The following is a 72089-nucleotide window of genomic DNA, read 5'->3' as shown; positions in this document are numbered from 1 at the left end:
GAGCTGACCTTAAAGCCTTGGTTTGGTGATTTTGGAAAAGACACTTAACCATAGGAGGTGCCAATGTGCATTGGCAGAGGGAATTTCTTCACTTAAAAGTTCCCTATATCAATGAAATTGTAAGTCCAATCCCTGTCCTTTCTGGTGATTAAAAATATGAGAGATATAGTTTCTCTGTGATTTAATAAATGTACTAATAAGACCAGCAAGTTATTAATAATAGGATAATCATAGCTATCTCTCTCAGACCAAAGACCCTCATGGTAGGGTGCAGAGTTTGTATACCCTTGAAACAGTAGGTGGTCAGTGGGGCCAAGGATTGACCCCTGCACAGAGAGATTATCTCCAGCCTTGGGTTATCAATTCAAAGAATTTCTTCCTCTTCAACATAGAGAAGCCTTGGGCTATCTAGCTAAAGAGATTTCTGTCTATCCAAGTTTGAATAGAACACTGTGGGTTTCCCCACCTTAGATTCTTTGAAAGCTTGGGATGGGTTTGACCAAGATGAGATTCAATGCAATCTTATTTCAAGGAGAAACTGGACCTCTAAAAGGGCTTTGGAGGAAGGGGGGAAGCTCTGAATCTCCCTAAAATATCAATTATTAATAATCATTTCTCACAATTCCCCTCAGTGAATCACTATCTGATATTTCAAATGCTTTAACAAGAGTTCTTTATTACAGGGCTTATTATGGGTGGGGGGAGGGGGAAAATTGGATGATGCATTGACAAAACCAAAGGGGGCAGTCCCCTTTAGTAAGAAGATCTTACAGATAAAGTACACAAAGGGAAAAAGTAAACGGTGAAAAAAAAATTCCCACTTAAGTCTCAGAAGACTTATCTCATATAGCTCTCTGATTCTTGGGATACCATCTGATGCAGCTCTCTGGTCCAGGTGTGATCTCAGAGTCAGGTCACTTGTAGAGATCCTCTTCCTCTATTAAAACATCTATTAAATTGATCTTTACACAGATTTAAATTATTTTTCCAATCACCAGGTCAGATAATGTGTCATATTGGGGAAATTAAGTCATACGAATTTCTTGATGATTATACCTGTAGTCAGACTTGGAATAATATCTATTAACAGTTCCAGGTGGGTTCAGCTCTCAAGAATCACATATCTTAGATAACAAGCATCAACTATAGTCTCACACTGGTAACTTCATTACAGAAAAATCACATCTTATTTTGATATAACTGGTACTTATGGTAAGTGGATGCTTTTTATCCCTAAATTCAACATTGTAGAAATGATTTTGCTTTAAAATGCATAATAACAAATAGCAAAAGACGTGGGATTGGGCATGTAAATATAATAATCTCAAATTGTATAAAGAGAATAAATTAGACAATATTTCATATGAGTATATAATATAATTGTATATAGTAAAACATGTTCAGTTATTGACCACATTCAAATGGATATCAACAGAGACTATTACTTTGAGAATCTCTTTAAACAATAGGAACATCTTTAAGGGGACTCTAACCAGTTTGCATGCATTTCTACACATATTCTAATTCCAGAGTAAATAAAAAAACAGGTAAAATCAGATTTTCCATTATGGTGACATAAAATAGATCATAAGTTACTATTGTTCACTAATATAACCACCTGAAATACTTCAGGAATTGTATTTTATATCTCTGACAAATTCAAGCACTAATTTAACTATTGCTTAGGCCAACAAATGAAAATAAAAACGGCAAGATCTTTCCCAGTTATAGATTATTATAGCCATTTAGATGGCTTAGTACTAATTCAGTAACTAATAGATTTAGTATTGCAATGGCAAGTTTTCACCTTTTCTACCCTGATAATGGGTGGACATATTTTCTAGTATGGGAATGTCCAACCTTTACCACAATAACCTCCTTACCTTATTCTCAGGGACAGATGTCAGATATTTACTAGTCTTAAATCTCTGATATTGCCTCATTATCTTCTGACTGCTGATATGTTTCTTTTTCTTTTCTTTTCTTTTCTTTTTTTTCGAAGGGCAATGAGGATTGTGACTTGCCCAGGGTCACACAGCTAGTAAGTGTCAAGTGTCTGAGGCTGGATTGAACTCAGGTCCTCCTGAATCCATGGCCAGTGCTTTATCCACTGCACCACCTAGTTGCCCCTGCTGATGTCTTTCTTAAAGAGGACAGTCTAAAGACATGACAAACCTAAGAGTTAAACTCAAAAAGGATATTCAGGGTCCCAGAAAAGCTTTGCCCTCAGAAAATAAAGTATCACTAATCACAGTAGGTTTGGACATAATTGTTATCAACATCAAATTATTAGAATGAATTAGCTTGCAGATAAAATTTAGTAGGCCTAAAAAATCACAAAAAAGACCTTTTACTTAAATATCTACACACAAGTTTTTTACAAAAGATTTTTTAAACTTAAATGTTTCTTCCTAAAATTATTTCTCTTTCTTAAAAACAGCTTGCTTAAAATTTATCCTGATGTTAAAAGGAATAGCAAGTATTTTCATGAAATAAATTTTAAGAATAACAGATATCTTATTCAACCTTAACACTAAAATAAATATTTAAAATTGGAATTAATCAAGATTAAATTGGTGTAAAATATCTTTAACATACATAAATCCTCAAAGCACTATCATAAAATAAATTCCTAATTACCGCACAATTCTCAAGTACCATCCCACTGTCACCAAAAGGTGTTAGCAAGATGGGGGGATGGGGGTTAGGCATTGTCCTTTTCATAGGGGGGGAAAACAATGGGAAAAAGTTAAAAATGACATGTCATCATTCATCCATTATTTCCCTGTGACTGACTCGGATGTGCCATTCAGAGTACTTCAGGAAGCAACTTGCTAAGATTCTCCCTCTGTATGATGTGCTGCTAATTTGTCAGCATGAATACAACATTAAAAATAATTCCTAGCACAAGCCTGTCTTTTCATTTCAGGAGTCTGCTAATCTAGGATCAAAATAAGATCATAAGCAAATAGTGAAAAACATTTTTAGTACCTCCAGTCCTACACAAGTCATACTATTTACAATTATTCCAAAATGTTTCATGCTAGTTGTATAAGTCTTAGCTATTACCTATTTTAATATTTGCCTCAATATTAGCAGAAGTTAAGTTTATTTATAGTTTTAACATCGTATGTAATAATCGGTAAACAGTCCATCCCTTGTAACTTCTTGACAAGTTTCATATCATAGCTCTTCTTTCCAAGGCCAGTTCCTCTATTCATCTCCTTGATTTCATCTCTTCCCATCTCTTCTGGAAGATTTTCTCCATATTTGCCCCTTCTTTCTCTTTAAATTTTTTTCTTTCTATTTATTCTTACCATGTTGCCTACAAAACTTCCCAGGACAGAAAATGAAGTACCAGACCAATGACAGCTTGGGACATTTAGACTAGATAATAGGAAGAATCTTCTGGTTGTGACAGCTTACTGATGAGAGCACTTTCCCGAAGCCCAGATATTTGGGCTTTTCACATACTCAACCTTGGAACTTGCAAAGGGGAGAACTAAAAATCTTTTTGAAAAGAATATGTCCCCCATTTTACCCTTATCTGACATGGATGTGATTGTACTTAAAATTATGAAGGCGAAACCAAGAAGATGCTAGAATTAATCTAAAATGCCTATCTTTTTTTTTTCTTTTTTAAAGAATGCTCCATTTAACCCTACCATCTTCTCAATCTATTGTCCTATACCTACCCTCTGTTTCAGGCCAAACTACTTGAAAAAGCTATTTGTAATCATTATTTTCACTTCCTCTTCTATGCAGTTCTCAACCCCTTGCAATATAATTTCTGATGTCTTACTTTAACTGGACCCAATCTCGCCAAAGTTACCAGTCCTTGCAATTAGAAAATACAATGATCTCTTCTCAGTTTTCATCCTACTTGACCTCTCTGTAGTATCTGAAATTGTTGTTCACCTTCTCCTCCTGGATACTCTAATCTCTCGAATTTGTGAAACAGGCCATTACTGGTTTTTCTCCTACCTGTTTCTTTTCAGACTCCTTTGCTGGATCATCATCTGTATCTCCTCTCCAATTCCCCCACTACTGGGTAGATATCTTTATTTTTATTTATTTATTTATTTTTTTGGTGAGGCAATTGGGGTTAAGTGACTTGCCCAGGGTCACACAGCTAGTAAGTGTTAAATGTCTGAGGCCGGATTTGAACTCAGGTACTCCTGAATCCAGGGCCTTTGCTCTATCCACTGTGCCACCTAGCTGCCCTACTGGGTATATATCTTAAGGTTCTCTCCTAAACCTCTTCCCTTCCCCTTTCTTCTTTTCCTTCCTCTTCTCCTCCATCCCTTCCCCTTCCTTTCTTTCTGTCAAAAGCACCCACCATCATCCTTCAATTCACCTAGATTCACAACCTCCAAATCATCCTTGAGTCTCCACTCAGTTATCAAGTCCTGTAGAGTTTGCCTCTGCAACATCTCTACATTTCCTCCCTCTTCTCCACTTCCACAGTTGCCACCCTACATTCAGGCCTTCATCACTTATTCCCTGGACTATTATAATATTCCTTCTAATTGGCATTCTTACCTCAGATTTTCAGGCCAACCCACCCTCCACATGGCTTCCAAATAAAAATAGGGGCATGCATATGTCACTACCCTTTTCAAAAAGACTCTGCTGACTACCTTTCATTTCCAGGATATAATACAAATTTCTCTATTTGGCTTTTAAAAGCCTTGCAGTCTGACTTCACCCTTGATTTCCACAGTAATCACATGTTCCTTTTTTCATTTACTCTGTTGGTATGGCTAAATCATACTTTTTGTCGTTGAGTTGTTTCAGTCTTGTCTGACTCTTTGTGACCCCATTTGGGATTTTATTGGCAAAGATACTGGAGTGGTTTGACATTTCCTTTTCCAACTCATTTTATAGATGAGGAACTGAGGCAAATAGGGTTAAATGACTTGCCAGGGTGTAACACAGCTAGTCTGAGGCCAGATTTGTACTCAGGAAGATGAGTGAGTCTTCCTGACTCCAAGCCAAGCATTCTATCCACTGTATCACCTAGCTGACCCTATCCTACATGTCCTATTAACATGACATCCCACTGCCTATCTCCATGCCTTTGCAAGGTTGTCCTCTGTGCCCTGTACATGTTCCCTTTCCACCTCCATCTCTGATAATCTAACTGCCTTTGAAATTTAATTTAAGAGCCATCTCTAAAATGAGGCTTTCCCTAATTGCACTAATTACTGTGCACCCTCCACCCCCTCCAACCAAACTATTTTATATTTACTTTGTATGTATTCTTTCTATACTCTACTCTGGTCACATCACATCCAGAATATGGTTTTTCTGTTTGGTCCAGGGGGTTAGGGTCAGAACCAGGAGTAATGCATGGAAGTTGTTGCAAAGAAACAGATTTAGGCTTAGTGTCAGGAAAAACTTCCTCAAAATTAGAGTTGTCCAAAGGTATAATGGGTTGCTTCAGAAGGTTGTGGGTTCTCCTTTGTTGGAGGCCTTCAAGCAGAGCCTGAGTGGAGAATTCTTTTCGACATGGATTGCACCACCTGGTTACTGGGGTCCCTTCCAACTTAAAAAAATCTGTGTTTCTGTGAATCCAAGCTCAGCCCACTCTTCACTAACCTTAGGATTCTCTTATTAATAATTACAGAGTGAATTTCCCTTTTGCTACCAATTTTTCAAACCTAAAACTATTCTCTTAAGAAGCTGTAATTACTGGAATTTAACAGCATAACTTCTGGCCTTGGTGAATCTATTATTTTATTTTATTTAGTTTTGGTGAATTAAAAAAGAAAAAAATGTGCACAATATCAACCTTCAAATTTCCCCATGTCCATTGATTCTGCTATCCCCCCCTGCCAATTTTAGAATTTCTTATATTAAAAAATATATATTGGAGTTGCTGAGATAAAGTGATTTGTTTCAGATTTGTATCTTAATATTACTTACCTCACAATTTCAAATTCAAATTCTTAGCCTTAAAACTATCTTTCTGCTCACACATGCAAATACAGCATTTGTGTATGTAGCCAAGACATTGCCCACGCTGTTCAGGGAAATACATGAATACACGCTTATTTTACACATATTCTCATGAGCTAAGAATCTTTGGTAATAGGGTTTTTTTTTGATAGTCTTAGAAGATCCTACCCAAGAACTGACATTCTCACAGGTGTATCTCAAAACAGGAGTGTAAATTTATATAATTAAAATGCAATATATATTTGCCACTTTGGGGAATTTTTAACTCAAGGATGAATGTATAAATAAATTATTGTTTGGTAAAATGAGAATTTGCTCCTCAATCTGATAACTATTCAATGATGGGTTTAAGTTTAACATTTTCTAACAACAAATCACATATGCTACAAAATAGAAAAAAGTCAGAATCATAAAAATACATCCTTTACTACAAAGACTTAGGAAAAAGAACATCTATAAGGTTATATCAGCCCTGAGAAAGGGAAACACATGTAAAGCATGAGAACATTTCTATCACATAGGAAGGCAATAGAATTAGTGTAGATATAATGGAAACATTATTTTAAGATCTACACCCATTTCAATTTAGGTCTAGTTTTTTCTTTAAAAAGGTACTGAAACTGTCTCAATTTTTAATAGGCTTAGTGGACTAAAGATCAGACTGTCGACATGGTTTCCTGGTTGCTTGGGTACAAAGTGTCACAAAGGAAATCCAATTGGGCTAAGATGCTTGACTATAGGACCACTATGGCCAACAAAGACGCTTAGGAGCTGTGCTCAGCAGAATCAGCATAATGTCCTTGTTGTATATTCTTCCCCTACTATGACTAAATAAGTCTCTTTTTGTTAATTGTCATATCTTGTGTGCATGTTTCATTTCTTTCCAATATTGAACCTGATGTATGACACCAATTTGGTCAGCCCCGGTTTGCAACAAGGAACAAGGGTGAGACATCTGTATCCCATAGTCCTTCCACCACTGAGCACTTGTTGCATGAGGGACCAGGGAAGGGGAGAGAGAGAGAGTGAGAGTGAGACAATAGAGAGAGGGAGAGAGACAGAATGCTTGAACTCTGTCTCTGGGTAGAAATATTCAAATTATTTAAAGTCTTAACTTCCAACTAAACGTTTGTGAGGAATCATTATAAATTTCAGTGTATGTTTAATAATTGTGTCAAAGTCCATTTTTCCTCATAATTTGCATCCAATTCATTAAGTTCAAAGGAGATGATCTATGATTCTTTGATTCCCTGTGAGCATGTGAAGTTGTATTCTAATTCATGAATTAAGTCTTCCCTTCAATGTAATAGGTCATGGGAACAAGAAAGAATCCCTTTTCTCTGTCTTTCCCCTTATTCCTTTGTTAATTAGCCAGACCAAGGGGGTAGCTAGGTAGTGCAGTGGATAGAACACTGGCCCTGAAGTTGGGAGGACCTGAGTTTAAATCTCACCTAAGACACTTAATAGCTGTGTGACCCTGGGCAAGTCACTTAATCCCAATTGTTTTAAACATCTGGGGCTATCTCCAGTCATCCTGATATGTATCTTGCCACTGGACCCAGATGGCTCTGGAGGAGATAGTGAGGTTACTGACCTTGTCAAGTCATCCCTTACTTAAATCCAATTCAGTGTAAGCCATGACATCATTGAGATCTGTAAAGAATTAATTATTTGAGGTTTTTATGACCCCATCTTTTGGCTAGAATTTTAAAAAACCTTGGCCCATGCACTAGCCTGGGGCTCCGCAAACGGCATGGTGCTCCACCCACTGGTTGTAGCCATCGCCATGGTACTGGTACCTCACATCATCACCACTTGTGGATGCCTACATGGGCCTGGCAAAATTATAATGATTGGAAGCCCAGTGAGGGCAGTCATGTGACTGTCAGAGAGGCCTGGCTGGGGGCTGTGTGTGGTCAGCCTGGGGTCTGCTGGGAAGAAGGAAGGTGTTTTCGCCATTCTAACTTGAAGCTGGAAGGCGACAGGACACTGCTGGGTGTTCTCAGCTGATTCCTGGGTGGTGGTGTTATTCAGGTTGTATTTAACTTCCCTTTCCCCATTTTATTTCCTTTCCCTTAATCCTACTGATCCTGTTTGTGTTTTTGTAAGTTCGTTCTTGTTAAATAAATCCTGCTCTGTTTTGAGGGAGGCTATCTGTCTCCTTCCTTGCCCCAATATTTTGGTGAGCCACCTAGCTAACATTCCCCAATTAAAAATTGGTCCCTACAGATCCCATGGTCCTCTTCAAAAATGAAGGCTAAACAACAACAACAACAAGCCAGACCAAGAAGAAAGATAAAGTAGATGAAATAAAATGATCCACAATAACTGCACTCAAATTGGACTATAATCCTAATTATAGAGTTTCAATTTTCATACTGAAAAACTACCATTTCTTTTCCCACAAATCCAAATTTTATTAGGCACTATTCCCCCTTCTCACTGACACGTAGGGACTTACATAAATGAAGGGCAAGAACACTTTTAAATGTTCATGAGTCTACTCTCTTGGATCTGTTCTTTTCCTTCATCCTTTCCTGGAGGTAGGAAATGAAAAAAAAGTTTGGATTTACTTTGTCAGGATCTCAGAACTAAATGCAGGGTTTTGGGGGCTATTCTATACCTGAAATGGCTCTGATCATGGGGGTTTTCTTGTTTGTTTTATGGACACAGTCAGGAACTGGAGGTTTTCTTTTTGCTTTAAACTCTATTGCTGGTTTCCATTTGTTGTTCTCCACCCCCACCCCCCAATCCCCCAACCCCCAACCTCTACCTCAACACCTAGTCTCTCATATTAGGGGATAATATGGACCTTTGTTGAGCTATATGTCCCCAGGGACTTACGGCATACCATACAGACATTAGGATTTTTTGAATGGATCCATCATCAGTGTTCCCCTGGCTATCCCTTCGTGGTTGCCAAACTGTGATGTTTAAAATCTAAATTGTGGTTGCCTTAAATCAGAAGCTTCAGCTCCAGTCTAGCCTAGAGTTCCAGTCTGGTTGGGTTCTTCCTGAAGTCCTCCTCCATGAGCCTGCTTTAATCAGGAACATACCAGCAAGCTGTTTGTGGAAGCTTTTTATAGATCTGGAACAGAGGCTGTCCTTACACACTGCTTTAAGGTGATTGGTGGGCGTCATCCAGATCCATTGTCTTTGAAGGTGTTCTCAAGTTGAGTTCACAGTCTAGTTTCTGAGAACAATACCTTCTTAAGGGATAGCCAGGTGTGATTACAATCCAATTAACTTGAAGTAAGCTTAATCAGCAGTCAATCACTCTCATTTGATTCAATCAGTATAGATTAATCTCCAGGTGGGTCTTTGAGTATCTGCTAAATCCCATTATTTCATCACATTTGTTTGTGGAAAAGAAGCTGTCACTCTTATTGGCCCGGGAGAAATAACTAAAAAAGGCAGTTCGGAGGGGAGGAAATTTTGGACCTAGAGGTCCCTCATTTTCTGAACCCCAATATTATGGCGAGCCAGCCAATTAACTCTCCCCATATTAAATTTGGCCCCTACACTAGCTGTGTGACCCTGGGCAAGTCACTTAACCCTCATTGCCCCACAAACAAACAAAAAAAGAAAATACTGGAACTTACTTTCATCCTTATACACTAAACCCTCATTGCCCCACAAACAAACAAAAAAAAGAAAATACTGGAACTTACTTTCATCCTTATACACTAAACCCTCATTGCCTTGCCAAAAAAAAAATTCTCTGTATTCATGCTCTCAGTGTTAGTGTACTCTAAGGCTCTGTCTTGGATCTTATCAATTGTTATACTCTCTTGTTGATCTATATATTCATAAGGGTTAGATATCATCTCCATGCTAATGGATTTCAGATCTATATAACTATTCTCTTTTCAGACGTTGAATAATCTCCAAAAATATAATTCATACACCATCAACTGCCTATTGGATATGCCCAGTTGCTTGTTCAATAGGTATCTCAACCTCAATGTGTTCGAAACATGTCATTATTTCCTTCCATAGCTCGTATCCAACCCTCCTCTGAGTTTTTTTTTCTAGTAAGGGCATCACCATCTTTATAATCAACTATGTTCACAACCTTAGAGTCATATTTGACTCTTCTTCCTCTCTCCCTTCCTCCCAAATACAGTTAGCTGCCAAGTCTTATAGAATCTATCATCACTTCTTTTGTATTCATGCCCTTCTCTGCACTCACTTGCCCACTACCCTAATTTAGGCCTTTATCACCTCTCATCCAGAAGATCACAGCAACATCTTAATTAGAATCCTGGCTTCTAGTCACTGTTCTGTTCACTGCATCCTCCATGCAGCTACTAAAATAATCTTCAGAAATAAGTCTGTGTCATCCCCATGCTCAAGAATCTTCATTGGCTCCCTTTTTTCTCTACGAAGAAAGACAAAATCTTTATCTTAGCATTTCAAGTCCTTCATGATCTGGCTGCAGCCTACGTTTTCAGACTTACTTCACATTGTTCCACTCCCTCTGTGTGTAAGCCAAACTTATATACTTGTTCTTCAAATTCAGCATTCTACTATCGTGTTATAAAAAATGATGAGCAGGCAGATTTCAGAAAAACCTGGAAAAGATTTACATGAACTGATGCTGAGTGAAGTGAACAGAACCAGGAGAACATTGTACACAGTAATAGCAACATTGTGTGATGAATAACTACGAAAGACAGCTCTTAGTAATACAATGATCAAAGACAATTCCAAAAGACTCATTATGGAAAATGCTTTCCATATACAGATTGAATGCAGATTGAGGCATACTATTTACACCTTTTTGGGGGTTTATTTTTCTTTCTTGTGGTTTTCCCTTTTGTTCTTATTTTTCTTTCACAACATGAGTAATATGGAAATATGTTTAATCCAATTGCAGTGCATAATCTATATCAATTTGCATGCTTTCTTGGGGTGGGGGAAGGAAGGAGAAAAATTTGGAACTCAAAATCTTATCAAATGAATATTGGGGGGCAGCTAGGTGGCACAGTGGATAGAGCACCGGCCCTGGAGTCAGGAGGACCTGAGTTCAAATACGGCCTCAGACACTTAACACTTACTAGCTATGTGACCCTGGGCAAGTCACTTAACCCCAATTGCCTCACCAAAAACAAACAAACAAAAAAACAAAAACAAAAACAAATGAATGTTGGAAGCTATCTTTACATGTAATTGGGAAAAATAAAACACTATTAAATGAGAAAAAAAGAAAATGATATCAATAAAACACTTAAAATGTAAAAAAAAAAAAACACCTTGAACGAATCCCTCAGCATTCCATCTTTCTCTTTTTTACAGGCTGCCCAATTTGCAGCCACTTATTACCTATATGGCTTTGGGAAAGTCAGTTTACTTTGGGTCTCAGTTTTGTCTCCTGCAAAATGAGGGAATTGAACTATGTGAACTCAGAAAAGTTTTTTCAAACACTACATCCATGGTCCTAAAGTCAAGATACTGCCATTTTCTATTTATGGGAAAAGGTGGAATACAACTTCCCTGTCTTTTTTTTTTTTGTGAGGCAATTGGGGCTAAGTGACTTGCCCCCCAGGGTCATACAGCTAGTAAGTGTCAAGTGTCTGAGGCTGGATTTGAACTCAGGTCCTCCTGACTCCAGGGTCAGTGCTCTATCCACTGCGCCATCTAGCTGCTCCTTCTCTCTGACTTTTAACCTACTACTAAGACCATTAATAGACTCTGTCTTCTATGTCTAATGGGTAACTATTGAGGAAGACTCTAAGTAAAAGAAAACTATTATTGTCCACTGTGTGTAACTGAACCCAAGTCCCTTGAGTATTTCTAGTGTCCATTGACTCATTCACTATACACTATGGGTCTTAAGTAGGTAGGATGAGATTTGCACATATTCCATAGCTGATTTTCATGACCACTGAGTTGGTTTGTGTTTTTCACTTGTTCCCATGGACATCTTGCTTTTACAATTCTTTTAAAAATCCTCAGTAGTTCTTTTCATAGGAAGGTCATGAAAAGAATGCTTTCTTGGGGACTGAAGTGTATGCATGCAAACGTTAAGTCTTTAAAGTATATCGTTTGTGGGACTTTTCCTATGAATGTAATATGAGGAAGTTGAAGTAGAAACACCATTTTAAAGCCTATTAACTTGTCTTTATTGAATATGAGCTATAGTACTATGCTGTAGAAATCATTGCTAAATGCTGCAAATTAGGACATGGAAAGAGAAAACAATTTTTCTTTTTACTCTGACTTCAAGAGTGAAAAGAAGTATTGTATCCTTTTCTCAAAGGTAAGTTGCAAGAACCTTGCTCTTGCAGGTTCCCCAAGGAAATTTTCTTTCATATAATCACACCAACATGCTACACCTCTAAATGGAGTTTGATCTTTTACCAATCATGATAAACCTGAACAGATGCATGGAATCATAGAATGACTAGAGAATTATGGGATTGACAGAGACTTTAGGGATTATCATATCACCTCCTCATTTGAAAATCTTTAGTGGTTCTTTAGCTGACAATTTTTTTTACTGACATATAAGAAACTATAATTTGGCTCCAACCTATCTTTCTAATTTTCTCTCACTTATGCTTTCCATACACTTTATGCTCTAACCAAATTGGATTACTTGCTACCCCTTAAACATATCGCTTAGTTTTCTATGCATATGCCTTTGCTCATAGTTTTCTTTTGTTTTTGTTTTGTTTGTTTTGTTTTGTTTTGTTTTGGTGAGGCTATTGGGGCTAAGTGACTTGCCCAGGGTCACACAGCTGCTAGTAAGTGTCAAGTGTCTGAGGCCGAATTTAAACTCAGGTACTCCTGACTCCAGGGCCAGTGCTCTATCCACTGTGCCACCTAGCTGTCCCATTTGCTCATAGTTTTAGCTTGACCGGATATGCCTAATTCCCTCCTCTCCCCTCCTAGATCCACCTATTTAATGCCAACTTATCCTCTAAGGTCCTGTTCAAATGCCATTTCTCCAAAGAAGTCTCCCCTGGTGGACCCAAATGGAAATATTTTTTATCTTTTCTGAACCAAAATAATATATATATATATATATAATTATATATAATACATATAATTTATACATATATAATATATAATTTATATGTGTATATGTGTATGTGTATGTATGTGTGTGTGTGTATATATATAAAAAATGACTTACCCACTCTGAATGCTGTAATGTCTAGGGCAAAAACTATGTCTTAATCTTCTTTGTCCTCCCCATAGTACCTACTAGTGTTCCTCAAACATACTATAGGCTTAATTAGTATTTTTTTTGTGCCAAATTTAATGAAATCTGGTCCAGCTTTACAACTACAGAGATGAATGCTTTTAAAAATCCTTTTGTGGTTTTAATTTCATTGGAAAAATGAAGGGGAAAGACAGTAAGAATGTATTTTCTGGTCAGTCTGTGGTAAGGTAGCTTATATGTAAGCAACAGGCAATCATTTATATCAACTCCTCTCTTTCCCCTTCCCTCTTGTCCCAGACTCACATAGGCCAAGAATCTTGGGTCTATTCTCATTGTGTCCTCCCTTCCTGTATCCTTTGCCTGGATATTCTCTGCCTTAGCCCACCCCATCCCATTCCTGAATTGCTGTTATAATGTTATTTCAGGAAGACAATCCACAGCCTTATTTGGTTTGTGATAAAATAATGGAATTTTGCAGATGCCCAGGGGCCCCACCTGATTGATTTAGTATTGTTTGAATTGGGTGAGAATGAGAAACTAAGTACCTACTTGGGGATGATTGGATCCTGGCTGGCCCTGAATGACATGTTGGTATACTACTGAAGTCAGCAGGGGACCACTCTCAGCCAACCAGCTTGAAGGACCTCTCCTTTGGAGGGAGGGAGAGAGAAAGCAGAAGGAGGAATGCTGGTTCTTAGAAGCTCTCTTTCCTTTTGGTGAGCTTTGGAGCATACCAGAGAGGGACTGCACAGCTGACTCTCATTAAAAAACTATGGACCCCAGGTGGTGAGTTTGTGGAAGCGAGGCCAGCTCTTCGAGCTAGCTGAACTGGTAGCAAGTTTGGGGTTTGAGTCAGTCTTTGCTAGTGCCAGGGAGCTTATTAATTTTCTCTTCCCCTAATCCCTTGTCCCTGGCTTTATTAACTTCACCTTTGTTGTAAATTTTGTTCCCATTAATATAACCTGGTTTATTTGTGGAAAAGAGGCTGTTAATCTCCCTTCTTATTAGCCTGGGAGAAATAACTAAAAAAGGCAGTTTGGAAGAGAGGAAACTTTGGACCTAGAGGTCCCTCATTATTTTTTGAACCCCAATATTACGGCGAGCCACTCAGTTAACTCTCCTCATAATAAATTTGGCCCTTACAGATTCAAAGTTTCTGCTTCAACTACAGGACTTCTCAGTTTAGGAGAAATGATAGGGGAAGGCAAGGGAAGGGATAGACATGAGGAACCTAAGGCTGGAGGCAGCTAGATGGAGCAGTGGCTAGAGCACAGGTCTTGGAATTGGGAAGACATTAGTTAAAATCTAGCCTCAGACACTTACTAGCTTGGTGACCTTGGGCAAGTGAGTTAATTGGTGTCTGCCTCAGTTTCTGACCACCCTGAGATTACCTTCCATCTATTTTTCATACATACATATATATCTCCTATGAATATACTTTTTAAAGTGTCTTTCTGATTAGAATGCAAGATCCTTAAGGGCAGAAACTACATTGCTTCCTTTTCTTTGTATTTCCAACATTTAGCATTGTGTGTGGCTCATGATAAATGCTTAATAAATGCTACTTGACTGATTGATTGTGAACTGAACTTTAGAACAAGTGGTCTTGCAATCTGGTGAAGTCTATGAACCCCTTATCAGAATGGTGCTTTTTAATATATAAAATAAAATGTGGCAGAGCAGCAGATAGAGTCCTGGGCCTGGAGTCAGGAAAATGCCTATTCCTAAATTAAAATCTTGCCTCAGATACTTACTAACTGTGTGACCCTGGGAAAGTCATTTAACCCTGTTTGCCTCAGTTTCCTTATCTGTAAAATGAGCTGGAGAAGGAAATGGCAAACTGTTCCAGTTTGTTTGCCAAGAAAACTCCAAATGGGGTCATAAAGAGTTAGATATGCCTGAACAATAAAAAATGTAGGCTTAATAAGGAACCCAATTATGTTGAAATATGTTATCAAAACATTTTTAAAAGTACATGAACCCTAGTTTTAGAACCTTTGTTCTGCAGGTACATGTATACTTATTTTTCTTAGTTTATGTCTCATGTAATATAGTTATATGCTTGAAAATGGAAAAAAATGGATGGAATATGGTTTCGGTTAAAATACATTCTCCTAACATAATCTCCAAGCTCCCTGACCCTCTCCGTCCACCCCCCGCCCCATGCTGAGGCTCCAGGTTTATTAGTTTTTCTTGTTCATTTTATTTTTTCTGACAAGTAGTTTTTGGGACCACATAAGTATTTCTTTACCTCTGGTTCTATGAGACAGATTTCCCATTCCCCCCTCTCTGTTTCCTGTTTCTTAAACCAAGGTCCACCCATGAGGCCTTCTAGCAGGAAAATGGGGGAAAATGTCAGGGGTCAATGTGTGTGGCCACATTTTCTACAAAAAGTATTAATATATGTAGACATTTCAGCAGTATTTAAGGGGAAATATTTTTAAATGAATCTAATCCAGCTTCAATTTGAGTTTTATAGAAGATCCAATTTTCAGGATCTTAGTTTAAAAACAATCAATAATACCTAGCAGATGACTCATTTGTCCTAAACCCTAGATCTGATTGTACCTGCTACTGAGTAATTACTGCTTCTTGTTTCTCCTTTCTAAATCTGTAAGTAGAAAGGTAAATTTTCCCTGTAGAAATGAAGTTCTTTCTTTCTTTTTTCTTAAGGAAATGAGTTCACCAAACATCCTTGCCGATTAACTTTGAAATGTTTGTCACCCAAGTTCAGAAAATCTGGCTGGGCTTAACTATAAAATTCATTTAGTTCTATGGAATTCTTCCAATGAACCACAGTCTTACATCTTCTTTGAAGTAGATGGGTAGTGGTTAGTTCCCCATAGAAATGTCTGTTCTGGGCTCTTAGAGGGGAACTTTGCTCCAGGTCACTTCCCAGCCAACTACCCTTTCTTCCCCTTCTAGCTTCCCTTTCTGTGTTGTCTTTCCCAATGGAATGTAAGCTCCTTGAGGGCAGGTCCTTCCCCTCCTTTCTTCCCTCCCTCCTTTCCTTCCCTCCCTCCTTTCCTTCTTTCCCTCCCTTCCTCCCTCTCTTCCTTCCTTCCTTCCTTTCTCCCAGAGCATAGGATAATGTCTAGTACATGATAAGTGCTTCATAAATGCTTTGTATCATTTGTTATCATTGCTTCAGACTCTTAATCTCAGCTCTGCCACTGACTAGCTAGGTGATCCTAGGTAAATCATTTCAGCTTTCCAAACCTCAGTTTTCTGGTCTGTAAAATTCAGGGACTGGACTTGACCTTTGAGGTCTTTTTCAGTTCCAACATTCTGTGAGTCTATATTTAAGAATTGAAAAAAACTGAAATAATTTAGTGTTAAATGATAGCTGGGAGATTTGTTCAGATGCATAAGGGCAGATCCCACTTAAGCAATTTTGGAATAGTTTAGAGATCTATAGGCCTGAGAGCACTGTTTTCGGAGTCAAAAGATCTATCTAGAATTCCACTTGTGCCACTTAGTAGATATATAAGCTTTGGCAAGTCACAACCTTTTTGAGCTGGTTTCCTCATCTGTAAATTGGAAATGATAAAATATGCAAATCTAGCTCACAGGGATTCTTCAAGGAAAATACATAATAAACTATGTGTCTGTCTGTCTGTATGTGTATACACACACACATACATACACACACACACACACATATATATATATATTTCATTATGAACATTCTCTTCACTTATATAGAATCTGTTCTTTCATTGTGTTAGTAGATGACCTTTTCAAGTTTCTCTGCCTGAAAAATTTCTTACACTATGTATAATGTGGTGATGATCCTCTTTCTTTCTTTTTCTTTTCCTTTTTTTAGTGAGGCAATTGGGGTTAAGTGACTTGCCCAGGGTCACACAGCTAGTAAGTGTAAGTGTCTGAGGCCAGATTTGAACTCAGGTACTCCTGACTCCAGGGCTGGTACTCTATCCACTATGCCACCTAGCTGCCCCTGACGATCCTCTTTCAACTTAGCCAACTTGGTCCTTAGACAGCTAACATGTACATCATGTGGCCTTTGCAGCTTGTTAGGACCTCATGAAGCTTGAATACCTTTGGCATATCTTTCAAGAAGCCAAGTCACATCCATGTCAAGACTAGTACTTTAATGGAGTTGTACAATTTAAAAACAGATGAAAAAGAAACACCATTCCACGGAAGGTAAAGTCTGGTAGTATTTCAAAGTAATTTGGTTATTCTTTGCCATATCCTCTGTTTCCTACTGTACCATCTTATTTTTTTTTTGTTTGTTTTTAGGCAATGGGGGTTAAGTGACTTGCCCATGGTCACACAGCTAGTAAGTGACAAGTGTATGAGGCTGGATTTGAACTCAGGTACTCCTGAATCCAGGGTCGATGCTGTACCACTGCGCCATCTAGCTGCCCCCTGTACCATCTTATTGAAACAACAATAACACATACTTTTATAGTGCTTTCTTCACTAACACCCTGCCTGGACAAGGGATTATGATCTCCATTTTACAGATGAAGAAACTGAGACTCAGAGTTGAAATGACTTGCTTGGGATCATATAGGTGATTGGTCAGATTTGTGACATTATATTGGCAATTAGGCAGGCAGAGGATACAGTTGAAGAAAGTACCTCCACTTTCTGTGAGATATTTTTCATGGAAAGATTTTAGCTTTTACAAAGTTATTTGGTATTTTAAAATAGTTTCTCTCTAATAGGAGGCAGAGCAGGCTTTGTGTGATGGTTGAGTTGGTATGGTAATTGCATTACAATAAATAGCTGCAGTTGTTGGCCTGTGAGGCTAAACTGTGACCCACTGTTCTTTTGGAAGGCTGGGATTTTTAATTGTGTTAGATTTTTCAAGGGCCAATATTGCTCATGAACATTTTGTAAGGCTTCCTCAGGGCCAGATTTGGAAAGACACCATTTTCTCTTTTTGGAAGGACAAAGAATGTTAATATTTGTGGAAAAGTCTGCTGATAACCTTTCAGTAGAAATGATTGAGAATATGCTTGGAGCAATCAAACCTCTTGTTTAACTAAGCAAGAAGCCAGCATGTTTGTGTTGTAATGAGATGTATGAGAACTGAACAAAAAAAAATCTTGTTTCTCAGGTTGTATCCACTTTTAGAACAAAACAATATTTTGATCTCTCTTAATTCTTTCATATATCAATGAAAATGTGGTATCATTAGTGTAGGGACTCCCCTCACAGATGCAGATACAAACCTTCTTATTTTGTGAAATTCTTGTCCATGAGTGTCTATGAATCCTCCATAGATGATTTGCCTTCTCCCTTGGCAACATTCCTTTCATTCTTTTGTTATTTCATGTATGGCTGGCTTTTGGAAATATCTCTGCAAGCAGAGAGAATTCTTTAGAGACGAGCTTCATGAGCTTCTAGAAAAGGTAGTCCAGACAGACAGTTGTTTCTTCCCACCTGGTAGACACTGGAGACTCTTGCAAGAATTGTACATGGACAAAGAGAGTTGAGTAAAGATGGTGTTGCACAATTCATGAGAAAGAAGCTGAGTGCTTGGGATTCAAATGGAATCTGGGAGAGAAGGGAGTTTCAGCAGTCATTTTTGCAATGGGAATCAAGACTGAGAGGCTGGGTGGTACTGCTGCTGCTCATGGGGTTACTGCTTAACTTCCTGAGCAGCTGCCTCTATTATCCAAGGCCAGCACTGAAGAGCTGAAAGGTACTGAGGAGAGGGTATCTGAATTATCAGTGTTTTCTGATTTTCTATTTGAGAGAATAAGTACCAAAATGTGAAATATGCTTTCTCCCTCTCATCTCCCTGTCTTCTTAGTCCAAATGGGAGAAAAGGTAAATCCAAAGCATATCTCTGTTTTCTAAAATTACCTTTATATATATTTGTGGGGCAATGGGGGTTAAGTGACTTGCCCAGGGTCACACAGCTAGTAAGTGTCAAGTGTCTGAGGCCAGAATTGAACTCAGGTCCTCCTGAATCCAGGGCCAGTGCTTTATCCACTGCGCCATCTAGCTGCCCCCTACCTTAATAATTCTTAAGTACTGTAGTTGGAATTAGGTGGGTAAGGTGGGTAGCTGTGATGTGGCTAAAATTCTAGCTATATTGTCTAAAAATCTGAGTGGTCGCCAATAAATTAGAAGCTTTAGCAAGAGTTTAGACTTTTAAGCATTTATTAAGGAGCATAAGAATTTGGTGAGGAGAGAGAAAGAGGCCTATATGCCTACATCTATCTCAGGGAGCCAGCATTTTTGCCCCACTCCTCACAAGGTCGTGACGAAAGAGAGAGTGCCTTGCCCCTTCTTTGTCTCATAAGCCTCCTGTTTAAACCGGAAACATCAAACGTCACTTCCTGATGCCAAGGAACTGACCTTCCAAGCCACATGGCTTGCCCTCAGATGCCTTCTCCTCATGGCGGAACTTTCCTACAGTATGTCTCCAGCAGGGGGCATCACTCCAATTGTCCTACCAGCTAGGAAAAATCTAATTGATCCTAACTGTTTCTGGTTGTATAATTCATTGCTGGTAAAGAGAGAAAGGAAAAAGTGAATGGTTTGTAGTATGTGGAGATTAAAAATAGAACAGAGATTTGAACCCTCATCCAAAGTGCCAGGTTTTCTCATGACTAAGGGCTTGATCCAAATGAGAGAAAATCTAAATAAATTTTAAGTTATTAATATTGAATGAACTTTCTGAGTCAGGGGAAAGCTAAATACATTTTTTTTCTGCTATTAGGTTATAGAGAGCCAAACACTATTGGCTGGAATAACTTTTTTAGATAGTATAAAATAAAATTTGCTCCCATTTCAGGAAGTGTGGTGGACTATAGCTTCATGGATTGCACAGTGAATTATTCAGTGAGGTTAGAATTACCAAATCACCTAATTCACAGGGTTGTTGTGAAGCTTAAATAAGATATTTGTAAAGTGCCTTAGCACAGTGCCTGGCACATAATAGATTCTTTAGTGATCCTTCCTCCCTCCCTCCCTCCCTCCCTCCCTCCCTTCCTTCCTTCCTTCCTTCCTTCCTTCCTTCCTTCCTTCCTTCCTTCCTTCCTTCCTTCCTTCCTTCCTTCCTTCCTTCCTTCCTTCCTTCCTTCCTTCCTTCCTTCTTTCCTTCCTTCCTTCCTTCCTTCTTTCCTCCCTCCCTTTTTTCTTTCCCACTTCCCCTGCTCCTGGTACCTTTCTTTGTGCCTTTGCTCAATAATTACTTGCACTGGATAGCTGGGAGTTGATAGGTTATAATTCCCTGAGGAGCTGACTCCAATCACAAAATGGGGGGCGGGGGGGGGGGGGAGGAGGGGTTGGTGGGGGGAGGAGAGAAGGTAGGCTGGCAACCTGTATAGTAGAGTTTTGAGTAGGGGAGTATGGGAGGATAGGACAAACTTCATGAAAGAAAACCCCTTTCAACAATAGTCAAAGGCTATGAACAGACAATTTTCAAAAGAGGAAACACAAATTATTATAATCACTTGGAAAAATGCTTCACCTTACTAATAATCAGAGACATAAATTAAAGCAAATTTAAAGTATTACCTTACATCTATCAAATCAGCAGAAGCTATTAGATTGACAAAATAATTTAAAGCAACAAAACTCAATGCTAAGAATGCTATGGAGAAATAGGCATACTCATTTTTGATGGAATTGAAAACAGACATTTTGGAAAGCAATCTCTGAATAGGGAACAAGGAGACATTGAACTTAAGATAGATGAATTTTCCAATGGGAAATATGTTGAGAAAAGGTAATAGAAAAGCAATGGATTTTAATTGGCTGAGAGTTCCATGCTTGCATGAAGTTTAATCTTAAGGCCACATAAAAGAAATCTGATGCATATCTTGTAGAAAAGTAGTGAGCACTAATTGGCCAAAAATGGCCATTTTTTGCAAAGGAATTTGACCCTCTGATTCTGGTGAGGAGAGGTGGTTCTGGGGGAGAGAAGAGGCTTTTATGGTGGCTCATAGGCTCCCAATCCCTGGTACCCTCCCCACCCTTACTCATTCATTAGTTTGGATGACATGAAACTAGTTACTTCTGTTTTTAAAGTGCAAGAATAGGACTGGCTAATTTGATTATAGTTTCTTTTCCAAGCAAGTTGAGGGTAGCAATTCTCAAATGTGACTTTTAATGAGGTCCCTTTAAGGATCATTTCACTTGGAAATCCCATTTATATGGTGGAACTAGAAGTCTTTTCTCTGGAAAAAGGTCTTTGGAGAAATTCAAGATTTAACTGGAGCATGAATTTGAAATGTAAACTCTGTCTTTCATATATTAGTCATTTAAATGTTTATTGAATTGAATTAGATTTCATTTTCTAAAGCTATTGCACTTTACCATAATTTATGAATTTCCCCCCTTTGTGTGCGGGAAGAACTATTTTCATAATCATAATCATATTGGAAGCTTCTAGTTTAAGCTAAGGGAAATGTCTACCCAATTAGGTACCTATAACTAACTTCAACTGAAGGCATTATATGGCATGGACTGAATTACAAGGAATTTTTGACGAAAGATGAGATCTAAAGCATGCTCACACTGTGCCTAGCATTCTAGGCAAAGCGAACTCTACTCACTCTAATAGAAACCTGCCTTTAGGGGGCTCACCCACATTACTTCAAGGCATGTTTACTATATCAACCTCCTGCCCCCATCTTTTGAGGCCTGAAAGTATGTCCTTATAGGTGTTGCTTCTTTTACTGATTGTGGTTATGTTGGCTGCCTCAACTATTCAGGGCTTTGAACATCAAGGGAAATTTTTCTTTCTTTAGATATCCCAGTGGATTGCCTCTTATTAGGAACTCACTCAGAAGGTGATCCAGACACCATGCAGTAAACTTATTAAGGAACTCCTTTGATTAACTCTCTAGAAAAGATGGACCTTCAGTGAAATTGGGCACTTTCAAGGTTTCCTGATGAAAAGACCAGAACTGAATAGAAAATTTGATCTTAATATACAAGAATCAAGAGAAGTTTAAAAAGGTAAAAAGGCGGGGGGGGGGAGTTACTTAGCAAGGATAAACTGTTTACATCCCTACATGGGAAAATAATACTTATAACTCTTGAGAACTGTATATGTATTTGGGCAGACAGAAGGATTATAAACAGAGGGTATAAATATAAATTGTCTTTGATGTGATGATATAAATAAAATTAAGGGCTTAAAAATGGAGTTTATGGGGAGAAGAGGAAAGGGAAGGTGGAATGGGGTGAGGGAAAGAATGGAAGGGTGAATGTTATTTCAACCTTACTCTCACTAGATTTGATTTAAAAAGGGAATATCATATTATGTTCATTTGGATAAAGAAACTTAGCTTATTCTTTAGGGAAGTAAAAGGGTAAGGGGAAAAGGGGGGACTGATGGGAGGGCAGAAGCAAGGGAGAAAAGCATAAAGAAAAGGGAGGGGGGTGATAAAAGGGAGGGCAGATTGGGGGAGGTAGGAGTAAGAAGCAAAACGTTGGTGAGGAGGAATAGGGTGAAAGAAGGGGGGGAAAGTACAAAGGGGGTAAATAGAATGGAGGGGAATAGACAGTAATAATAACTGTGAATGTGAATGGGATGAACTCTGCCATAAAATGGAAGCGAGTAGATTAAAAACCAGAATCCTACAATATGCTATTTACAAGAAACACATTTGAAGCAGAGAGATACACACAGAGGAAAGGTAAAAGGTTGGAACAGAATATATTATGCTTCAGCTAAAGTTTAAAAAGCAAGGGTAGCAATCCTTATCTCAGACAAAGCGCAGGCAAAAATAGATCTAATTAAAAGAGATAAGGAAGGAAACTACATCTTGCTAAAAGGTACTATAGATAATGAAGTAATATCAATACTAAACACATATGCACCAAGTGGTATAGCATCCAAATTCTTAGAGGAGAAGTTAAATGAGTTACAAGAGGAAATAGATAGCAAAACTATACTAGTGGGTGATCTGAATCTTCCCCTCTCGGAATTAGATAAATCTAGCCACAAAATAAATAAGAAAGAAGTTAAAGAGGTGAATAGAATGTTAGAAAAGTTAGATATGATAGATGTCTGTAGAAAACTGAATAGGGATAGAAAGGAATATACCTTTTTCTCAGCAGTACATGGCACACATTCAAAAATTGACCATGTATTAGGGCACAAAAACCTCATAGTCAAATGTAGAAAGGCAGAAATAGTAAATGCATCCTTCTCCAATCATGATGCAATAAAAATTACCTGTAATAAAGAGCCATGGAAAGGTAGACTGAAAATTAATTGGAAACTAAATAATTTCATTCTAAAAAATGAGTGGGTCAGGGCAGCTAGGTGGCGCAGTGGATAGAGAACCAGCTCTGGAGTCAGGAGTACCTGAGTTCAAATCCGGCCTCAGACACTTAATGCTTACTAGCTGTGTGACCTTGGGCAAGTCACTTAACCCCAATTGCCTCACCAAAAAAAAAAAAAAGAATGAGTGGGTGAAACAACAAATCATATAAACAATCAATAACTTCATCCAAGACAATGACAATAATGAGACAACATATCAAAATCTATGGAATGCAGCCAAAGCAGTACTTAGGAGAAATTTTGTATCTCTAAATGCTTACATCAATAAAAAAGAGAAAAAGGAGATCAATGAATTGGGCATGCACCTAAAAACTAGAAAAAGAACAAATAAAAAATCCCCAATTAAATACTAAATTAGAAATCCTGAAAATTAAAGGAGCAATTAATAAAATTGAAAGCAAGAAAACTATAGAATTAAACAATAAAACTAAGAGCTGGTTTTATGAAAAAAAAAACCCAATAAAATAGATAAACAATTGGTTAATTTGATTAAAAACAAGAAAGAAGAAAACCAAATTACCAGTATCAAAAATGAAAGGGGTGATTTTACCACTAATGAAGTGGAAATTAAAGCAATGATTAGCCCCTTATACCAAACTTACTTTCATTTGTATTTCTCTGATTATTGGAGGCAAAACTAAACAGATAATAGCAAAGACAATTACATATATATATAACAAGGCAAAACTAAACAGATAATAGCAAAGACAATTACATATATATGTATATATATACACATACACATACACATATATGTATGTATATATATATATATTTGCTTTGTTTTCTATTTAGGCCTACTTCCACTGTCTTTTTCTTCCCTGGTTATATATGAGAGAAAGAACACTATTGATCTATAAACCTAGATTCACCAATAATTACCTGAAGAGATCTTAAAATAGAGCATTAGAGGTTATATGAAACCGTTAACTTCCCTTTTTTCAGAATGCTTAGCAAATGAAGTTGTTTAAATAGATAGTCTGATCACTAGAGAATTACTGTATATTGGGTGTCAGTTTCTAAAGATGAAATACAATAAAACATGACACAAACTCTTCTGAACATAATTTAATTAATGATGTGTGGTGTAGTAGAAAGAGCACATCACTGAAACAGGAGACTTGATTCTGACAGGTATTAGCTCTGGTGGTTGGGATCACATGATTGTCTGAACTACCAAATTCATCCTCAGTCAGTAAGACTAATCCTCCATCAGGTCTCAAGAGCAACATCCAAACATATCCTGAATAAAAATACACAATCAAAAGTCCTAAGCAAAAGTTCACCACCTTGCAAGCTGATCAGAGAACACCATTGATCAACCCGCTATAACTAGTTCTTTTGATTTGTATTTCTCTGATTATTAGAGCAATTGATTTACCCCCATGTGATTATTTGTCAGTATTTCTTCTTTTGAGACCTGCCTAACTGTAACCTGTGACCACTTATCAATTGAAGAATGCTGAGCTCTGATTTTGATTGCTGCTGGGTAAGGCTGGCTTAAGTTAAGCACCACAGTGGAGGATTCTAGGAAGCAAAACACATTAATGTAAATTTATTTCAGTTCAATTTAATAAACATTTTTTAATGGCTTATAGCATACAAGGCATTACAATCTAATGGCGTTTTATATATATAAGCAACTATAATACAGCAGAATGTGGAAAGATATACTTCTTGCTCACATTTTAAAAAAGTTAATCATTGAGAATCCCTGCTCTGAGACCAAGGCAATTTTAAAGCATTTCCCATCATGCCTTTCCTGATGACAGCTGAGACGTAAGATATATTCTGTTGTCGTATCGTTTCCTGCAAATGATCTGAAAGAGTAAACACATATCTTGGCATACTCTTCCACTAGATATTTTGTTATGACAAGGGGAGGGATGTCATATTGGTCAGGAGCATTCTCTTTTTATAAGCACATGAGTATCTGTCCAAATCTCCTCACTGTTGACTTTTTAGATCTTCAGAGGCACAGAAATGGAAGACACAGTTCTGTGTGACATCACTTGAAATGATGTGTATGTATGTCTAGCAATTTTGCTAGACTTGCATTAATAGATCTACTTTTTACTTACTATTTTTGCTATGTAATTTAATGGCAGATAATAAAAATAGAGGCATCATGGGGGTAGTAGAGAGAATGCTGGACTGGGAATCAGGAAGACATGGGTTCAAATTCTACATCTGAAACTTACCAGCTTTATGACCTTGGGCAAGTTACTAGATCACAGTTTATCTGTAAAAGGAGGAGGCTAGACTAGATATCCTCTGCAGTCCCTTCTGTGCGTGATGATTTCATCATCCTGGACAGGTTATAATTTACAAGCTGCCTGGATGATGCAGCGTCCTTAACATTGAGAGTTCAATGACTAAATCACAAGTCACTCTCATACTGAGGTACTGAAGACCGATAAACTGGGAAGTAAAAATATAGTTCTAGTTCTCGCTCTGCCATGACTAACAGGGGAGACCTTGGGCAAGTCACCCTCTTTGGGTCTGAGTTTCCTCCTCTGTAAAATGAGGGGGCCTGGATTAGGTGATCTCAAGGTTCCTGCTTTTAACATTTTCAGGCCTGGAATGCCCCCAATCCTCAGCTCTGCTTTTAGAATCCCTTGTTTCCTTCAAAACTTGAGTTGCTTTCTACAGGAAGCCTTTCTCTATTCCCTCAGCTTCTAGTCTTTCTTCCACCTGCTCCCTCCTCAAACTAAATTACCTTTCATTTACTTATCTATTTATTCATTCATTTGTTTGTTCGATCCTTAGTTCATTCATTCATTCATTTATTCATTCCTTCCTTCATTTGTTTGTTTATCACCATGGAATAGTTGATAGTGAGCAAACTGGCTTGGAATCCAGGAAGACCTAAGTTTAAGTCTCACTTCTGATCAATCATTTCTGTGTGATCCTGGGCAAATCACTTACCCCTCAGTGTTTTAGACAGCTCTCTATAAGTTAAAGAGAAAGTGTTGACCTTCATTGATAGAGGGAGTTCCCCATGCCAATGACATCACAAGCAGAGGTTCCATATTTATATTTTTGGATATACTCATCTAATACTTGGGTTAGTCAGGCACGACTGCACTGAAGCCACAGGGGCTGGCAATATCAGACAAGGCCTATCTTTTTTTTCTTATAGCTCATCCCAGGCTTGCCTGTCTCCTCAACAGGGGAACTAAGCTCCTAGTACTTCATTTTGCTCCAATCTCAGATTCCTGAGGAAAACTTCTATTTTCAGTTATAGATTAAGGAGCCTGATCCAGAAAGGGGAGAGGCAGAGGGAAGAAGGGAGTAAAAAGGCACCCAGAGTATCTATATCAATAAGTTACAGAACACGATTTTATTTTCACACAGGAAGGGAATTGCTGGGCACTATAGAATCAGAGAATATTGACAGTCAGTAGGAGAAGTTAGTGAACAACTAACATTTGGACATTTGTAATTGAGCTGATCCTTAGCTCTGTCACATTTTACTTCCCCTGTGCACAGTCCCATCAGCATGATGTGGACTCTTTCCTCTCTTGTGGCATCTCTCTTTGTAGGTGACTCTTTCCCTTCTGGTCTGCCTGTGCAGCTGCCACTGTTGCTGCTGTCCTCAGCTGACCTAGGTCACTAAAAGCAGTTCTTCATGCTGTGTAATTTAAAATTCTAAATGTGGGTTCTAATCTGTCCCCCCAGTTTTTTGGGAAACTGACTAAAATCACTGATAACCGACTTTAGGTTTTTTAATGGTTTATTGAAAGGTAGTGTGTAATTTAAAATTCTAAATGTGGATTCTAATGTGTTCCCCCAGTTTGGGGGAAACTGACTAAAAATCACTGATAAAACGAGTTTAGGTTTTTTAAGGGTTTATTGGAAAATAGAAAGAAAAAGATTGAGAACAGAATTCTAACAGTCTGGCATTCCTATCTTTCCTCAAATCTCCTGTGAAGTCCTCTGCCGCCACCACCATCAAGTCCGGAAGCCAAAAGGCCCGCGCTCTCTGCGCAGGCTCCCTTTCCTCCTTCCTGTCTCCTCCCAGACCATAGGAGGCTCCTCCAGTTGATTGGCTGGTAGACTTGATAGACAGCACCCATGAGCAAGCGTCATTTCCTGACGCCAAGGAAAAGCCACAATGCCTCTGAGGCATTTTCCTCATGGTGGAGCTCTCCACAGCAAGTCTCCAGTAGGTGGCGTCATTCCAATCATTACAGTAGTAAAAGAGAGAAATATTGAGAACAGAATTCCTACAACCTGACGATCCCTAGCTTCCACTCTTGAAGTCCTCTGCCACCACCATGATTTCTTGAAGCTAAAGAGAGTGAGCTCCCTGTGCAGGCTCAGCTTCCTCCTTCCTGTCCCCTCTCAGAAATGGGAGACCCCTCAAGATGATTGGTTGACTGGGCCAGAAGGTGGTCAAAGTTCAAAGCCATTAGATTCTGTGAACCATGTTTTCTTAAGTACTCTCAGGTACCAGCCAGATGTGCTTAGAATCTAGTTAAGGAGAAGTCAGCCATTAATCCAGTCAATTCAATCAGTTTTATTCTCCTGGTGGGTCCCTGAGTATCTGCTAAATCCATTATCTTTAACACAATGCATTCCCAATGGGTTGCTACCCATCTGTTTATATTTTATCTTCTCTGATAGAATGTAAGCTGCTTGAGGGAAGCCACTGATTAAAAAAAATGTCCAATGTATAAAAAAGTGCTTGCCACTTAGTGGGCACTTAATAAATGTTGCTTTATTGATTCTAGGAGTATGAATTTTTGTGAGACTGATTCTACCAACTGTACAGGGAAGCAGCCTATCAGATCTATGTTGTAGGTAAATTTGTGTTTTTTTCTTATACTTGTTAAAAGTTTTCTTTTATACTTGAAAACCAAAAAGTTAAAATGTATGATACTATATTTTGGATTAATTGATATGATACACATTATGCTTGTTCATGAATTCTATTAAAAACTCAACAAACATTTATTGAAGACCTAATTATGTACACTGTGTTTCTACTGAGGGAGATACAAAGTTAAGAAAAATTCAGAGTTTAGCTGAGGAACAATCCCTTTTCTCACTGGGTTCATATCAAATGGGGTAGAAATTTAGACTTTCAGTTCCTTGGCAGAGATCCAAGGAAAGTACTATTATGATCAAGGTAGATAGCCCACCTTTATAATATAGATTCTTCGCTCGCCCCTTCTCTCAAGTAATGGGATCACTCTTACACTCTCATGTAGACATTTTTTTGTTTGTTAAATTTAAAATGCAGACATTTCATCCTAATGGTGTGCCCAGAATTAAGTACAAGGAAAAGAATGAACTAGATCATATTCAGAAAATGGCATAGAACTTTCAATGACCCTCAGACTGCTGGAAACCTAAAAAGGCCATATTTTTAATATTAATTATTCTTCCAGTGATATTATATGGCTGAAAATCATGGAACACCATGCTCTGAGAAGAATTAAAACCACACATAACCCAAAGGGCAATGGAAAGATACATGGTAAGCACAAGCAGACTAGCATGTTATGAATGATGCAAGAAGTGGTACAAAAACATAAATGAAGACACATAGACCTGGAGAATTAAAGGTGAGGGAGGGGGGTCATCCAATGAACAATAGCGAACTATACTGGAGACTTGTACAGGCTATGGAACATGATTAGTGAGGAGCTATGTAATATCAATGGCATAAAATATGTCACAAAAGACATATGACTGGAAAACAAGGTGAGTTGGTTGTATAGTCAGCCCAATGGAATGTCTTCAGACTTCACTGGTATCCACACAATGTTGCATCCTTTTACCACTTATCAACTAGAGAGTGCTCCTGGGCAAGGATGCTTTAATAACATCCTGTAGAGGGGCTCCTTGACAGTCAGAATACTGAGTGAACCTTAGTTCGCTGGAGGCTAACTATCCATAACCACATAATAGCAACATTTTGAGAGGAAGGTCCTCAGCAGGTTGAGTGGTCCCACCTTGAGTATTTATGGGAGGACATGGAGAAAAGACACACAGGATGGGATGTGCAACTGAGTCACACAGTTGGAGTACAATCAGCCAACTTGGAGGGAATCCTCACATTGATGAAATTACATATCCATCAGTATGGGGGCAGTATAGAAGAAGGAAAAGATGATGGAATCTGAACTCAAGGGATTCATAACCCATCTCTCACATTTGCTATCTGGCAGCGTTTAGCAAGTAACCTTAATCTCTCCTCTTACTCTAAACTTGTTTGTGAATCTTTCATAGACTTGTGGGCACTCTGGTTCTTTTAATATTTAGGGGATACCAGGGCAGTATGTGGGCTATTATTCATCCATCTCTAATCACCTTCTAGGCCCACTTTCTTTATTGTCACAAATGTCCTCAGTCAGGGTTTTTATGTCACTTTTTGTGTTCAGTGAATGAAAGTGCACTTCTTAAGCACTTACTGTAGACAAAGCATTGAGGATACAAAAAGAAAAGTGACCCCATCCCTGCCTTCAACTGGTTCACATTCAAATAGATGATACACAACTAGAGATTTTTAACTGTGATTCAGATGGAAAGGCCCAATGGCTCTTAGGGAGCAAGTGACAAGGCACATAATAAGGCATCTTTTTAGGGTCATTTCATCAGGTTTTAATGTTTCCCCTCACAAACTAGCTAATATGGGAATTTTTCCATGACATACTCATGTATAACTGTATTTTGAATTGCTTGAGTTCTTGTGGGTGGGGGGTAAGAATGGGAGGGGGAAGAAGAAGTTGGAACACAAAGATTTAAAAAAAATTGATGGTAAAATTTTTGTTTTTTACATATATTTTGGAAAATAAAATTCTATTCAAAAAAAAGAAAGAAAAAGTTTTTAATGTTGAACCATTTGACAGAGCCAACGATTTAGACACGGAGTCCTTTTCCAAGTCTTCAGTAGTTATGGCTGCTGAGAGGTAGGGGCTGTACTGCTTGTAGAGGTAGATTCAAGGTCACATTTTCCACAAGAGGTCATTGTTCCCTTGGACAACAACTGCTGGGCCAGGCTGGAAGCAAGGCTAATGAACTTGGTACTAAATCAGGGGCCCGCTCAAACAAAAACACTATAACCAAAATTATAAGGAAAGCACAATTCTTGCAACAAGTATCACGTGATAAAGTCCTCATTCTCCAAATATATAGAGAACTGAGTCAAATTTATAAAAAATGCAGTCATTCCCCAATTGATAAATGGTCAAAGGATATGAACAGGCAATTTTCAGACTAAGAAATAAAAGCTAGTTATAGTCATGTGAAAAAATGCTCTAAATCACTATTAGAGAAATGCCAACTAAACAACTCTGAGGCACCACCTTACACCTATCAGAGTGGCAAATATAACAAAAAAGGAAAATGTTGGATGTTGGAGGGGATGTGGGAAAACTGGGACACATCTGCTGTTGGTGGAGTTGTGAAAGAATCCAACCATTGTGGAGAGCAATTTGGAATCTAAAGACTATAGAACTTTAGCATCATGCTCTGAGCGAACAATACACTGCTAGGTTTATATCCCAAAGACATCACCCAAAGAAAAAAAAAGATCTATTTGTACAAAAATATTTATAGCAACTCTTTTTATGGTGGCTAATAATTAGAAATCAAAGAATGCCCATCATTTAGGGAATGGCTAAATAAGCTATTGTATATGATTGTAATGGAACATTATTATGCTTTAAGAAATGACAAGCAGGATAATTTCAGAAAGGCCTAGAAAGACTTATATGAACTGATGTATAGTGAAGCAAGCAGAACCAGGAGAATGTTGTGCACAGTGACAGCAATATTGTTTTATGAAGACCTGTAAATGACTTAGCTATTCTCAGTAATACAGTGATCCAAGACAATCTCAAAGGACCAGTGATGAAGCATAGTATCTGCCTCTAAAGAAAGAACTGATATTGATTGAACACAGCCTGAAGCATGCTCTTTTTCACTCTATTTCTTTCATTTTTTAAAATTCAAGTTTTCTTATATGAAATGACTATTATGGTGATGTTTTACATAATTTCATAAGTATAACCTATATTTGATTACTTACCACTTCAGGGGATGGGATGGGAGAGAGGGAAGGAGGAATAGAATTTGGAACTCAAAACTTTAAATAAAAATATTTATTAAAATAAAAAAAATCAATGCAGCTATTCTTGAGGCTCTTGGGCTTCCCTGCTCACCCACAGCATTTGGTCACTGGTTGTCATTGGTGATGGTGGGGTCCTTTTCCATAGAAGCTACTTTCTTTCAAATTATTGAGAGGCATGTTGAAAGCAGGGCAAGTGGTCTGAATTGGGAGAGTGGGGAGGCTGCTATTCACAGGGTTCTTGGGAATCATAATTAGCATGATGTGGTCATTTACACCTAAAAATATTTTTCTATTTCACTTTGGCTCCGTATGATTTTGATTTTGTGATGATGGCAGTTCATGATTTGGACCACTGGAAAAATATTGGAATGAAAGCAATGGACTTTAGCAGTAAGGAGCTGTTTGGGGTCATCAAATGTGCTACACGGTTTCCCAAATGTGACACAGCCTTTTCCTATTCCATTTTGGACCCAGTTCATTGTTTATCTTCAGTATCTGTCCAGGGTACATGTACAGATGTGCTCCGTGAATGGGTTGCTCATCTAACTGCATATTTTAATCTGGGCAACATTTATTTTTTTATCCACTTTATTTTTCCTTGTGGATAATCTCTTTGAATGACCATGGATTTCACTGAGAAGTAATTCTAATATTTTAGTTCTCTGTGCAATTAACATGTGCATTTGTGTGTGTGTGTGTGTTTTACCTGCATAGTTTATTTCTTTATTTGTATGGCTTTAGGAAAACAGTCAATGAAATGATGGCCAGGGATATGTGATGATATACTAAGTATATTAGGTTTTTATTTTGCACCCTCCTATTGTTTACTATGAATTTTAAGGACTGTTTTGTGGTGAGTTTTGACTGGTTTTTCTCTGTGTCACCAAGTAATTTTTCCCCATTGGAAATTCTGCTACTTCTGTCAAGAGATCACTGATGTGTGGTAGTAGGAGGAGGTTCAGTAGATTTCCAGGGATAGAAAGGAATGTTCTAGCCCAGTTCTGACAGCTATAATTGAAACCACTTAAAGGTGAAGTGTGGAGAAGAATAACCATGGCCTGGTTAGCTGCAGTGAAATTAAATAAGGGTATGGGACTGTCCAGTCTCAACAACAAAGGGCTCCCCTGAAAAAGCAGTTCTTTTTTTCCACCTGAAAGGGATTTGATTTGCATTTCAAAATGACACTCAGTACCAGATCAGCTAAATAGACCTTGTTATTTTCAGAGACCAGGGGAGACTTTGGCTTGTACGTTGGCTCAAATATCAGTTTAATTATAGAAGGAGTGGACCCAAATTGTACAATGTGCTTTGTAGAGAACCCCAAATCCAGACGATATGCTGCTCATAAATCGTCATCTTTGACCCCAAGTTTAAAGTCCGTTGAATTTCAGATGCAAGCTCAATAGGAGGCAAGAGCCACAAGAATTAATGTGGTTTTAGGCTACATTAAGAGAAGAATGACATTCTGGACAAAGGAAGCCATAGCCCTGTCCACCTTGGTAATTAATATTGTTCTCTTCAGCACCACTGAGTTCAAATACAAAGGAGAACCATGTGTAGTGTTTGTACAGTCTACCTTAGAGGTATCAAACACACCCCCTGCTGACCTAGGCACAACACTACCATATGCAGCCCATTTCTATTTGAGATTGACATCACTGGTTCACATGATGGAAAGTAAATTGTACCAGCTGTAAACATCTGCTTTCTGTGACTTGGAGATGAAATAGCTGGTCAGGTTTAGTCAGTTAAGGAAGGGAAGTTAGTTCACAGTGTAATCCAGGCTCCATCCTTATTTTTTAACTTATCAAATATGTCATATTAATTTCTAGACTCTCCAAATTGACCCCTATTTCAGGAAAGAAAAACAATTAAGCAAAACAGCCTAAACTAGTGATTTCTAAAATTTATATAGCAATGCCCACATTTTTAAAGGGTGTGGGGGACCCTCCATATTTTTTTCCTTCCTTACTTCCTTCCAGTATTTATTCTAAATGAGGCAGCTGGATAGAGTTCTGGGTCTGGAGTGAGGAAGACCCGAGTACAAATTTGGCCTCAGACCTTGGGCAAGTCATTTAACTTCTATTTTCATCATTACACCAGAGAAGGAAATGGTGAACCATTCCAGTATCCTTGCCAAGAAAACCTCATGGACAGTATTGCCATGCTATGGTCCACAGGCTTATAAAGACTTGGACACAACTATACAACATTTTTTTTTTTTTTTTGCAGGGCAATGAGGGTTACTTGACTTGCCCGGGGTCACACAGCTAGTAAGTTTTAAGTGTCTGAGGCTGGATTTGAACTCAGGTCCTCCTGAATCTAGGGCCGGCACTTTATCCACTTCACCACTTAGCTGCCCCCTAACAATTTATTCTAAATAACATTTTTTGTTCATAATAAGCACACATGGTAATTATTCACTCATCAGCAATATGATAGTATTCAAATGACTATGTGATTCCCCCTAATGACTTTCTATTGCTTTTAGGGTAAATTATAATCTTCTGTTTAGCTTTTAAAGCTTTCAGAGCCTAGCCCTAACCTATCTTTCCAGTATGATTAGTTATTACTTCTCCTTCCACACAGGATTATACCCTGGCATATCAGTAAAGTGATAGGTGGCGTATTCTAACAAATATGGAAAATGTTAGTAGATGGAGTAGTCTGTATGAAAGATCATTATGTTCTCTGTGGCTAGTCTGCTGCTGATGTGACACAGAGAAAATAAATGTATCATAGGCACCTGATTATATGAAAAATTCATTAGAACTTGGAAAGGTTTTACTACTAAAAGAGATAGAGGAATATTGGTAGGCTAATCTTTCCATAACCCTTACAATTTTGACTATTCCTACTTTTGTTATCTTTATCAATATCTTGGGTGTAACGTGAAACATCAGAATAATGTTGTGTATTTCTCTTATTATTAGTGATTTGGAACAATCATCTATATGGCTAACAGTTTGAAATTCTTATGAGAAGCATTTGTTGATATTGTTTAAATGCAACCTCTGGGGAGTGACTCTTTGGCTTATATATTTGGATTAGTTCCCTATATATATGTATGTATGTATACACACACACACACATATATAGATATAGATATAGATATAGATATAGATATAGATATAGATATAGATATAGATATAGATATAGATATAGATATAGATATAGATATAGATATAGATATAGATATCAGGCCCTTATTAGAGATATTTGATACAGTTTTTTCTCTCTAAGTGATAATTGTACTTCTTATCCTAGTTACAATGATTTTATTTGTGAAAAAGCTTTTCTACTTTGTGTAATCAAAATTATCTATTTTATCTTTTGTGATTGTCTCTATACTTTATTTGAGAATTTCCAATCCAATCCAATAAACATTTATTAAGCACATACCCTATGCCAGGCACTGTGCCAAGATCTGTGGACACAGCTAATAAAAAGAAAGACAGTCCCTGCCCTCAAGGAGCTTACAGTCTAAAGGGGAAGACAACATCCAAAGGAGGGAGGAAAGTGGGGAGGAGGAGAATGGGACAGCAGGGGGTACCTGCAATGTGGAATGTGTGTGGGGGCTGGATTTTGTTCCCTGGAGTTGAACAGGCAGACCAGCAGATAAAAAGTGGAGTGAGCTGAGCGTCCAGTTTGTGCCCTTCATAAAGGAAGACATTAGGAGGAGTTTGATAGTCTACCTTGTAGCCCTCCAATTAGAGGGGAGAGGAAGCTGAGGGAAATAGTTTCAATTAAGGCTTGAATTAACAGCAGGGTGGTGAGATTAGAAGTGATGTATTTATTCTGGAAGGGGTATCTTGTTCCTTGGAGTTGAAACTAGGCAGAGTAGCTTAGTGCAAATACAAGGTTGAATGACATTGATGAATATTTCCCTTAGACATAGCTAGGAATGGTACCTAATCCGTTTCTTTGCCTTTTTTTAAAATGGTGTGACCTTTAATATTCAGGTAGCATATTCATTTTGAGCTTCAATGGCATATAGTAAAAGATTTTTCTTTAAACGTAATTTATGTCAGTGTGCTTTTCAATTTTTTTCCAGCAGTTCTTGTCAAACATGAGTTTTCCCTCAAGTAATTTATCTTCTTAGATTTACTGAATACTGAGTTACTGAGTTAAATTATTTTTTATTCTTCATCGTTTGTTCTTCTGATCTACTTTCTATTTTTACTAGTGACAAATAATTTTGATGATTAGTAATTTATAGTTTAATTTGATGCCTAGAAGTGTATTTTCCCCTTCATTCTTACTTTTTTCATTATTTTCCTTGAGATTATAGATCTTTTGTTCCTTCAAATGAACTTTTTTATTATTTTATCTAGCACTGTAACATTTTTCCTTGATAACTTGATTAGTGTAGTGCTCTAAATCTGTAAATTAATTCAGTTACTGTCATTTTTATTATATTAGTGTTATTCATCCATAAGAATTAAATATCCCTTCAATTATTTGCCAGTCTTTATTTTTCAGAGTGTTTTGTAAGTTTATGTATTGAAATTTATCTCTATGTTTTGGACAAGCTTTTGTAGATTGACTTTAAGGTATCATTCATTTTGTAATTATTTTGAATGACAGTTTCTATGATTGCTTTTTGGGATTTTATTGTTTGTATATATATATTTTTATTTTTGTGTATATATTTTAAATAAATATCTTGTTATTTTGCTGACACTTATTTCCATTAATTTCTTTTCTATTTCTCTAGGGTATTCTAAGTAAGCCTTTATGTCATCAGAAAATGAGAATAGTTTTGTTTCTTTTTTTTGCTTATGTTTGTGCCTTTAATTTCTTTTTCTTGTCATAGTGCTATGGTTAGTGTTGATAGAACTTCATCAAACAGCTCTGGGAAAGGAAATATCCTTGATTTACTTACATACTCCTAGTGCTTCTAGGAGCACTATAGATAATGCTAGACTTTTATTTTAGATACATCTTTTTATCATGTTAGAATGGTCTTTTACTATACTTTGTAGGGCTTTTAGCATAAATGCTGTACTTTTCCAAAGGTTTTTTCTACATTGATTCATGTAGTTTTAGGGGGTTATAATGTGATTAATTATATAGCTTTCTTAATGTTGAACTCCTTGTGTCCCTAGTATGAATCTGACTTGGTCCCAATGAATTTTTGAGGGGAATAGTCTATGATCTTTTTGCTAGGATTTTATTTAAAACTTTTGAATTGATATTCATCAATGACATTTATCTTTCCACTCTGGATTTAGGCATTAAAACTACATTTGTGTCACAAAAGGAATTTAGTGGAATGTTTTCTTTTTCAATTTTGGGGAATAATTTGTCTGGTATAGGTATTCATGGTTTCTTATTTTTTGATAGAATTTAAATAATGTTTGATATAATTAACTTGTAAATCTTAATTTTTTAACTTGTAAAGTTTTAAGTTATAAATTTGATTTTTTTTCTTCTTTAGTAGTTAGCTATTTATTTATTTATTTATTTTGCAGGGCAATGGGGGTTAAGTGACTTGCTCAGGGTCACACCGCTAGTAAGTGTCAAGTGTCTGAGGCCGGATTTGAACTCAGGTACTCCTGAATACAGGGCCAGTGTTTTATCCACTGTGCCACCTAGCTGCTCCCTATTTATTTTTAATAGTTCCTTTATACCTAATTTATCTGAAACTAGATTAAGTCTTTTATTTTATGTTGTTAGTCTGAACATTACATATGCATGTATCTATTTCTCTATATTTATATCTATATTCATATACATACATATATGATAAAGCCTCCATTCCTGTTAACTTCTTGGTTTCAGTGGCATATAATTGTGTTCCTGTAGATTCTGATCATTCTTTATAATTGTCTTTAAAAAACACCTTTTTCATGATTTTTGATAACATCATTTTCATTGTTTTCGAGCAAAGTAGCTAGTATTTAAAAACTAAATTGTTAGTCTTCAAAAAAATTTTTAGTCTGATTAATTCAGTAGTCTTTGTTTTCCAATTAATCTATTTTCCCTTTAATTTTCAACATTTTCTCCTGTGGCATTACTTATTTTTATGCTAGTTGCTTCTCCTCTAGGGTTATCTTGTATCTACTCTGAATATTTCTTCTACATGTCCATTTGTATATATGTTGTATCCCTTATGTAGAATGGGAAGTCCTTGAAAGCAAAGGTTGTGTGTACTTTTTCTTTGTATTCCTAAGTCTTGGATCAATTGCTTGAACATCAATAAATGATATTAGGGATTTCAAATGTTGGAAAAAAGTTTTAAAAAGGAGAAGAACATTCCAGCCATGAGGGACAACCCGATGCAAAGACGGAAGAGGCAATGTTATTATGGGGATTATTTAGGCCAATTTTGGCTAGGACCAATGTCCAAATATGTGAAATATGCAATAAGCACAGAAAACCATATTGTGAAGAGTTTAAAGGGCCAACCTAGAGAAATTGTTCAAATGGAACAAGTAAGAAGGCCTATTCGTGTTAACAAACCGATATATTGCTAGTTTATTATTATTATTAGTATTATATTATTATATTATTATTTAATTATTCTAGAGACAATAGTGGCGGTAGGGGGGGTCATTGAAGCTTTTTAGGTAGAATAGGAAACTAGTCAGGCCTGTATTTTGGAAATATCAATTTGTGATCTATGGGAACATGGATTAGAGATAGAAGAGGCTAGATGCTGGTTGGATACCAGTTTGGAAATATTTCAGTAGTCCAGGTGAAAGATAATGATGGTGGAGGCTGTGTGAATGGAGAGAAAGGGACAGATATGAGAGAGGCTGTATTGCATTGATGAAACTTGGCAACTCATTTGATATGGGGATGGAGTTAAGGTAAGCTAATGATCATTCCTATGTTGGGTGCCTGGAAGAATGATAACTAAAGAAATAAAAGAAGCTCTAAGGAGGAGTAGGTTTAGGGAGAGAGAGAGATAATTCAGTTTTAGACATATTGAATCTGAGATGTCTATGGGAAATTCTAGTAGAAATGTTTAGCAGAGAGAGATTCGAGGTTGGAGTTTAAATGAGAGATGAGGGCTGGATGTATAGATTTTCAGAGTCATCTGTATAAGAGCAGTCTAATTCATGAGACCTGATACACTTTCAAAGAGATAGAGCATGTAGAAAGAAAGTATCTCAGGATAAAGCCCGGGGAAAAAATCTCTCACATAGGGAGAAGGGCATAGATTAAGTTTTCTGAGAGGAAATTTAAGATATAAATCAGACAAATAGGAGGAGAATCAGGAGAGAATCATGTGACAATCATGCAAAGACAAAAGAATGGAAGGAGAGTATGGTCAGTACATCATATGATGAAAAGAGATGGAGATGAGGGCCAAGAAAAAGCCAGTAGTTTTATTAATGACAAGAACACCATTGGTGACCTTAGAGAGAGCAGCTTTGGTGAGCAGTGGGATGGAAAACCAATTACAAAGGAATTGAGTAGGAGGTAAGAAAGTATTAGAGAGGGAGTGCTGGCTCTTTGAGATTGTTGCTTTCCTTTCTTCATGCTTACTAACCATTACTTTGATAATATGTTATTGAATTTTGCCAGAAATCAAAGTCAAGATCGCTGGCTTATACTTTGCAAACTCTATTCCTTTCCTTTTTTTTGAAAATTAGTTTATTTGCCCATTTTGAGTCCACAGTCTTTCAAAGACAGTGAAAATATCTCAGTAATCAAATCTATGAACCATTTCAGTACCTTTGGATGGAGTTCACCTTATTATCTCCTTTATCTTGGATATCAACTCCTTGATAGCTTTTTCCCCCGTCCTCTCTTATTCAAAGATCATTTTCCTTGGCAAAGAAAGTGGACAGAAAATGAGTTGAGAAACTCTGCCTTCTCTTTGGTATCAGTAATAATCTTCATATCCATCTTAAATAGAAATCTTATCTATTCTTTGGTCCTATTACTGTTTTTTTCACAAAAGAGCAAAACAAAATCTAACCCCCTGCATCTTTTTGTTATCTTAAGTTTTTCTTGCTCATTTCACCATACTTTTATATTTATTCCCCATTTACTTTCTCACTCGGTGCATATCTTTTGTGTGTCTTTTGAAACATTTGTGAGTTGTTTGTGTGTCAGCATATTTCCCTTTCCTACTCATCAGAATAATTTTTTTGTGTGTTTTTCTTTGTGTCTTCAGAATTTCATTCTTAAAAACACCACATATGATAAGTAGTCTTACTGAATTAGAAGAACATATTGGTGCTACAAATTATTATTGATATGGTGGGGATGCTTCTGAATCAGTAACCCACCATCAAGGGGAGATTGTCAACCCTGCTTACTAAAGTGCTCATGAGAAAACAACACTGAAGTCACAATTAGGATTCTGAGGAGGAAATCTTATTATTCAATCTATCCCAGGTAAACACATAATCAACAGCATAAAAATGGTAGTGAGATTATTTTAATAATCACTCCTATTTTCTTCCTATTAAATTATCAGCCTTTACCTTTTTGGCAAGAGGCATGACTCTTGGCCCTTGAACAATGTAATGAGATATTGCATTGAAAATTTGAGAATCAAAACTTTTCTGGGATTATACTAGGGTTAAAATAAACTAGGCTCAGCAAAGGACAGCTAGTGGCTAGAGTGCTGGGTCTGGGGTCAGGAAGACTCACTCCTGAGTTCAAATCTGGTCTCAGACACATACGAGCTGTGTGACCCTGGGCAGGGCATTTGACCCTGTTTTCCTTAGTTTTCTCAACTGTAAAGTGATCTGGAGAAGGAAATGGAAAACGACTCATTATCTTCACCAAGAAAATCCCAAATGGGGTCAACAAAGAGTCAAACATGACTAAAAATGACCCAAAACAATAGGCTCAGCAAAACTATGCAGCCAATTCGTAATTATTAGATCAAAATTTGGCAAAGTATAATCTATTGAGCCATGAGTAACCTCCTTTCCAACTTCCTCATGAAGTTCTTCTGGTGTATGAAAAACAAAACACCTAATTGATCTGCCATGGTGTTTTGAATAACTAACCTATTTAGAATTTGTTCAATTATTAGATTATTTATCTGTCTATCCATCCATCTATCTGTCTATCTAACCTTTCCAAACCTGTAATTTCACTGGTATAGAGAGCTATCAGTAAGTAAACTTCCTATACTTATATAGAGCAGTATTCCCAGGAACACTTAAAGGTTGAGTGATTTATCTTAGACCTAGTTTGTATAAAAGCAGGACTTGAACCTTGAAGTTAAGACCAATCAAGCAATAGATCACACTACTTTTTATTGGCATAGGAGGCACTAAATATTTTCTAGTTTGGAAGTGAAATATAAAGAGACTTTGTAGGACAAAAGGATGTTTATAAAACATTCTCATCATAAGAATTCAAAGCAGCAGAAACAAAGGGATGAGGAATTTAGACCTAACAGTAGCTCCATAATCCAACAATTTTAAAAATCCTGCAATTTTCTTTTTTCTTATACTTCTAAATCTCTCTTTCTTTTATTAAAATAAATTGTTTTTTCTAATGTATTGGGTAGTGATTTTTCTCCTGAGGATTCTATCTTAGGAGAATCTGGATTTTTAAGACTAAGACATTTTGTATACCATTGTTTATACAGAAATAGACTCTTAATTGATTGAGAGAATGCTTACACAAATTCCCTTGGATCTATAGAGTCATTATTTTCACTGCTAGGATTATACTCCCAATGTATAATTATGGTGACAGACAGAGACAAATAGTGGTGTAGTCACTGTCATAGCCCATTTAATGCTGTGGACTCTGATCAAAGCTGCTGACCCTGTCTCTTGTTTTTGTTTTGTTTTTTAATTGCTGTTATTTAAGGCATTGGCAGCTATGGCTCACTCAAAAGAAAAGAAACTTACCTATGTCTTTCTGAATAAATTATTGGATCTCCAAGGTAAAGAATATGTGCCATTAAATCATGGACTAATAATATACATAAAACGTATTATTGCTTTATGAATAAGATTGAAAGACCCCAAACTCCCTTCAATTCCCTGTATGATGTCACATATATGTGTCTTAGTTTTTCATTTTAGCTTACATTTCTGCTTCTTAGGAATGAATTTCTCTCAACTCTTGGCTTTTGTACCAATTAAAGGGTAGGTATGTTGTATATGTCTCCCAGCCCTTCTTGTCCCTTTTTTTTGAGGGGGTGGCTCATCCTTCAGCCTAACATACTCACTTTAATGACTTACCTAATTATGCTTACTACTTAAACTGGGCCTTCACAAATACTTTTCTACATTAGCCTTGATAGGCAATGGGAACTAGAAATAGGGAAAAGAACCAGTAGAAAACTTAAATGAAACTGGATATTCTTTTATCTCTACCTCATGTCTACTTTTTGTTTTTTGACCATATCATCAACCTGTATATAAAGAACTTACTATGTATACATACATACATACATATATATATACATATATATACACACATATACATGTATACATATATACAGTAAATAAAATATATATTATGTATATATGTGTACATATATATACAACACACATATGTATGTGTATATATGTATGTATGTGTATATATATATAAACACCTTACCTTATTAGTCCCAAAGCCCAACAATACCCACAAGATATTCAGCCGGGCTGCTTGAATGTGAGAAATGTAGGGAATGTAATAAAGTAGGGAAGGTCAGGAGCTCAGATATGGGCTGGGAAGGAGCAGAGGAGAGTCATTTTTTTTTTTTTTTTTTTGCGGGGCAATGAGGGTTAAGTGTCAAGCTAGTAAATGTCAAATGTCTGAAGCTGGATTTGAACTCAGGTCCTCCTGAATCCAGGGCCAGTGCTTTATCCATTGTGCCACCTAGCTGCTCCTTAAGAGTCATCATTTTTAACAATTCTGAATGATATGTTCCACATAATTAATGACTCTTCCTTTAGCCATGGAGCAGAAAAGGCTATGGTTATCCTCTCCCTGTACCCAAAGATGCCTGGATTTATAAAAAATAATTCATGGGGAAAATAATTCTGAGTGAATTATTTGGGGGAAAGGAATATTTTTTAAAGCATCTTTTAGGATGTACTTGAAATTCAGGGTGTGACATAGTCTCTTATTATTGAAAGAGAAATATGAGTCAGAAGGAGACACAAAAACTCAAATTCCTTCCACAATGACCACTCTGCTAAAGACCTACTCAGATAATTCATCTATTGGATATTTCCTATGTATTTATTAAATCCAGGGCAATTTTCAATTTTGTAGCCAATTGGCAAAAAGATTGAATTCTAGAGAATGTGTGCCCAGATAAATTAATGTTCAAACAGAGTGTGATGAATGTGTATGTTAGCACGAGGGTGGTGGTATGAGGAATTCAGAGGACTCTCAGAATTTTCACAGCAGTGTCCTACAGGATTGTAATCCTTCTGGGGGGTTCCTATACCAGTATGGTTAAAATAGGTGAAGCAGCTAAGGTAGTAAAGGATAGAATACTGGGCCTGGAGTCAAGAATACATGGTTTGAATCGTGCCTTAGATACTAGATGTGTGACTGTGTGACTCTGGTCAAGTCAACCTCTCTCAGACTGTTTTCTCCTATGTGGAATGGGGATAATAGCACCTACCTTCTAGGTAGTAGTGAGGATCAAATGAGTTAACATATAAAAAGTGCTTTTCAAACCTAAATATAAACACTCCAGTACAATAATATGTCCCCCAAAGTCTTAGCCAGTCTTAAGCTTAATTAGTTTAAGCTTGACTAGCTTAATACTAAACTGAGGGGCAGCTAGGTGTTGCAGTGGACAGAGCACCAGCCCTGGAGTCAGGAGGACCTGAGTTCAAATTTGGCCTCAGACACTTGACACTTAACTAGTTGTGTGAACCTGGGCAAATCACTAAACCCCAATTGCCTCACAAAAAAAAAAAAGAAAGAAAAAAGAAAAAAAACCTGAACTGAGACTTTGGAGACATGTTGTATAAGTTCCAAAATGGAATGAAGGTAGTTTAGAGGGAAAGGAATTGGTCAATTATCTGGAATATTTACAATTTTCAAGGATTAGAGAAATTAGGGGAAATAAACATTCTACTTAACTTGAAGCTGGCATCCAGTCCAGGGTTTGTGATTGGAGGGATTCAGTACTGAAAGTTCAGTCCTTTGAGATCAGACAAACACCCAACAAGAGAATTTGCTATTCAAGAGGAAATTTATAATTGAGTGGTAATGGTTAACATGGATACTGCTTATGTTTCACAGCATTTCATTGCTGGATGTCCTTTTTGATGAGGATTAAAGTTATGGACTCTGATTAAAACTCTCCCCACAAATGCAGCACTTAACTAGCTTCTCGCATGTGTTCATTCTTCAGCCACTGCAGATTTCCAAACTCAGAGTACAGCTTTTTCTGCATTTCTTTTGTATCTTGAGTTTTTCTAGTGTGAGTTTTCAGATGAACATTCAGGTCTTGTTGTTGTTTGTCCTTTTTTCTCAAAGAGGACCATAACAGATTTCATGAGTTGCAATGAATTGGATTTAAAGTGAGGAAGGGCTGTGTGAAGTCACCAGCCTCACTGTCTCCTCCATCAGAATAACTGAAGATGGCCCCGGATGTTTTGAGGCAATCAGGGTTAAGTGATTTGCCCAGGGTCACACAACTAGTAAATGTCAAGTGTCTGAGGCCAGATTTGAACTAACACCTTTCTGAGTCTAGGCCAGTAGCTCTCTCCACTGCACCACCCATCTGCTCCACATTGAGGTCTAGCACCTCCTGGAAAACCCTGTCCTAGACATTATGTTTAATGGTTTTTCTCATGTATCTTTTCTGATATTTATTAAATGAGAGCTGCCTGCATCCTCTCCTACACTGATCATATTTAAAAGCTTCTGTACTGTGTGCACTCTATGATGAATGCTGAGAATATTTTTTGAATGATTCCTTTGTCACACTGATTGCATTTATAGGGTTTTCTCCCCACATGGAGTATATGATGTCTATAAAAATTTGCCTGATCTATGAATCCTTTCCCACATTGATCATATGTATAGAGATTTTCCTGTGTTGATTCCCTGATGAACATTGAAGTTTCCCTTTGAACAAATCCTTTGCCACATTTATCATATTTACGGAGCTTCACTCCAATGTGGATCCTCTGATGTGTATAAAAACAGCAGAGCTGCTTGAATTGTTTCTTACATTAATCAGACTGATAAGGTTTTTCTGGATGAATTATTTAATGAAAACTGAGGGGAGCTCTTTGAATAGACCATTTATCACACTGATAACATTTATAGGGTTTCTCCTCTGTGTGGATTCTGTGATGTTTATAAAAGTGTCCTTAATCTTTGAATTCTCTCCAATATTTATAACATATAGAGAGTTTATCCCTTGTTTGGATCCTCTGATGAACACTGAAACTTGCTCTCCGAATAAAGCTTTTTGCCAAATTTGTCAAATTTATAAGGTTTTGCCCCAGTGTAGACTCTGGTGAATGTGAAGGTTTTTTTTTTTAATCAGAGACATACATATCACATGCCTAGAGAATTCTTTATGCTTTTTATCCCCATGTGATTGCTCTAGTGGTTTTCCTGTTCTGATTTCCAAATCAGTTTTCATACAGTCAATGTATTCATAAGATTTTCTGGTTAAAATGGTCTTTAAGTTGGTTATTTTGGCAGACTTCCTAACCCTTTTACTACAGAGAGATCTAAGTCAGGTGATAGTTGACCTGGTTTTTCTGAGATTCTTGTCATGGGAGGATTATTCCTGAATACTGCTTTTGTCCTCAAGCTTTTTCTGGCTTATAAACCAGTCTTTGCTTCCTTATAAGAACTGTACTTCATTCAGAGAGGCTTCTTTGCCAGAGTCTTGAATGGCCTTCTTTGTTAAATCTTGCCAGGGTATAAGTCTTGATGGTCTAGGTTTCTAGAACATGTGCCTTGAGGATGCATCATGTGGTTTTACCACATGGAAATTGCAAGTAGCCATATTGCTCGAGCCTTGTTGATGGGAAAGTGCATGTCTGTCTAGTTCTAGGGAACCTTTCACTTGAACAGACCTAATGTGCTTTTCTGCTCCCAGATATTTAAATTATTGTCATTCTCCAGAATTGCCAATAGGACATTCTCTCTCTCTCTCCATATATATATGTACACACACACACACACATGCATAGACATACATATATGTCTATATACAAATAGGTATACATGTGCACACACATACACATGTGTATATACACATAAGTATAGGTAACACACATATAATTTATGTGTATATATGTAATACACATGTATATATGCACACATATATTCCAGATTCCTCAATCCTTCTTCTTGAAGATTTATTATTTAGTTTCTTCCCTATTCTCCTGAAATAAGAAAGAATTCACTGAGGATCTTGTCAAGAGTTTCTTCAGAAATTTCAAACTATCCCATTCATGAACCTATAAGACAAAAACAACCCACATAATTACTAAGCTGGCAGCTACATGGCAAGGTGGATAGATGGTTGGAAGGAAGGAAGGAGCTGAGAAACAAGGAAGCGAGGAAAAACCTGACTTGAAATCCAGCCTCAGACACTTAAGAGCTATGTGATGCTCAATAACCTCTGTCTGTTTCAGATTCCCCATCTGTAAAATGTGAGGAACAATAGCACATACTTGCCAAGGTTATTGTGAGGATAAAATAATATAATATTTTAAAGTGCTTTACACACCTTAAAATACAATACTACTACTACAACTACTGCTACTGCTACTACTACTACTACTACTACATCAATCAATTAATTAATTCATTAATTATGTAGGTGTAACCCTAGTTCCAAAGCTCATTGGGATGCCCTGCCTTGGGATGGGGGCAATCTCCAAGCTTTGGAACTGGAGTTACATTGCTTAAGAGTCTGATTGCTTATTATAAAACCTGAACTGAGAGCTTGTAGCTTAGGGTGGGACTCTGGACTTCTTTCTGGAGGGAAATCCTTCCCAGAGGGGTAGTGAGAAAGTCCAAGAAATTCAGCATGTCCACACCACAGTCCTCAGGAGTTAGCCTGTCTACTGCTTGCCCTGTTTCCAACGTCCTTCTCTTTATTTTCTCCCCCCTCACTAAAGCCACTCATAAATAGGAAGCCACCTGCCTGGAAGAATTATGGGATGCCAAGCCTGAAGAATAGCAAAATTTTCTGCTTATATCCAGAAAAACAAGACAAAATGCTAATTATAATTTTAAAAATCTATCTCTTGAGAGGCAGGCTGGTTTAGTGTTTAGAGGGAAGGACCTAAAATTAGGAAGAACTAAGTCCTGCCCTAGATGCAAATAAGCAGTGTAACTGTGGGGTAAGTCATTTAACCCCAGGTACTTTTCTAAGTCTGTGGGTTACAGATGAGTTGTTGGAGTGGTATACGTGGAGGAAATTTATGCATCAGGAATTTCCTATGCTAATAAAATATTAGTCCAGATAAGGGATAATAGGGATATTGTATGAACCTGCAATTTTATTGGTATAGGGAACTTTTTTGTGTGTGAGAGGCAGTTGGAGTTAAGTGACTTGCCCAAGGTCACACAGCTAGTAAGTGTTAAGTGTCTGAGGCCAGATTTGAACTCAGGTCTTCATCAATCCAGGGCCAGTGCTCTATACACCGTACCACTTAGCTACCCCAGTATAGGGAACTTTGAAGGAAACCACCTCCACCAATACAACTCCATAACTTATTTATAAGTATGTACGTAAATAAAACAAAAAGCATGGTTTTTGAATGTCTGGATGACACAAACCTGTGAAAGTAACTAATGAGCTAGATAATAATGTCAAGATCCCAAATGAAATGCTAATACATTGGGCTGAATTTATTAAATAGAATTTAATAAAGATACAATCTTTTAACTGAGGTGAAAAATCATCTTTTAAGTTCAAGATGACAGAGGTGCCAGACATGGTAGTCTCAAAAAGACCTGAAGGTTTTTAGTAGGTAACAAGTTCTTTATAAATCAACAGCATGATATGGCAGTTAAAAAGTTAATTATATTTAAAAAATATAAAAATTTAATTGAAAACACTATTAAATAGTCATACAAACAGGTCAAGTTGCTTAATAATTATTTTAATTTAAATTAATTAATTTCAATACATAAATCATCATAATAATCTTTCAGTCCCTTTCAGGTTCCCATTAAGATTATTTATTTTCACTGAATTATACTCATATGATCACTATGTATACTTTATTCTTCTTCTGAATTTTTTTTTGCATTTTTTCATGAAGTTCTTTCCAGATTTCTTTGCATTCCTCACATTCATTGATCTTAATTGCATTGCATACTCAATTACATTACAATTTCACACTTGATTTAGCCATTTCCTTATGCTTGGACATTCAGGTTGCCTCCAGTTTTTTTGCAATGATATATCATAATTCTATGAAAAGCTTTGAATAGATCCTACATTTGGGTCTTTCAAAAAAGCATTTTCAGGGCATATGGGGAACAATGGAATTATTGGTCAAAGAGGTTGATTATCTTTGTAACATGTGTATTTAACAGCAGTTGTTTTGAAAAAGATCTGGAATTTTAGTGGACAGTGAGTCAGCTGTGCAATATTGCAAGCCAAGGAAAACTAAATAAATCTTGGGCTGCATTAAGAGGGAAGTGAGATCTTTATAGGAATAGAGAGAAGATGGTTCCACTGTACTTTTCTTTTTGTCAGAAAAGAATGTTACATTCAGTTCTGGATATCAGTGTTTTAGAAGAGCACTGCTGAGTTGTGAAATCTCCAGAGGAGGGTAACCAGGCCGGTGAAGGGCTTTGAGTTTGTCATATCAGGATAGGTTGAAAGAACTGGAGATGTTTCGTCTAGAGAAAGGAACTCAGGGAGACATGATAGATATCTTTAAGTATTAGAAAGGTTATTTAGAGGAGAGATTAAATCTGTTCTTTTTTTCCCCCAGAGTACTGAACCAAGAACAATGGGTCAGCCTTGCAAAGAAGACACTTTAGAATTGATGGCAAGAAAAACCTCCTAACAATTAGAGCTATCCCAAAATAAAAGGGGCTGCCTTGGGAGGTAGCAGCATTCCCTTCCTTGGAGGAAGGCAAGCAGTGGCTAGATGATTACTTGTTGGGTATCTAATATAGTCAATTTGCAAGTGCTCAAAGGGTGTATATGCTAGAGGACGTCCTCCATAAGCTTTGGCCTTGAAAGCATGCTGATTATGAGATTGACATGTGTAGCGGCCCAAGCAGATTCAAGATGCTGGGTTAGTCACACCTGGTGCTATCCAGGTCCTCTTAATAGAGTCCACAATGCCTTGTGTGCTAAAAATCATCTTTTCTGTGAATAGAGAGACATACCTGGTAATAGAACTTCCTGGGAAGAAGTGATTTTCCCTTCAAAGACATGCAGACTCCAGTGATCTGTTTCACCTTAAATCTTTTTTTTTCCACCTTTCTACTTCAGAATCATCATAGGTTAGGTTGGAAGGAATATCCTCAGAAGGTGAGAGGTTAAATACATGTTCAGGAGCTTCTAATGCAGCGAGCTTGGCTGCAGAATCAGCTTGTGCATTCCCCTTTGAAACGGGATCACTATTCCCTGTGTGGGCATGCCAATTGAGTGGCATATACCAAAGCCATATTTCGAGTCAGTAAAAATGGTGGCACTCTTCTCTTTGGCTATATTACAGGCTCGTGTAAGAGCCACAAATTCAGCAGCCTGCACACTAAAATGGGAAGGCAGAGAAGCTGCCCAGACAGTGTCATAATCAGAAATTTGTGAGATTTAAAATTGGATACAAGAGCATTAACCTCCCCTTTAACCTTTCCCTTATATATCTCCCAGACCAGTAAGTGAAAGAAGCCTCTGAGCTTTAGTTAGAGCTTTTATTGTTTGGGGATTAATTAGCCAACAAAACAAGGTGATGTTGATTAGAGAGATAGGAAAGTAGAAATACAAATAAATAGTCTTAGATCTAAGCTTAGTCTGTATTCCGTATAGAACTCACCAAATTCCAAAACCACCTCTGAGGCTGAGAACCACGTCAAGCACGTGCTGTTACGGAGGACCAGGCTGATCACCAAGGACCACGCTATTGAACCTGAGTCAGCATGTGTGTGCCGAGTGAACCAGTCGAGCGAGTGAGTGCAAAAGAGACCAACTTCCATTTTCTCCTTGCATTTAAGCTTGCATCCTGGAAGTGGAGTGCTTATTAGACACACGGGTGGTTCGTCATGGTCTCCTCCCCGAAAGGGTGGTCCTTCAAAAACTGGCATCCTTCAGTTATCCTAACCGACTGTTAAAAGCTTTCACTTTTTACCACATTTCTCCCCTTTTCAATTTTAAATCTCACAAACTACAGCAGCTCCAGTGAAATGGGTCCCCTCTCTCATAAATGAAGAACCATCTGTATAGAGAACAAGGTCAGGGTTTTCTAAAGGTGTACCAAAAAGATCATCATGGGGTTTCTCAGCCATATCAACTGAAGAAGCACAGTCATGTAATGGCTCCCCCAAGAGTGGTAAGTTAGGGAGCAGTGTAGCTGGGTTAAGGACTGTACAGCATTTTAGAGTGATATTCTCATTACCCAGCAGGACTACTTCATACTTAGCCAGCCTTTGATCTGAAAAGGCTTGTGTCCTGTGATGTAGTAAGAGAGCCTCTACTTCATGAGGGCATTGCATGATTAGAGGGTTACCTAGGACCAAATCAGAGGCTTTTTCTACCAAAAGGGCTGTGGCTGCCACTACCCTAAGACAAGGTGGTACCCCAGAGGCTACAGGGTCCAGTTGGGTTGAATAGTAAGCTATGGGGCATTGGTTAGGCCCCAGTGATTGAGTCAGAACCCCAAAGGCCACCCATCTTTGTTCATGCACAAAGAGAGTGAAGGGCTTACTGTAATCTGGGAAGCCTAGGGCACATGTTAATAATAGGGTCTGTTTCAATTCCTTTATATCTGAGAGATGTTGGCTTTCCAACTGCAAAGGCTCTGGAACAGTATTTTTTTGTTAAGGATATCAGGGGTTTAGTGAGCTCCCCGAAAGAAGGTATCCACTGTCTGCAGAACCCCGTAGCTCCCAAAATGGCTCTTAACTGTTTCTTAATAGTGGGGGCAGAAAGTTGTTTAATGGCCTGGACTCTCTTAGGAGAGACAGAACAAGTTCCAGTAGCAAGAATAAAGCCTAAGTATTCTACCTGGGGCAAACACCATTGTACCTTTGACTTGGACACCTTGTGGCCTCTCTTGTGTAGCTCTAATAATAAGTGATGGCTATCTTCCTGACAGATTTCAGCATTAGGTGAGGCTAAAAGTAAGTCATCAACATATTGTACTAACGTGGAGCCTTTAAATGTAATGGAGGCCAGATCCTGCTGTAAAATTTTGGAAAATAATGTGGGACTGTCTACAAATCCCTGTGGGAATCTAGTCCAGGTCCACTGTGTATTTTTCCAGGTAAAAGAAAACAAATATCGGAAGTCCTCATGTACTGGTATGGAGAAAAAGGCAGAGCAGAAGTCTACCACTGTGAAGCATGTAGCATCACATGGTATAGAAGACACTATTGTGGCAGGGCTTGGAACTATGGCATGTCTCAGTATAACATAAGAGTTTATTGCCCTAAGGTCTTGTACAAAACGATAGACAGGTTTGCCATCTGGCCCAGGCTTGGGTTTTTTTACTGGCAAAATGGGAGTATTGCATGGAGAATGATGACATGGAACAATAATACCCTGGATTTTCAAAGCCTCAATTACAGGGGTGATTCCTTCCTTCTATAGCTTCTTTAGACAATGGATACTGTGAAATAGATGGGGGTGGTTCCCCTTTAACTTTAAAGGTGACAGGCATGTTAGATTTAAGGAGCCCCACTTCAGTAGGGGATGAAGCCCATAAGGACTCAGGAATGTCTGAGGGGATTTCGGATGTATCCCCTACTGTTCTTTGACCTCTGTAATCAAAAGTGGCAATAAATGAACAGTATCCTCTGGCAATTGTAGGGAGACAGCCCCATGTGGAGCACAAGATATGATTACTCTAAGCTTGCAAAGGAGATCATGACCTAATAAATTTACAGGGGCATCAGGCATAAGTAAGAATGAATGTTCCACTGTTAAGGGCCCCATAGATACCACGCAAGGGGTTAATTTTGCCACTCTTTGGGTTTTTCCCAAGACTCCTACCACATTCAAAGATCCTACAGCTTTACATCCAGGGTCTGGTTTGCTTACTAATCCTGATCTAGAAGCTCCTGTGTCTAGCAGACAATCATAATACATGTCCCCAACTTTGAGGGTCACATGAGGTTTGTTACTCTGGGGAGGTGAATGGACTGGCACAAGAACATTCAAAAAATCTAGATCTGGGAATATGTAACTTTCAGTATCTATTTTCCATCCCTTCCCTTCATCTCATCAATCCTGTGCCCCCCTTTGAGGGAGTCCATGGTCACCCTGATTCTGGTGCTGTCTTTCTGTATTTCCCTGATAGGGTCTATGGTTATTCTGATACTGTCTCTCTGTATCCCTGTGAAAAGATTTATATCCATTTGATTCTGTCTATGATAAGGCCTATAATTACCTTGGTTGTTTCCTTTCTGATAAAAGTTTCCATAATTATTTTGATTTCCCCCAAAGAATTCCTCAAGGCTCTCAGTCACTGCCCTCTTAAGTTCTTATTTTCTAGTCCTACATTCCCTCAAGAAGTGTCCTTGTTTTTTGCAGTACTCACAAAATTTAGGGGGTTGATAGCAATTTTCAACTGTCCTGTCTCGCTGCCTTGTGGTTTCCTGTACTGGAGCTAAAATGTCCTGTCCCTTTCTTCTCTCTCATTTCCTTCATAAATATATGTTGCTATTTCTTTAAGTCTGTCAGGACTCAAACTATTCCAGTCAGGATATTGCTTTTTAAAATATTTCCAAATTTATGGTAAGGACTAGTTTACAAAATGAGAGCAGATAATATGGGCATCTCTACGGTCTAATGGGTCTAGTCCAGTATATTGCCTGGCATGCTTATACAACCTGTCATAGAATCTATTAGGTCTCTTATCAGGTCCCTGAACTGTATCTATAAATTTTTGCCAGTTATCAGTCTTTATAATACAGGATTCCATTGCCTTCAGAAATGTTTCTCTTGTATCTTTCAATATATTAAAATGCCTAGGGTCATTGGGGTCCCAGTCAGGGTCTTGAATAGGCCACCCTATATCAACCTTTCCCATCACTTCCAGGCCGTTTGCTGCAGCTATTATATCTGCTCTTTCCCCTGGGGACAATATTGTTTCCATGAGGTCAATAACATTATTCCAAGTGGGCTGATATGTTCTAAAAATTGCCCTAAACTGCCTGATAACTGCTGTGGGATCCTCATCAAATTTAGGAGTACTTTGTCCCCATAAAACCAAATCCTTGGGTGTAAAAGGTGTGTATTGTTTGAGCTTACATAAAGTACCTTTTTGACCATGGGTGAGGGTCTCTTGAAGGGGAAAAATTTTTACCTTCTCTGTCTCTTCTACAGGGGAATCATTTCTTTCTTTCTTTCTTTCTTTATTTTGTTGGCATGGAGGAAATAGAGGGAGAGGGAATAGGAGTTGGGTCATTTGTAATTTCAGTTTGACCAGCCTTGCATTCAATCTCGGGTTTGGATTGAGTTGTATTATTGGACGTTTTGGTTTGGGAGGCCGTGTCTTCAAGCTTAGGCTTGGAATGATTCAAATCATGAGCAAGAAGTGCAGGTGCCAGGATACTCTGTTTAGGGCCATCTGGACTTTCCTCACGTGAATCAAAGACATAATTTGCAAGTTCCTTAATCCTATCTACTGTGAGAGTTCTCCAGTCTGTATATTGTGTCAGAAAATATTTGTGAATTTCTGGCAGTGAATTATAAATAAATGTGTTGAGAATAATATAGGAATCTCTTAGATCTACTGGATCCAATCTGGTGTACAGTCTAGTGGCCTCTCAAAGCCTATTGTAAAATCTGTTTAGTCTTTTGTTAGCCTCCTGAAGTAGGCCTAAAAATTTCTGCCAGTCTATTGTTTCAGTTTGAGAGCCCTTGTCTTCAAGTTGGGGTCTGGATTGAGTCAGATCATTTATTATTTCAGTTTGGGAGGCAGACTCAGATGTCAGGTGGGTCCTGGATTATCTTTGTCTTATATTTTCAGTATGATAATTTTTGCTTGCTCTGGCCCAGATTTTCTAATAAAGTGAATGTTCAGGTGACCATTCACGTAGGGTTCTTTTCAAATGCCCCAATGTTTGGGGATCAAATGACCCATATTTGGCCCATTCTTCCTTTAATTCCTCATGCCACATAAAACATAGTCTGATAAGCTCTCCTCTGGTTATGGTTGTATTTAGTCTCAGTTTTCCCTTATTCCAATACATAAGTAGCTTTCCTTATGGGGAATCCCGGGGTATCAACTTTATCCTAATATCATCCAGGACATGCCAAATTTTCCATATCACATAACAAAGACACACAAAACCAAAAATAGGAATAAAAAAATATTCATTAAATTCAAACTGACCAACATCTCTGATTAGTGAAGGTAAAGCTAGAAAAGGGGTACTTAGGAAGTTTAAAAGATCCATTTGAAAATTTAAAGTTAAAACAGCCGATACTTGGCAGTACTTTCCAATTTAAGGGGTCAGGGGTGGGGAAATCTTACCTAACCAGAAGATCAGAAGACGAACGTTCGGTTTTCCTCTTCGTGGTCAGCCAAACTGTGTAATTTAAATTTCTAAATGTAGGTTCTAATCTGTCCCCCCAGTTTTGGGGGGAAACTGACTAAAATCACTGATAAACAAGTTTAGGTTTTTAAGGGTTTATTGCAAGATAGTAAAAGAAAGAGAAAGATTGAGAACAGAATTCCTATAGTCTGGCAATCCTAACTTTTCTAACTCCCCTGTGAAGTCCTCTGCCACCACCGTGATGTCTCACAGTACAAAGAGAGTGAGCTCTCTGCATAGCCTCTGCATCCTCCTTCCTGTTCCCTCCCAGAAATGGGAGGTTCTTCAAGCTGATTGTTTGACTGGGCTGGAAGGTGGTCAAAGTTCAAAGTTGTTAGCTTCTGAGAACCATGCTTTCTTAAGTACTCTTAAGTACAAGCCAGATGTGCTTACAATCTAGTAAGCTGTCAACAGTAAGCTGCCTTATCTAATTCAATCAATTTAAATCTCCAGGTGGGTCCCTGAGTATCTGCTAAATCCATTATCTTAACACTATACTTTGAGAGATCGATACCATTTGGAAAAAGTAAGATTTGGTTATTACAAGCTCAAGTCTCTTCTCTTTTGACCCAAATGTCCAAAGTCAGCATGTAGAATTGTTATGGCCATAGAGAAACATGCCTTGGGTAGTACAGGTTGCTTTCTGGTAGTATGTGAAGGATTAATTACAGACTCATACAGTACTTCGTTGTACTACATCACTCTAGCTTCTGTCATTGTCTCAATAAGTGACATCTAAAGAATGAATTGCATCTCCAAGGTTTACTTCCTCACTTCATTTCTTGTAGCCATTTTCATAATGAGCCTTTCATCACATATCTGTTCTCATAATTCTTGCAATTCTTTTTGCTCTCAATTGAAATTGAGAGCAAAAAGAATTGCAAGAAGAACTGATGCTATGAGAGAAAATTCCCATATACTTTTGACACTACACATTCTTTAATGGAAGTTGTCAGTTGCCTAGTTCCTTCAGTAAAAATGCTTATGGACTGATTGATTTATCCTAGCTCTTGAAAGGGCTTGGACTCTGTAGACTAGGTGACAAAACCTAACCATACTTGAGTTACATTAGAATGTGCCTGATATTTACTGAGGAAATATCTGGCAACAGTAGGAAAGTGAATACCTTGACTCCGATGTATCCATATGTGGCAGACATCTCTGGCATGACTGTTGACTGGGGTCCATGTAAAGGGAGGGTTGTAGAAATGACTATCTAAGATAAAATGAACAATTGAGAAGCTTTTGCATGAACAATGTAAATATAGTTTGAATCAGAAGGAAAACAAGTAATTTGGGGAAAAAGTGATGAGAAATTTCTCTGATCTAATAGTCAAGACATACAAATTGTATAAGGATAAGAGATAATCATGTTCAAAGGATATGAACAGACAGTTCTAAAGTGAAGCAAAAATTCAAGCTATCAACTATCATATGAAAAGATGTTTCAAGTGACTAATAATAAGAAATATTTGTTAAAACAACTCTGAAGTTCCATTTCACACTTGTCAGATTGGCAAAGGTGATAAAGAAGGAAAATAGCAATCATTAGAGATGTGAGAGAACATAAACACTTTATATCTCTTAAAACCAAATATACTACTATTAGGCATGTATAGTAAGGATGAGAAATCAAGGTTAGAGGGAAAGGATCCGAATGTAGAAGAATATTTCTAGTAAAACTTTTTTTTTTGGTAGCAAATGACTAAAAATAAAATGTGTATATAAATAATAGAAGGGCTGAACAAATTGTGGCATATGACTAGTGGAATTTTATAGTACAATGAGAAATATGGATATATTTCTACTAACTAATATAGAGTGATGTTAGCAGAACTTGGAGAAAAATATCTAATGAGCACAGTAATGTGATGAGAAATAGTTTTTAAAGACTTTGCAACTATGACCAGTACTTTGACCAAGTACTCATCATGACTTCAAAGCATTGAGGATAAATCATACCTTCTACCCCTCTTCTAGAGGGTATGGTACTAAAGATAGAGAATTGGACAATATAGAATGTGTGTTGTGTGTGTGTGTGTGTGTATGTGTGTAGTGTGGTGTATGTGTGTGTGACATACCCCTCATTGTTATCTGAACTGACTTCTTCACTCCAGCCTGCTCTCATATTACCAGGTCTAGATTTCCAGAGAAGGACCTCCTTCATGTGCTTACACTCAAACTCTCTTGTGGTCTTAGGGGATAATCTTGTTGTAGGAGAATATAGAATTCTTGAGACCCAACTGGTGTAACTTTCATGTACACTAATCCAGCCAATTACAATAATGGCACTTTAGAAGTCTATTTTTGTTGTCGTTTGTTGTTGGTGTTGTGTGGAAAATGAGGGTTTAAGTGACTTGGTCCAGGGTCACACAGCTAGTAGTGTCAAGTATCTGAGGCCGGGATGTTGAACTCAGGTTACTTCATGAACCCAAGGGATGGTGCTTTATCCACTGTACCACCTAGCTGCCCCTGGCACATTAAATCTTAAACATAATCATTTATGTCATATGTAGGGCCAATGAAAGAATAACATTTACCACACTCCACATATTGACTCAGTCATATTTTTCTACCAATATACTTGGTACATGTGGAGAAGAGTAGGCACATATGGAAACCTGGCAGGGAAACACATGAGTATGAAAAACCCATATGTTTGGGGTAACTTACAACTTTATAACTCTAAACTTTAGTGTTTTCTTTCTATCTCAGTAACTGTTCAAAAAGTTCCTTTATGAAAATATTTCTCTTTTGAACAGATGTTTCCATTGCTATGCTGAACTGCTCCATGCCATGCTTGACTAATACCTTCCTAGCTATAACATCTTACCCAAACCAGTTGTACTGAGTGACTTCTCTGATTTTCTTCTTCCAAGCTATTCCTATACTTAGTTGTATTTATTCTTTTTTTGCAGGGTAATGAAGGTTAAGTGACTTTCCTAGGGTCACACAGCTAGTAAGTGTCAAGTGTCTGAGGACGGATTTGAACTCAGGTTCTTCTGAATCCAGAGCCAGTGCTTTATCCACTGTACCACCTAGCTGCCCCCAGTTGGATTTATTTTTCCTTTCTCTCTCTCTTTTTTTCTTTTGCCAGCTAATGAAGGTTAAGTGACTTGCCCAGGGTCACACAACTAGTAAGTGTCAAGTGTCTGAGTCCGGATTTGAACTCAGGTCCTTCTGAATCCAGGGCTGATGCTTTATGCACTGCTCCACCTAGCTGCTCCCCATTGTATTTATTCTTTTTTTTTATGTATGAGGTATTTTATTTTTTCCATTACATGTAAAGATAGTTCTCAACTTTTGTTTATACATGCTTTACAATTTCAGATTTTTCTCCCTCCCACCCCTCCCTCCCCCCTCCCCTAGACAGCAGGTAATCTGATATAGGTTATATCTATATATATCTATACATATACATATAGATATATAGATATATACACACACACATATATATACACATAATAACATTAATCCTATTTCTGCATTAATCCTGTTACAAGAGAAAGAATCAGAGCAGTGATGCAAAACCTCAAAATAGAAAGAAAAAAAAAACCCAACAGCACCCAAAACAAAAGAAATAATATGGTTCAATCAGCATCTATACTCCACAGTTCTTTCTTTCTTTTTTTTTTTTCTTGGATTTGGAGATCCTCTTCTATCATGAGTTCCCTGGAACTCTTCTGTACCATTGCATTGGTGAGAAGAATATAGTCCATCACAGTAGGTCAACACTCAATGTTGATGATACTGTGTACAATGTTCTTCTGGTTCTGCTCATCTCACTCATCAGCTCATGTAAGACCCTCCAGGTTTCTCTGAACTCTTCCTGCTCATCATTTCTTACAGCACAATAGTATTCCATTGTATTCATATACCACAACTTGTCCAGCCATTCCCCAATTGATGGGCACCCCCTCAACTTCCAATTCCTTGCTACCACGTAAAGAGCAGCTATAAATATTTTTGTACATGTGGGTCCCTTTCCCCCTTCCATGATTTCTTTGGGCAAAAGACCTAAAAGTGGGATTGCTGGGACAAAGGGTATGCACAGCTTTATTGCCCTTTGGGCATAATTCCAAATTGCTCTCCAGAATGGTTGGATCAGCTCACAGCTCCACCAACAATGCATTAGTGTTCCAATTTTCCCACAGCCTCTCCAACATTTATTATCTTCCTTTTTTGTCATTTTAGCCAATCTGATAGGTGTCAGGTGGTACCTCAGAGTTGTTTTTATTTGCATCTCTCTAATCATTAGAGATTTAGAGCATTTTTTCATATGGGAATAGATAGCTTTGGTTTCTTCATCAGAAAACTGCCTGTTCATATCCTTTGACCATTTCTCAATTGGGGAATGACTTGGATTCTTATAAATTTGATTTAATTCCCTATATATTTTAGAGATGAGGCCTTTATCAGAAGCACTGGCCTCAAAAATTGTTTCCCAGCTTTCTGCCTCCCTTCCAATTTTGGATGCATTGCTTCTGTTTGTACAAAAATTTTTTAATTTAATATAATCAAAATCATCCATTTTGCATTTTATAATATACTCTATCTCTTGTTTGGTCAAAAACTGTTTTCCTTTCCAAAGATCTGATAGGTACACTATTCCTTTCTCTCCTAATTTACCTATGGTATCACCTCTTATGTCTAAATCATGTATCCATTTTGACCTTATTTTAGTATAAGGTGTAAGATGTTGGTCTATGCCTAATTTCTGCCATACTATCTTCCAGTTTTCCCAGCAGTTTTTGTCAAATACTGAGTTCCTATTCCAGAAGCTGGAGTCTTTGGGTTTATCAAACACTACATTACTAGTGTCATTTACTACTGCATTTCCTGAGCCTAGCCTATTCCATTGATCTGCCACTCTATTTTTTAGCCAGTACCAGATAGTTTTGATGACTGCCGCTTTATAGTAAAGCTCCAGGTTTGGTACCGCTAACCCACCTTCCTGTGCATTTTTTTTTCATTATTTCCCTGGATATTCTTGATTTTTTGTTTTTCCAGATGAATTTTGTTATTATTTTTTCTAGCTGTATAAAATAATTTTTAGGTAGTCTGATTGGTATGGCACTGAATAAGTAAATTAATTTAGGCAGTATTGTCATTTTTACTATATTAGCTCTGCCTATCCATGAGCAATTGATATCTTTCCAATTATTTAGATCTGATTTGATTTGTGTGAAGAGTGTTTGGTAGTTGTGTTCATAGAGTTCCTGGGTTTGTCTTGGCAAGTAGACACCCAAGTATTTTATATTATCTACCGTTACTTTAAATGGAATTTCTCTTTCTATCTCTTGCTGCTGGACTTTGTTGGTCATGTATAGAAATGCTGATGATTTATGTGGATTTATTTTATATCCTGCTACTTTGCTAAAGTTGTTAATTGTTTCAAGTAATTTTTGACTTGATTCTCGAGGATTCCTTAAGTATACCATCATATCATCTGCAAAGAGTGATAGTTTTGTTTCCTCCTTGCCTATTCTAATTCCTTTAATTCCCTTCACTTCTCTGATTGCTATAGCTAACATTTCTAGAACAATATTAAATAATAGGGGTGATAATGGACATCCCTGTTTCACCCCTGATCTTATTGGGAAGGCCTCTAATTTATCTCCATTGCATATAATACTTGCAGATGGCTTTAGGTAGATACTGTTTATTATTCTAAGGAAAGCTCCCCCTATTCCTGAACTCTCTAGTGTTTTTATTAGGAATGGGTGCTGTACTTTGTCAAAAGCTTTCTCTGCATCTATTGAGATAATCATATGATTTTGGTTGGTTTTCTTATTGATGTGGTTGATTATGTTAATAGTTTTCCTAATGTTGAACCAGCCCTGCATTCCTGGTATAAATCCCACCTGGTCATAGTGTATTATCCTGGTGATCACTTGCTGTAATCTCCTTGCTAATATCTTATTTAAGATTTTAGCATCAATATTCATTAGGGAGATTGGTCTATAATTTTCTTTCTCTGTTTTTGCTTTGCCTGGTTTTGGTATCACCACCATATTTGTGTCATAAAACGAATTTGGTAGAACTCCTTCTTCCCCTATTTTTCCAAATAATTTGTATAATATTGGAATTAATTGTTCTTTAAATGTTTGGTAAAATTCCCCCGTAAACCCATCTGGCCCTGGGGATTTTTTCTTAGGGAGTTCATTAATAGCTTGTTCAATTTCTTTTTCTAATATGGGTTTATTTAAGGATTTTATTTCCTCTTCAGTTAACCTGGGCAGTTTGTATCTTTGTAAATATTCATCCATTTCATTTAGATTGTCAAATTTATTGGCATACAGTTGGACAAAATATTTCCTAATTATTGCTTTAATTTCCACTTCATTGGTGGTAACATCACCCTTTTCATTTTTGATACTGGTAATTTGGTTTTCTTCTTTCTTTTTTTTAATCAAATTAACCAATATTTTATCTATTTTATTGGTTTTTTCATAAAGCCAGCTCTTAGTTTTATTGATTAATTCTATAGTTTTTTTTGCTTTCAATCTTATTAATTTCTCCTTTAATTTTCAGGATCTCTAATTTAGTGTCTAATTGGGGATTTCTAATTTGTTCTTTTTCTAACTTTTTAAGTTGCATGCCCAATTCATTAATCTCCTCTTTCTCTTTTTATTCATGTAAGCATTTAGAGCTATAAATTTTCCCCTAAGCACTGCTTTGGCTGCATCCCATAGATTTTGGTATGTTGTCTCATTATTGTCATTCTCTTGGATAAAGTTATTGATTGTTTCTATGATTTCTTGTTTGGCCCATTCATTCTTTAGAATGAAATTATTTAGTTTCCAACTGATTTTCATTCTACTTTTCCCTGGCTCTTTCTTACATGTAATTTTTATTGCATCATGATCTGAGAAGGATGCATTTACTATTTCTCCCTTTCTACATTTGACTATGATGTTTTTGTGCCCTAATACATGGTCAATGTTTGAAAATGTGCCATGTACTGCTGAGAAAAAGGTATATTCCTTTCTATCCCCATTCAATTTTCTCCAGACATCTATCATGTCTAACTTTTCTAGTAATCTATTCACCTCTTTCACTTCTTTCTTATTTATTTTTTGGCTAGATTTATCTAATTCTGAGAGGGGGAGATTCAGATCCCCCACTAGTATAGTATTACTATCTAATTCCTCTTGTAACTCATTTAACTTCTCCTCTAAGAACTTGGATGCTATACCACTTGGCGCATACATATTTAATATTGATATTACTTCATTATCTATAGTACCTTTAAGTAAGATGTAATTTCCTTCCTTATCTCTTTTAATGAGATCTATTTTTGCCTGCACTTTGTCTGAGATAAGGATTGCTACCCCTGCCTTTTTTACTTTAGCTGAGGCATAATATATTCTGCTCCAGCCTTTTACCTTTACTCTGTGTGTATCTCTCTGCTTCAAATGTTTTTCTTGTAAACAGCATATTGTAGGGTTCTGGTTTTTAATCCACTCTGCAATTCGCTTCCGTTTTATAGCAGAGTTCATCCCATTCACATTCACAGTTATTATTACTGACTGTCTATTCCCCTCCATTCTATTTACCCCCTTTGTACTTTTCCCCCCTTCTTTCACCCTATTCCTCCTCACCGACGTTTTACTTCTTACCCCTGCCTCCCCCAATCTGCCCTCCCTTTTTATCACCCCCCTCTCTTTCTTTACCCTTTTCTCCCTTGCTTTTGTCCTCCCTTCTATCAGTCCCCCCCCTTTCCCTTCCCCTTTTGTTTCCCTAAAGAATGAGTTAGAGGGCAGCTAGGTGGCGCAGTGGATAGAGCACCGGCCCTGGAGTCAGGAGTACCTGAGTTCAAATCCGGCCTCAGACACATAACACTTACTAGCTGTGTGACCCTGGGCAAGTCACTTAACCCTAATTGCCTCACTAAAAAAAAAAAAAAGTGATAAAAAAAAAAAAAAAAAAAAAAAAAGAATGAGTTAAGTTTCTTTATCCCAATGAACGTATATGTTATTCCCTCTTTGAGTCAAATCTAATGAGAATAGGGTTGAAACCATGTTCCCCCCTCCTTTCTTTCCCTCTATTGTAATAGGTTTTTTTCCACCTCTTCATATGATATAATTCATCCCATTCCACCTCCCCTTTCCTCTCCTCCCCATATACTCGCTTTTTATCCCCTTAATTCTTTTGTTTCATCACATCAAAGACAATTTATATTTATACCCTCTATATAAAGTCCTTCTCTCTGCCCAAATACATTTACAGTTCTTAAGAGTTATGAGTATTATCTTCCTGTGTAGAGATATAAACAGTTTAACCTAATAGGGTAACTTTTTTTTTCTCCTCTGTTTACCTTTTTAAACTTCTCTTGAGTCTTGTATGTTGAGATCAAATTTTCTATTCAGTTCTGGTCTTTTCACCAGGAAAGATTGAAAGTCCCCAATGTCATTAAATGTCCATCTTTTCCCCTGAAAGAAAATGCACATTTTTGCTGGGTAATAGATTCTCGGCTGCAATCCAAGCTCCTTTGCTTTCCGGAATATCATATTCCAAGCCTTGCGGTCCTTTAATGTTGAAGCTGCCAGGTCCTGAGCAATCCTGACTGTGGCTCCATGATATTTAAATTGCTTCTTTCTGGCTGCTTGGAGTATTTTCTCCTTCACCTGATAATTCTGGAATTTGGCTACAATATTCCTTGGAGTTTTCCTTTTTGGGTCTCTCTCAGGAGGTGATCGGTGGATTCTTTCAATGATGATTTTATCCTCTGATTCTATGATATCAGGGCAGTTCTCCTTAATAATTTCCTGGAATATGGTGTCTAGATTCTTTTTCTGGTCATGGCTTTCAGGCAGTCCAATGATTCTCAAATTGTCTCTCCTTGATCTGTTTTCCAGATCAGTTGTCTTTCCAATGAGGTATTTCACATTTTCTCCTATTTTTTCATTTTTTTTATTCTGCTTGACTGATTCTTGGTGTCTCATGGATTCCTTATCTTCCAACTGTCCCACTTTAATTTTTAAGGCATTGTTTTCTTCAGTGAGATTATGCACCTTTTTTTCCATTTGGCTAAGTGAATTTTTTAAGGTATTGTTTTCTTCAGTGAGATTATGCAGCTTTTTTTCCATTTGGCCAAATGAATTTTTTAAGGCTTTGTTTTCTTCAGCTTCCTTTTCCAAGCTGCTGATTCTTTTTTCATAGTTTTTTTGTTTTGCTTTCATTTCTCTCCCCATTTTTTCTTCTACCTCTTGCAATTGATTTTTAAAATCCTTTTTGAGCTCTTCCAGGAAGGCTTTTTGTTCTTGCGACCAATTCACCTTCCCTTGTGAGGCTTCAGATGTAGCCAATTTGAGGCTATTGTCCTCATCTGAATTTGTGTTGGCTTCTTCCCTATTGATACAGAAGCTCTCAATGGAGAGGGCTCTTTTTTGCTTCTTACTCATTATTGCAACCTATTTATTTATTCTTTAAGTTGAGGTCTGCTCTGGGGGCACCAGGGTCCCTGTTTTGGGCTTCTTGTGCAGTTGTATAGGTGCTGTGTGACCGGGCTTTTACTCTGAGGCCTTTATGGTGTGTGGAGATCCCCCGCCCTGCACTTCCTGTCTGATTGTGCTCGGCCAGCCAGGCGCCAGACCCTGGCGTCTGATCCCGCCGTTCGTGGCCCTCTCGGCTGGTGCAGGTAGGTTTTTCCACTGTCCTTCTTGGCCACCAGATTTTTGAACCAGGTTCCAGGAGCCTCAGTTGTTCGGCTGTGGCCCGCAGCTCCTGCTGACTTGCCCCGACCCCCTCGGCGCTGGGTTGCTGCCCTGTGCTGGGCCTCCCTTTTGCCCAAGTCAGACCGACCTTTTCCTGAAGTCTTCTAAATTATCTCTGGTTGGAGGACTGTGTCTCTCTGTCTCTTTGCAGGTTCTGTAGTTTCAGAATCCGTCCAGAGGCTTGATTTAATGTTCGTTTTGAGGGAACAGAAGGAGAGCTCAGGCAGCTTGCTGCTTCCTCTCCGCCATCTTGGCTCCACCCCTGTATTTATTCTTAATAGAGACTGCAGTACCCATCATTTGTAGTTTTCAGCTTAGCTGATTCCTTCACTTTTATTTGAGACACACACACAGGCAGATAGATAGAAATACAGAGGAGACAGACAGGTAATATCAACAAACAATTCTGAAATCTCTCCTTTTACCTCTTCCTCCCTTCCTTTCACTGCTCCCTTTTCCACTTCTCTTCTATCTCTTTCACTTCTCTTTTCTTCATGGGTTCGCACTCTGGATCCTCTTTGAGAATAATCCCTACTTACTCTCATCAGAATTGTCTCAAAAAGGGAATAGCATGCGCATTCAGTTGGGTATAAAATTTTATTTTGCCATTCAGGAAAGTAGGAGAGGAAGGGGATAGAGCAAAGGGTTGGTGCTAGAAGGGAGGGAAGGTTGGGGGAGGGGGTAGTACGAAGCAAAACACTTTTGAGGAGGGACAGGGTGAAAGAGAGAGTGGAATAAATGTGGGGGGGGCACAGGGATGGGATGGAGGGATGTAATCCTAGTTCATTTGCCCTGCAGAATATCATATTCCAAATCCTCCAGTCCCTTAATGTAGAAGTTGCTAAATTTTGTGTCATCCTCACTGCAGCTCCACAATACTTAAATTGTTTCCAGAAGCTTGAAATATTTTCTCCTTGACCTGGGAACTCTGGAATTTGGCTATAATAATCCTGGGAGTTTTCATTTTGGGATCTCTTTCAAGAGGTGATTGGTGGATTCCTTCAATTTCTATTTTATTCTCTTGTTCTAGAATATTAAGGTAGTTTTCCATAACAATTTCTTGAAAGATGATGTCTAGGCTCTTTTTTATTTTTGATCATGACTTTCAGGTAGTCCAATAATTTTCAAATTTCCTCTCTTTGATCTATTCTCCAGGTCAGTTATTTTTCCAGAGATATATCACATTGCCATCTATTTTTTCATTCTTTTGGTTTTGTTTTATTGTTTTCTGATTTCTCATAAAGTTGTTAGCTTCCATTTGCTTGAGTATAATTTTCAAAGAATTATTTTTTTCAGTGAGCTTTTATACCTCCACTCTCATTTTACCAATTCTACTTTTTTTTTGTTTTGGCAGAGCAATGGGGGTTAAGTGACTTGCCCAGGGTCACACAACTAGTAAGTGTCAAGTATCCAAGGTCGGATTTGAATTTAGGTCTTCCTGAATCTGAGGCCCGTGCTTTATCCACTGCACCACCTAGCTGCCCCGCCCCAATTCTACTTTTTAAGGAGTTTTTTTTTTTCTCAGTGAATTTTTGTGCCTCTTTTTTCCATTTGGCCAACTCTGCTTTTCAAAGCATTCTTCTACTCATTGGCTTTTTGTACCTTTTTACAATTTGGCCTAGTCTGTTTTTTAAGGTGTTATTTTCTTCAGTATTATTTTGTATCTCCTTTACCAAGCTTTTGACTTTTTAAAAAAGATTTTCTTCCATCACCCTCATTTCTCTTCCCAATTTTTCCTCTATCTCTCTTACTTGATTTTTAAAGTCATTTTGAACTCTCTCATGGCCTGAGAACAATTCATATTTTTCTTCGGGGCTTTGGATGTAGGAGTTTTGACTTTATTTTCTTCTGAACATGTGTTTTGATCTTCCTTGTAACTATAGTATCTTTTTTTTTTAGTTTTGAATAGAATTTTATTTTCCAAAATATATGTAAAAACAAAATTTTAACATCAATTTTTTTTCTGAATAGAATTTTATTTTCCAAAATATATGTAAAAACAAAATTTTAACATGAATTTTTAAAAACTTTGTGTTCCAACTTCTCTTCCCCCCTCCATTTCCACCCCCCACCCACAAGAACTCAATCAATTCAAAATAAGTTATACGTGAGTGGCCATGGAAAACATTCTATAGTATCTTTTATGGTCTGATTTTTCTGTTTGCTCATTTTCCCAGACCATTTCTTGACTTTTAACTCTTTGTTAAAGTAGGGATCTTCTTCCAGGGTGGAGAGCTCACTGTCCCAAGCTTTAGGGATTTTGTGGAGCTATTTTTAGAGATACTTCTAGGGACTTGTAAGTTTCAGTTCTTCCCAAGTGGTATGATCTAAGGAGAGTTGTGTTTACTACACTCCTGGCCTGTGCTCTGGTTTGTGAGCCACCACAAACACTCTTTTCTGCTCTGAAACTGTGAGGAGGGCCACAAGCTTTGGTGTGCTTGTACTTTTCCTTACCCTGGGACTCTCCTGCAGGACTTCAACCCAGAACTGAATATGGGTAAAACAATAGAATTCTGCTTCAGTGCCAGCAAAGAGACTTCTGTAACTTCTTTCTGACAAGATATTCAGCCACCTTACCCTCTGTGGCCTGAGAGTTCCAGAAGTAGCCACTGCTGCTGCTGATTCATTGGCTCCCAAGGCCTGCTCCTGGTTTGCTGGGGCCCAATCTGCTGGCCCAACCTGTGCTGGATTGTGCTCCACTCTCACCCAAGTACCATAGACCTTTCCTGCTGACTTTCTAAGTTGGCTTTGGCTGCAAAATTATTTCGCCCTTTCCTTTTATGGGTTCTGCTTCTCCAGGAATTGTCTTATGGCATTATTTAGTGGTATTTAGAGGGGTTTCGGGGAGAACTCAGGAGAGTTGTTGCCTTTCCTCTTCTATCTTGGCTCTGTCCCTCCCCCCCCCCCTTTTTTTAAAAAGAAATATTTATACCCTAGTGAGCTGACTCTCTTAAAGGGTTGTTCCTTTACGTGTGCATTCTTAGACATGCCCAATATACTGATTTGTTTCGTTTTGCCTGACAATACATATATGTTATAAGAGAATGTTTTTAGTCAGTGGGTTTGCAGGAGAGGGAGGAAAAATGGATAAGTGTATAGTATTTAACCTTTAATAATAGACATAAAAAAGAAAAAGAAAGTTTTTAACATTTTATTTATTGAAATTAATTTAACTTTAAATGGTTACTAAAGAAGTTTAGGTGGCTGTGTTGGTTTTTTTTTTTTTTTTTTTTTTTGGTGAGGCAATGAGGGTTAAGTGACTTGCCCAGGGTCCCACAGCTAGTGTCAAGTGTCTGGACTGGCATTTGAACTCAGGTCCTCCTGAATCCAGGGCCGGTGCTTTATCCACTGCACCATCTAGCTGCCCCCTATGTTGATGTTAATATTAAGTTTTTACCAAACAAGAACAAAAGAGTATAAGGCACTGTATAGACGCATGTTTCATTAACACTAATTTGTTAATTTTGCAATTTATCTAAACAGGAAAGAGAGGGGGAAGGGACTAAGAATCACAGATTTAGCTTTAGAAGGAAACTCAAGGCCCAATCCCCTAATTTCACAGTCAAGCAAATGGAAACACAGAGAGGTTAAGTGATTTGCCCAAGACAGTGTAAGTAGTGAGGGAAGTCATGTATGGATGCTGGCCGTCTGACTATTTTTGCTGTACCATGATATAGTAAGATGCGGATATGGTTTCACTTTGTAACTATTCAAATGACAGGACCCTAGAGTACATTTTTCTTCTCTAACCTCACCTCAGGTAGCATTTGTTTTGGACCTCTCCTCCCATGCATTTACCATGCCTTATTTTGTTTTATTATCTCAGTTTTCATTACATCCCCTTACTTTATTGCAAGTGCTATGAAGATAGACTTCCTGTCTTGTATAAAATTTGTGTCTCTTCAGGTACCTAGCATGGTATTCTGTATACAGTACAGACTTAAGAAATGTTTGTTAAATTGAATACAAATGAATTAAATTGAATTCTAGGCGCTCTGACTTCCACCCTGACAGAAATAAATGATAAGGAATTTTAGACAAATCGGGAGTTTGTGTGGAGTCACACAGACGGTTTCTGTGGCATACTGGCTTTGAATAAGCAACAGTGTGCTTTGATTTATTCTTGTGATGTTGCTATTTGGATAAAAATATAACAGAACATTATGATTCCACATGCTCCTGATGTCACAGATAAATGTCAGGGGGTGATTGAGGGCTCAGAAACAGCAGGTTTAATCAAAACCTTCATTTTTCAGCTATATGTGGTAAGGAATGTTTATCTGAGGGGAAATCTAATTTATAGAACAAGATTGTTACAAGGGTCCTGAAATGTCTAAGATGTTCTCTATGGAGCTTGCACTGTCTTCCTTCATACCCCAGGACATGCCCTGATGGTCACATGCTTTGAGTTTTGGTTTTGCCTCCCCATTTTTCACAAAGTGATTTTCTTGAAAAACCTTTTGGAAGTGATACTCCCAGTGAATAAAGACAGCATGCCTGAGGCTAAAAGGGAGTTGTCTAAGGAGAAGTCAGTTTAATGAACTAAGCAATGCTAAAATTGTTGATCTAATTTTCAATCAACCTTTATTACATTCCTATCACGTGACAAGAACTATGTTAAGTGCTGAGAATACACAGAGGCAAAAGACAGTCCATGCCCTCAAAGAGCTTAAAATCCAACAGGGGTGGGGGGTGGGGGGTGGAGGGGGGGCAGGGGGCAGCTAGGTGGTGCGGTGGATAAAACACCGGCCCTGGATTCAGGAGTTCCTGAGTTCAAATCCAGCCTCAGACACTTGACACTTACTAGCTGTGTGACCCTGGGCAAGTCACAACCCCCATTGCCCTGCAAAAAAAAAAAATAATAATAATTAATTAAAAAATCCAACAGGGGAGACAAAAGGCAAGCAAAAAGATGAAAAAAAAAGTTATATATGGGATAAGTAGGAAATAATTAACTGAGGGAAAGCACTATTGGTCTTTGTGACTTTAAACTATTTTTCCCTCCTTGTAGTTTGACCTGCTGGTTTCCAAGAATGCCTTCAACTCATGGATCAAATTAGATAATATTTGTAAAGCCCTTAGTAGAGTGCCTAGCACATAGTAGACATTTAATAAATGCTTATTCCCTTCTCCTCCCCCTTTATGGAGTCTGTGCACATCAGCATCCTATTCTTTCCTAGTAACTATAAGTACTTGAACACACAACCCGTTGGTTGGTCCTTTACTTGGTGCTTTCTGCTGTTCTTGCCTATGCCACCATGGTACATGTTTTCTATCAGCATTTGCAATCCCATTAGGACAGGATAGGATACCATATAGGACTTTTATTTTATTTTTATTTATTTAATTTTTTTTGTGGGGCAATGAGGGTTAAGTGACTTGCCCAGGGTCACACAGCTAGTAAGTGTTAAGTGTCTGAGGACGGATTTGAACTCAGGTACTCCTGAATCCAGGGCCGGCGCTTTATCCACTGTGCCACCTAGCTGCCCCCAAAGATCATTTTCTTTGTTTCTTTTGTTTTTTTTTGGTGAGGCAATTGGGGTTAAGTGACTTGCCCAGGGTCACACAGCTAGTAAGTGTCAAGTGTCTGAGGCTGGATTTGAACCCAGGTCCTCCTGAATCCAGGGCCACTGCTCTATCCACTGCACCACCTAGCTGCCCCAGGACTTTTACTTTATAAGACAGTTGGAGTTATAGGGAGCTCTAGGAATTCCTGGGTGCCAAACTCTATTAACATTTGGCTTTTAACTGTCCTCAAAGTACAATACAGAAACTTGCCCTTGAATAACCTGTCTTTTGGAAGCACCACTTTCTTGAATGTCTAGAGTGCCCTGACACCAAGAGATCATGCTTAGCTTCAGGACAAGCCATCCTACTCAGAAACATCTCCCTGTAATAAGGATAACAGATCACATATTTATTCTATATACCTTACTGTTTACAAAGCTCTATATTCACTATGGTTATGAGAGGGAGTTAGTGTTTTAAGTATCATTGTCCCCTCTAACAAAGATGTGGAGATTGAGAGCTAGAGACTTAGATATAACTTTCCTAGGACCACATAGCTGGACAGTGAAGAGATAAAACTTGAGCCCAAATTTCCTGATTCCAGTGCTCTCTACAGTAAACCATGTTGTTAGGAGTTTGTTTGCTTCCTCAGCACAATTTTGCCTGGATGTCATTCTCTGGAAGATTGTTTAAAAATAGTAGAATTCATTGTCTCTATTATGACAAGGTGAAGTAGCATTAAAGTAAATCAATGTGTGTGTGTTTGTGTGCAGGTAAGCATGAAGACATACTAGAGTATGCAGGCATTTGTGTTAGTGAGGAAAAAGTTAAACTGGTCACAAAAGTAAAATTATTATACCAAGTGCCACCAGATTAAGCCAATAAAATGGTTAATGGGACAAGATATTTCACAAATGGGATTTTAGACTCAGTTGCTGAATTTCTTTAACATAACAGAAGATATCCACTAATTTTTATTGCAGTTTGAATTAAGGTGGAGCTGACAGCTTGCTAATAGTTTAAGGGTGATGGGAAAGGGGAGAAGAGGAATCACTGGAGGATACATTGTATGTAAAGTAAGCAGTGGATTTGTATTTGATAGTTTTTTGAAAGCTTTCTCAAAAATAATCTAATAAGCAGGTGTCAGGGTGCATGCCTATAATTCCTGCTCCCGGGAAGACTGAAGCTGGTGGATGACTTGAGCTCAGTAGTTCTGAGGTGCAATAGGGATAAGACCTATGAAGTGTCTGCACTAAGTTTAGTAGCTTAAGAAGGGGGAAACTGGCCTAGGTTGGAATCAGAACAGCTCAGAGTTTCTATTCCAAACAAGAGGGTGATTGGAAAATGAGTGGCTGAAGAATTGTGGGAAGATGGCAGAATATGACAGGAAATTACCTAGTTCTCCCAAATTCCCCTCACAAATAACTTAAAAATAACACCTCAAAGTGAATTTTAGAGAGGTAGAAATAATTAAAAGGTGGGGTAAAGTAGTTGTCTAGCCTAAGGCAACTTGGGAGGAAGTTAGGAAAGATCTGACCTAACACAGTAGTCTGGCCAAAGTGAAGTACAGATACCTCATTCAACACATAGCAAGCCTTAGGGGCAGCTGTGTGGTGGCAGCCTCAGCTTGGGGAAATTTTGCCCCAGGGATGGGAAACTGATCAGGAGATGGGAAGGGGTAGCCTTTTCCTGGTGTTAGATGTGAAGCCTAGATGCATTTTGTTGGATATGATTCCAGGCTATGGCTACAGGTGAGGTGGAGTGAGCATATGCCTGTGAGGTGAGTGCAGTTACAGAGGGGTAGGGACCTTGCTGCTTGTGGTCACTCACAGGATAATGGAGTACTTATTTTCAGTTCTAGGACAGAGGGGCAAGCTAACATTTAAAGCTGCAGAGGGACCTCTAGAACATTTGTGGTGGCAGCAGTGCTAAGCCTTTAGTCATGGCTCAGGGGCAATGAGGAATACCTGAAGTCACTCATAGATCAAGGTTAGCTGGAGGACCAGTGACCACTCCTGGCCTTGGAGTGCACACTGGAAGAACCAAAAAGTCAAAGACTTTTTTTTCAGATAGAGCTCTGAAAACAACAGCACAAAAAACCTGAAGTTTATCTCCCACATGCCAAGAGCAGAACTTGATCTAAACATAAAGTTAATAGTCAATAAATAGGCCATTAAAATGAGTAAACAACAAAGAAATAATCTGACCACAGATAATTACCGTGGTGACAGAGAAGATAAAGTTCAAACTCAGAGGACAAAGAAGTCAAAACAGCTACTTATAACAGCTCAAAGAAAAATGTAAAATGGCCATGAGCCAAAAAAGAGTTATTGGAAGAGTTTAAAAAGGACTTTAAAATTCAAATAAGAGAGGAAAAAGAAAAATTGAGAAAAGAAAAAAAAATGCAAAAACAATTGTGAAAATTATGGCAAGTCATTAAATTAGAAAGATATCCGCAAACTTAGGAAAGAAAATAACTCCTTAAAGTTAGAATTGGTTAAGGAGAAGCTAATGGCTTTATAAGACAATTTATATATTTTAGAGCTACAGTCAGAATAACATAAGAGTTAGCAGCTTCTACATTGAAAGACAAAAAGGGTGAGGAATATGATCTTCCAAAGATCAAAGAGATTGTTTTGCAACCGAGAATAATGTACCAAGCAAACTGAATCTAACCTGCAAGGGAAAGATAGATATTTAATAAATTAATGAACT

The sequence above is a fragment of the Dromiciops gliroides genome, chromosome 2 (assembly GCF_019393635.1).
Source record: "Dromiciops gliroides isolate mDroGli1 chromosome 2, mDroGli1.pri, whole genome shotgun sequence".
NCBI lineage: Eukaryota > Metazoa > Chordata > Mammalia > Microbiotheria > Microbiotheriidae > Dromiciops > Dromiciops gliroides.
This window is presented reverse-complemented; position numbering follows the sequence as displayed.